This window comes from Pyrus communis, chromosome 11 (assembly GCF_041283825.1).
Source record: "Pyrus communis isolate YQ-2024b chromosome 11, ASM4128382v1, whole genome shotgun sequence".
In the NCBI taxonomy this organism is placed as follows: Eukaryota; Viridiplantae; Streptophyta; class Magnoliopsida; order Rosales; family Rosaceae; genus Pyrus; species Pyrus communis.
In genome coordinates this window covers 26727101-26799189 of record NC_142575.1, presented here as the reverse complement: position 1 = coordinate 26799189, position 72089 = coordinate 26727101, and the positions used below count along the sequence as shown (strand labels likewise).

The following is a 72089-nucleotide window of genomic DNA, read 5'->3' as shown; positions in this document are numbered from 1 at the left end:
TTCCCAAGAACCTGACCAATAAAGGAACATTAGCCTCATGCTATAGGAATATGTGTGTGTCAGCTATCAGAGAGAGAGAGCGAAAGAGAAAGAGAGAGTAACAAAGGCAATCAAAAGTAGCAAGTTATCACCTCTGCCTTGCTTTTCCCTGAGCCAAATGCTCCTGTATGATTCAAATAAATTCATATAAGCATTACGCATGATATATGCAAAAGAGTCACTGTCCATCTTCATGCAAAACGACTCCTCTCCCCCCATTTGTCTCCATATCCATGAAATAAAAGACATAAATGCTTACCTATGTAACCTAGGGTCAGTGGTAAAACGCTAAGAGTACAAGGAGAAAGGCTGGTCACAAGCCCAGCCCCAAAGATAACTGCCAAACTGCAAAGATGAACAAGCAATGACAAACAGTGCATATTCCAAGGCAGTAAATCATCAAAAATAGAATCGTAAATGAAGACGTGAAGGTGGGACGGAACCTAGAGAAACTGAGGGCTGATAGCTGGTCTTGAACAGCTTCATTAGCATCTTGTCCAGCAGAAAATAGGAAGCCTCCAAACCATTCTCCGGGGCCTCCATCAGCCAAGGTATATACTGAAACAGCTCCGTCCTGACTTGGAAAAGAATTCTAGTTCCTCAGATTATATATGAGAACTATAACTAGGATACAGACTTTAATAGTAGTTCTGGCCCAGGTACTGACACTCTAAACCATCATCATGAAACAACACAACTACAAAAACTATAAGGACTGTGCAGCAAAATGATACTGAAATTTTGAAAAGAAAAAAAAAATTACTGAAAAGGTATAATGGGATCAGCAATTAAGCAAATTCTCACCAACATTTTCTCCGTGCTAGCCTTTGCCAAGTCGGCAAAGACCAAATTCGCCGCTGAAAAATGAGAAACAAAAAACCAACTCAGTTACAAGAAAGTTTATAGAGTACATCCAATCGCTTTGAATCAACTGAGAATCACAGGTAACATGGAAGATTTCCTTCGTGCCATGGCTGTTAATTAATGTAATTATCTACATGTATATTATATAAATATGCAAGTGAATCAATAAAACGTAAATGTTAAAATGTATAGCCAAACCACAAATATAAACGGAAGATTTCCATAACTTATTCGAAACTAATACATTTTCAAATTTCAACAAAAAAAAACTTCCGAACCCCACAAAAAAAAAAACCATCAGGAAACGAGTGAGCTAAAACTACAGCTAATTTCTCACAGTTCGAAGAGTATAAATATTCACGAATTGTGAATGGTATTCAGAAGACAAAGGAAATCAAAAGGCTCCTGGCTAATTATACGTCTTTACGTTTGAAGTTAGACCTATTCTATTCATTAATCATATGAAAGTTCACTTCTTGGGGAGAAAATAAACAGAGGCAATAGAAACAGAAGTTAATCCGTGTTAAGCGAAGCTGCAAAAGACGAAGGCTTGTTACCTGCCATGGAATTTACAAAAGTCTTAATTGGGAAGCTGCTGGTGCTGCTGCTTCTATCAGTCTTTGCCAATGATGCAGAATCTTGGCAAGCATCCTGAGGTGTAGAAGTAGAAGCAGGTCCCTTCAGCATTCTGCTGGGCACTATATATTTTTTACCTTCAGCACACGAATTTGGGAAACAATAAAAATGCCACAACATGCAGTAATTAGTATTTAGTAGTAAAACGCACACGAAATCTATACAAATATATTCAAAAGATTCAGTGCTTGAACTTGATAATATATCCCCACAAGCAAAATTATAATCACAGTTTACTCACCGTGACTGATTTTCTGGCCACCCTTGCAGCTTGAAATTGTGAAAGGATTAATTCCATAACTGCCGCAATTGTTGATAGCCAAATTCATCTGCATACAGAAATCTCAAAACACAAAAATTGAACACTGGAAGAAATGATCGGGAACCCAGAAAATTGTTCGGCTAAATTTTCAATCATTGTTGGATTTGAGCAGAGAAAATCTCAAAGCTTTTTGCTTTTACCTCAAATTTTTCGGATTTGGTTCACACAGCAGCAGTGGAAGCAAGCAAGCAAGTAATCATTGGCAGAAATATCAACACAAACTTTGGAAGAAATAATATCACCATATATGGGCTTACTAGGCTAATGGGCATCTCAAGTAACACCCACATGCACATGGGTTTTAAACATAGAAGACACATTTGAGGCCCAATAGTTTGTTTTCAGACGTTTATGATTAGAGGCATGAGTTATAAACATAGAGTTAGACATTGGTTGTAATTACATTTTTAGAAATCACTTTTGCTTGTAAACGCTTACGTTAGAAAACGACTTCAGTATACACACGTGTGATGTTTTTATTAAAAACTCAAGTGTAAGTGTGTTTCCAAAAAGCGCTTTTATGAGCTAGTAGCACTTTTAGATTTTTCTGTTATAATTAATAGCGTTTTTTTGGTTGCCAAAAATTATTTTTAGCTATTCTAAAAGAAAATTCCAAATTGACTCACATTGTTAAACTTTGGTAGTCCTTTTTAGCATTAGTTAACTAAGACACTGATACTACCATTGAGACGCTTACCAAATGGTTAAGAACATTATCTTTATAGATGAGATTCTGAGAAATTGTCTTTAATTCCTCTGTTCTAATACCAATTGTATTAAAGAACTCACATTTATCCCCTGTGTTGGTTTCGTGTACAAGTACGCTTTTGTTGAAGATCGCTCAAACTTTTTCTAGAAGTATGGCATGCGTTTCTTTAGCGTCGTAGAACTTGATATTTAACATTAGCGATCCTAATGTCTTGTTGTCCGAATATTTCTTGCAAACTGGTGTTCAGTGACATTAAATGGAATTGCTTCCGAAAGGAAAGCTTCAAATTGGAACGATAAGGGCTGCTTCGTCTGATCCGCCTGCTCTAGGTTAAGGTAAGTGTACAACACAATGCTGGATTGTAGACGACGAACCTGCTTCGAAGTATTTATAGATGAAGATCTGGGATTAGCTCTGTAGCTCAAGAAGAATCAATTAGAACTAAGATGGTTTTCTGTTTGTTCTTTTACAAATTCATGCCAAATTCCTGCGAGGCAGAAGGGACCAGACACACGAGAGTCCGGCACGAGTCTTTCGCTTTCATGCTTGTACAAGTCAACTAGCAAAATTTCAACGTCAAGACCCGAAAACATCCATCTAATTACATCCATGGTCAAAATATCAATTGGGAAAGAAACTTAAAAGGAAACTGATACAGGGATCATAAAAAGTTGAATCTTAATACTATCAATATGGGTGACCAGAATCAGTCATACAGCAACTTTGCAGATTGAGTTCTCAAGGTTTTGCTTTCATGCTTCTTAACTTTCTCAACAGCCTTCTCTGTTTTAGATATAGCTCTCACTACGGCTTTTTTCTTTCGAGCATTTTTCGATCTCTTCATTTGTCTTCCCTTTATCTTTCTGTCACAGAAATTTTCACCATTAAAAAGGTGTACGAAACAGAAAACAGATTGCTTCGGGAAAAATGAAACCAGAAAAAGGCATATTACAAAAACATAAACGAGTAACTTGAACAGACAACTTAGACATCACAGAAAGAGTTCATAAGAAAGAACAAATAAAACATCAATCGAAGGGGAAAGAAACTACGAAGCCACCAAAATACTAAATACTTGACCCTATTTTCAAAGGACAAAACATAATCAAATCGCAATCACGTGACGCATCAATGAAACCTCCCTTCCTCAATCTCTTCCCATGATTTGAACCCTATATTCCTGCACCTGTGACATGAACAGTCACAGAGCAGCATCACCTAGCCACAAAAACAAGTCTCCTCATTACCAATTCTAGCATGCTCAATTTTCACAGCCCCAAAACAGGAAAATAAGTAATCGTGCTAACTTGTATGCAACAAATACTTCATAATGAGAGTAGCAGAGATACCCTCTGTTGAAGAACTTGGGACTAGAAAACCATCATAAGTTGACAGTAATGCCACTGATCACTTTCATACATACGACATTCAACCAAGACATGTTCTGATAGAATTCTGGAATTACTCGCAATATGCACATAATTGGGTAACATCTACCGTGTAAACCAAAACAATATACATTCCAAGCTTAATTCATTAAAATTTGAAATTCTGCACCATTTATAAAGTAAACACCGATATTCTCACACAAAAGAAGAAGACAGATAAACATGCATTGAATGCATACAGACATAAGTACGTACATACACACACATATCCTAGGGAGACTAAATTTTGTACACTAAATGACATGGAAGTTGACGATTGGATTATTACTTAACTATTGATTAACGTGCTTATTTTTATTGGTGACACATCATTTAGTTTGTAAATTTAGTCTCCATATATATATATATATATATATATATTCATTTTTTAAAATTAAAACCCATTAATCTCACACATAACCATACAATAATACCATCTCAATCCTGCACAGAATCTAGCACACTTTATCAGAATGTTAATCAATTCATTCATTCACATGGAATCATGCTTTGACTTGTGATTAAGGTTTAGGGTTTCAATTTGTGGTCTTGATTGGCAGTCTGAAATTCTTCAAAAAATTAAAAAAATTAAAATTGACTGCTTTTTTATACTTGATACTTACAAATTGGAAGCAGCAGCACTTGGGTTATGAGCTCCAGACTCTGACGTATCCATTGCTGCACAAAGATCAAAACGATCAGAAATCCAAATTTCAAAACCATGGAATTTGAAGGAATTATAAAAAAAAATGATTCCAAATTCTCGTGTGTCTTCTTCCAATTCGATACCTTGAGGCAGATCTGAGACGGGATCTTCGGGGATGTCCATTGAAGCGGCGCCGGTTTTCTTCTTCTTGTTCCTGTTCTTCGCCATGGCTAAAAATCTGAGAGAGGTTTTAGGGACTAATAAACCCTAGCTCGTTGCACGGAGAGAGAACCCGCGAAAAGGCGGGCTAATTGGACCTTTAACTACCTTATACCCTGTTGGGCCATTGGCCCATGAGGATTTTGGACATCTAGCCCATTATTTTTTTCTGGGACATCTTGCCCACTCTTACGTAAAAAAGTAAAAAAAACAATCTCTCTTTTCAAAGGTTTTTTTTTCTTTTTAAAAATTTGATTCAAGTAGCCCTTGTAGAAAACTACCTTTCAAAAAAGCCTTGTTCCAAAATGCTATTTTTTTCCCCTATTATCCTCCTACTCATCTTCACTATTAATGGGCAATTGATCACTAACACCCCGTTTGCCATAATCATACTTAGAGGTCAAACACTCTGTGAGATTTAAGGATTGTATCTTGGAGTTGTAGAGAGACGTTATACCGGCACGTAGGGAGGCGTCTACGGTGAACAACACAATTCTTGATATCACACGTCAGATCATTCCTTACCTTTTATTTTTACTGCTTTGTTTATTAATACTAGCATTTACATACACACTTTGTGTGTATGAACACATTTTTTTAGAAAATGAGAAGGAGAGAGGGAAAGAGAGAGAACGTGGGTTGAGTGGGAGGTTATTGCCCATCATTTTTTTTTTTTTTTTTTTGTGATAGAGACTAAGTAGTCTTTTCATCCTCTTTTGGTTGACAAAGAGAGTTTCATTAATTAATAGAGATATGTGTGTATAATGATTATAATCATTTATATTATCCTACAGAAATAGCCAGCCTTAATTTTCTTCAATTAATTTCTCTGTCTTTGGTGCTCATTGAAGACCTTTTGGTGTTCATGTTCGAGTTGCATGGTCTTGAATACGTCTCTTTGCAGTTTTCTTCTCCGTTGGCATCTGAGAAAGCGGATGCACTTTACAGGTTAGCGCAGCCTTCGTCTCCTACGGCGGCAACCTCTTTTCATGGTCAGCAACTCCTTTTCTTTCTCTGTCTCGCCATTGCTCGTGCCCGCTGCGATTTTCCCAGTGGCTTTGGCAACTTCTTTGATCGTTGATGTCGTCCTCCTTGGCAAACAAGTATGGACCTTTAAAGGAGCCTGCCCACTCATACATTTAGGAATGGATTTGGGCCTTTCTTTTGTTTTATTTTGGCCCTCTTTAAAGTTTGTCAGTTAAAATTTGTATACATAAATATTAAATACCCTCATTTTGGACCAAGTGACTTTGTACTTTTAGCCACGCGGGGCGGCTATCCACATGTGTCCCAAAGTGACATCCATCTTTTGGTAATGGGTATACACGAGAGAGAATTTTGGAATTCGACCTCTCCTTATACGCGGGTCATGAACTCATTTTTTGTTTAGGATAAAGTAATTTCAGTTTAATGAAAGAGAAAGTGGATCTACATTTGTAAGTGTTTTCCTAATGGTCCATTCTAGTGGGAAAACATCAATTGAAATTATTCATCAGGTGACTGATTTCTAACTGTAGATTCCTATGGGATTCATATTTGGGGAAGCTTCTGAATTTTTTTATTCTTTTTTTTTTTTAATAAACGATATTATCTACACTAAGGGTATAACCTCACAATGGGCTAGCAATAATATGATTCAAACTTGCATGTGGCAATAATCAAACTTAAGACCTTTTATGTACAAATGAAAATAAATATCACTGAATCGTAGTACTCAATGGCCGGTACAAGCAGGTCAAACTAGCATGTTATAATACATAGGAAGACACAAACTACATCAATGAAGCGAATGATGAGAACCGATGTTATATTGAGACATTATCAATAATTGGACTATGACATAGCAATGACTTATCAATTTGGATAATGGCAATGAGGAGAAATATAGATCCATTGGGTTTTGAGAGATGAGAGAAGGACGACGTTGCCAACGGCGACTTGGTGGATGAGAGACAAAAGTGAAACGAGTTTGCGTTTTCACGTTTATAAACATACTAGCCTTTCTGCACGCGCTTTTGTGCATGTGAAATGTATTTTCTTTATCACGACCCACTACACACGACTTAAATATATTTATTCATGTTAATTGTTTTGCTCTTGCATATGCAAAAGACCCCCCTAAAGATCGTATGTTTGGGCGAGAGGGACATCAAAGTTCCAAAAGAATTAAGGTCAAATTAGTAAGGAACGAACTACAAACTATTAAAGAAGAAAATAACTGCACTTTGTAGACATTATAAAGGTTTGTGAATGAAGGTATCAGTCATTCATAACTCCTATGCCTTTTGTAATAATTATGTAGGGCATTTATCTAACATTTCTAGTCCATTCAAGACTAACTTGACCTCAGTAATCCCTTGAAATAAGTTCATTACTCAATCATTAAAAGGGTGTCAAATACGAATACAAAAATGAACTCAAATTATTTTCAAAGTCACCATGTAGAAAGAGACTTAGTTCTCATGGAAGACAACAATAAAGTTGCAAATGATATCATATTACTTCGAAATCACCAACTAATTCAATTCATGTTCTTATAATACCTGGTTGAATCTGAAAGCAAATCCTTCTCCTATAATACATTGTTCCCATACTCTACAAATAGTGACGATTTCATGCATTTGCGCACTTTAATGACAATTTTAAGAATGAAGTGAAGTATTTAAGGCTTGCTCTTCACTCCACATCCCCCAATACTGCTGGCCTTGCATCCTTTGGTACAGGTAAACATTTGTTCTAGTGACATAATGTACTTGCAATGATTGATATTTTTATCTAACTTGAGCAATAATCTTGAGAGTACTCAAGCTTGGGCAAAAGGAAATCAGCTACTTGTTGAACCACCTACCAAAGTTAGTTACGAATATGTAATTAATTGGTCCAAGAATTGACCAAGGCATATAAATAGAGTAAAATCGTTGAATCTTATATTACCTGCAATGAACGGATAAACAATTTGGTATAAGAATCTAATAAGAATCTCATTCCACAAAACTTCAATTTGGGCCTAAACAAATGAAAGCAAAAAAATTCTCAAGATACATACTTTCATCCAAATCATCCACTGTCATTCACAAAACAACAACATATATCTTCCTTCAGCTAAGATAAAGCAAAAACTCAGATGCCCGAAATCAATTGGCCATTCAGTGTTGGCTGGACTATTTTTTTTAAAACCGTCAATTTTGAACATGCTGAAACCAAGTTTGGTACCAAAAGATTTCAAACTTGAATTGTTTGTAAATAGCAACTTTCATCCCCATGAACCTGGAACATTACAATAAAACACAACTTATTAACTATTTGACTTTGGCTTATAGAAAGTTAATTACTTTTTGCAACATTACAAAACCAAAAATTGTAGTACCTTTTCAGATATGGGAATCACGGATTTCTTCCCTCTTTCTTCTTCATATGCATCCAACACCATTGCAAACTCTGTAATTATTCTCTTATCCTTGCTTTCTACAACCTAACTCAAGTAAATCCCAGTGCTAAAAAAGCATGCCAAAATAACATAAAAAATAGTCAGTAAAAAAGCTTCCCCTGCAATGTATTGCCAATTAAATTTTACCAATTGGGTAGATATATATAGGGTTCTAAGTTCTAAGCTTCCACTACAATTGAGATCGTCTACCCCAAACAGTGGACAAAAAACTCAAACCTATCCACTCCAATCCTAGCCTAACCAGTCTGAAATACAAATTCCTATCAAGTTCGTTCCACCAAACATGCCCCTAAGTGGTTGGACCGTTATTAATCACCCATCACCATATATACTCCTTTATTTTAGCCACTTGGCACAATTGGTTACTAATCTTGTTAGCAAAAATCCAACCCTAATCTCAAGGCCTAGTCACGTCAAGTTTTCCAAAGTCTGGCTTTAGTTGCACCTTTGCTTAAAATGAGTCCCATCATTTTCATTTTGGTCCTCATAATCCAGATGATGATCCTTCGAAAATTTTCCATAGCTATATCTACACGTAGATTATGACCTAGGTGATACTCATAGTCGATTAACAGACAATTTCGAAATATTTAACAAAGAGCTAATTACTTATGCCCTGATACAAATAAATAAGTGAACAAATCAAGTTAAGTGGCTACTACTTTTTTTTTTTTGAATAAACGATATTATCTACATTGAAGATATGGTGGGCTTAGCCACACAATCACAATAGGCTAGCAATGATGTGGTTCAAATTCGCTTTTGATGAGAATTGAACCTAAGACCTCTCACTTATAAGTAAAGAGGAATATGACTAGACCGCATTACTAAGTGGCTAAGTGACTACTACCTAAAATAAAATAAAAATTTTCCTTTTGCACACTCTTGTACATTTTTTTTCTTCTGTCAGATCTTGTTTTGATTTGTACAATCGAAAGACAAAAAATAAACAGAGATGTGCTGAAAGATAAAATAAATGTACGAAAATCACACCGCCTTCAAATAATACTGTCTAACACAAGGGACATGATGCAACACACACATGTTATGATCTTCTGGTATGGGGAATTTTAACGAAAAACTTTCGGTACTGTTTACTTTAATGAAAAACCACATTTTTACACTAAAAAATCAATCCTAGTACTATTCACTTTACCTTTTATTTTGTCTTTATAGTTAAAATTCAAAGTTTTTAAATCATTTTTATTAGTTTTCCTCCTGTCATGTGCAGTACACAGCTAGACAGGTTTGGTTTTTTGTTTTTGGCAATTTATATTTTGTAATTTCAAATGAGCCAGGACTTGTTACACAATGATCAATTGGGTTCAAATTGTACCAAACAAGAAGCCCAGGAGGGCCGACAAGAACAGAACAATCAACCAACAAAACAGCAAGAGCAACAACTGGCCAGTTGTTGCCCGCTTTTATCAGACCACATAATAGTGTGAACCTAATTCACAATCATATCACTAGGCTTCCATGCCTTCCTTTTCTTTTCCCCTTAAATATTAGAGGTATTCATCAATTCCCCCCTTGAACTTGTGACCATTGGCCAATTTCCCCCTCAACTTTAATTCCCCCCTTGAACTTGTGACCATTGGCCAATTTCCTCCCTCAACTTTAATTTTGGCCAATTTCCCCCCTCAACTCTCATAATTAGTCAATTTCCCCCTTCAACTTTAATTTTGGCCAATTTCCCCCCTCAACTCTCAAAATTAGTCAATTTGCACCCTACTGTTAATTTTTTTTTTTTTTTTTAATTTTCCATCTATTCTTTTCTTAATTTTCAATCTTTCTAATAACTTCCAACAAAGTACTAAAATTAACATAAACTCACTTGCATAATATAGGGTAATATATACAAAAACATAATACAATTAGTATGTGATATGGGTTGATTATAAGAAAAAGTTATGAATCGGGTTTAAAGCATGTAGAAGAAGAAATAATAACAAAAAGAAATAATAATCCTAAACTTATGGATCAGACCTATTTCGATAAAATGAGTTTTTCTTAATAAGGAGTCAAAAATTATGAATAGACTAGCCATTTTTTTTCATTAAAGCTCGATTCTCTGCAATTTACTTGAACTTAGCTTTCACTTTTATAAAGAAAATTGTATTCACATACAAAAATTTACACATCAATCCTTTTCGTTATCAATTTTGTATAGTCAAAAATCAAATAAAATTACTCCATACTGATTTATTATGACTAATAATACTATCTATGATAAATTGTAAAATTCTAAATTTTAATCTATTTGTAATAGGATAAAGATATAGGAACATGATTAACATACATCTTATTTAGTTTCTTACACACACTTGTTTAATTATGATCAAATTAAAAAATTAACAGTAGGGTGCAAATTGACTAATTATAAGAGTTGAGGGGGGAAATTGGCTAAATTAAAGTTGATGGGGGAAATTGACTAATTATGAGAGTTGAGGGGGGAAATTGGCCAAAATTAAAGTTGAGAGGGGAAATTGGCTAATGGTCACAAGTTAAGGGGGGAATTTGATGAATACCTCTAAATATTATGGGAATTGTTTAACATAGAAAATGATTCAAAATATAAATTGATGAATTGATGTTTTTGACTTTTCAGGCTGTACAGGCTATGGATATAAAAGGAACGATAAGATTTATAAGATGCATTGGTTTGCAATGAACACGTTAAAAACTCGGTTGAATGTCTTGTCTAAATAATTAACATTAGGTTTTTAGAGATTTTAAGAAAGTTTGATTTTCTTGAAATTTTTTATATTTATTGTCCTTGAGTCAGGGTTGCTTTCTTGGTCAACAAGTAGTTATGAATATTCTGCAACCTCTATGGTATCCTATGAATTACGGTTTTTAAGTTTTTTTTATTTAATCCAACTTATTTAACAATAAAACTATAGAGTTTTCTCTATTGCTAATGCATTTAGGTTTATGCTTTTCCAACAGGATCCTATCCGGATTTTTATGGTGAGAATCTTAGGAATTCGTGAATCGTGTCCGTTCATCGTAAATCGTGCGGTTAATTTTTGTCAAGTATTGTTTATGTTTATTTTGAAATAAAAATATTTAAAATAATTTCTGGCCGCACGATGTACGATGAACGAACACAATTCATGAATCTCCAGAATCCTCACAAAGAGAATCCAACGAAGATCTGGACTCTATGCTTTTGTTTTCGAATTTTTATTGTAAATTGGGTTTAGGGCTTTCTAATTTACTAATGAATTCAATGTGATGAAACTGTTTGTACTGGCATTGTCCTTTACCTTAGAAACTACTCAAGCAAGCAAGATCACAGAGGGAACAAAAGCTGCTCAGAAGTACTTAAGTATGGAGAGTTGGCAACCATTTTTAAGGAATTGGATCCCAGATCCATTTTGTGGAGATCATAAGGATTTTCACATTTTAATTATTTATCGTGTATCATACGATAAAAAATTATTTAATTTTTTTATTATTTAAAATTAAACACAAATAAAATCTAATAAAAATTGACTATACAATATATGATAAAGAATTAGAATATAAAAATCCTTATAATTCTCACAAAATGAATTTGAAAAAGATCATTTTCTCATTTTTAAGACAAAATATTGATTGAACATTCCCTCCCACCAGATATCTCAGTTGTTGCCAGAACTTTACCTTTCACCAATAATGACTAAAGGGCTTTCTGTTGTCCTACATGACAACATGGAGAAGGTAGGGGCAGCCAATGACATTGACACATGCTCTCTCGTACAAAAGCAATCCATACTCCATTTTTCTGTCTTCTCTAATTTCAAGTCTTGTTTTAGGGTAGTGTTATTCGGGATACTATTCTTTATTTTTCATGCATTTTTATTAATTTTTATTTATTAATCTTCTTTAATTTATTTAATTCAACGATTGAAAATTAAAAAGAGTGTATAAAAGAGATAAAAATGGTTGTTTGGAATGTGGATAGCACTACCCCTTGTTATATTCAACCAAACTCTTTTTATTAAATTTTATTCACCAAATGATGTTTTAATACGTTATTTATTCATCTAAGGAGTATTAACTTTAGACTTCATTTGTTTTTATTGAATAAGACTCAGGATATACTGTTAGATGAGTTAATAAACTTGATGAAGAAGTTGGAGTCTCTCAAATTACGAGAACAAATTATATGGATTGAGTCTACTATCGTGATAGCATTTTGGTTGAATAACACAATTATATATTAAGACATTATGTTATTGGACCAAATTGTTAGGAAAATGCTAGGGAGATTAAATTTTTAGACTATTTTTTGACGACCACATGATGTGGCAATTGATGGTTGGACTCATTTTTTTAATGATTTGAAGAAAAAATTCAACCATCAACAATCATATTACGCTGTCTACAAAAAATAGTTTACAATTTGATCTCTTTATTCTCTAGCATCACCCGAATTGTTATTATGAAGGTATACCTTGTTCACTCAAATTCCTTGTCTAGAAACCTTAATTAAGCAAATGATGACCCTAAACTTTTTAAATTCCAGTAATTAGTTCAGGCTTTTAAAGGCTGAATTATTGCCAATACCAACTTTCAAGCCTTTTAAAGCTTTTAGGTGCAATTGACATGCATAAAAGGGCATTCGGTTATCATAAAAATCAAACTACGTGGACATGGTGCATGCCCTAATTATTGGTCTGCTGCTGAAGAGAAATATCGAACATGTAAAAATTGGGATTGAAGTATTATTTTTAAACTGTGTGTCAGTTTAGATCCGCATCGTTAGGTAAGTTAATTATCATATTCCCAGACAAACTTTTTGGTATATTGCCTTTGGGAAACACTATCATCGAAATTAAGCAAGTGGCACGTTCATAGGGTTTGGGATTTTGTTAATTAATTGAAAGCTTTTTAGCTAAGCTGTCAAAACTTTTCAATTTGATCATTGAGATTTAAAATCGATCGAAGTAGTCTTTTAGATTATCCACCATCAATCATTTTTTATGAATTTGTGAAAAATTTATGTCGAGTTAAAGAAATAACCAGTTCAAGAGAAGGGGTAGATTTAACAAAAATACTCTTAATTTAACGGAAATTACTTACAGAATGACCAAAATAATTGACAGATGACAATCTCAAGAAGTCTTATATCGATTTTAATCCTAGAGGTCAAAGTGAGGAGTTATCAAGAACCTTTTTGGATAAAAATCATTGATTGAATGAGTTTGTTGTTATTTCAGAGGCCAAACTTGTCACTTTACATATATCAAAGCTCCATCTCAATCCATATATCAGGTTAATGCTATGATAACCAATTAGGATTTCGAGATTTTGGAACTACCACTACCAGTTCATCGAATAAGCAAAACTTTTTTCTCTTTTCCTCTTTTTCTTCAGCTTTGCAGAGAAAAATTAAAGATGCCGTTTGCCACAGAAAGTAGACATATATGCATATGGTACAATGCCAAAATGTTTGTGACAAAAGAGTTTTTACTTTTATTTTGTGTACAAATGTATATTTTGTATTAAAAAGGTGGAGGAATTTGAGCGGTCACACAATAAAACCGTCATAATAATGTGGTATCAAACTCATTAATTATTTATGAGCCAAATTTAGATCTCGCACTTACAGTAGAAAATAAATACTATTAGATCCTAATATTAATGAAGACAATTTTTAAAGAATAATACTTGCATCCCCCATGTGGGGAATGCACATATTTCTCCATTTGCAAATAACATATCTTGACCGAATAAAATCAACAATCGGAATAGTCCAATTTATTAATTTTTATTTAAATAGATAGTTCATCATGAATATACTTGGTACCTAAACCATCAATCTTTTTTAGAAATTTGAATGACTAGGTTTCTCCGATTAAATGATTTTTTATATCGGTGATCTTCAAATTAAGAATAATAGATTGAACGTTTCAGATCGTTGATTTTATTCGGTCAAGATACGTTATTCACAAATGGGGGAATGACCTCATCCCTTCAAAGTGGAATGCAAGTATTATCCATTTTTAAATAAGGAATTCTTATTTGAGTTTTATTTTGATACAACGATATTATGAGAACGGAGTTGGACTAACCTTCACAATGTGACAGGAGTAATATTGAATCGAACTCGCCAATTGAACCTAATATCTTTTATTTACATGCAAAGATGAATTCTTATTTGAATGTTTAAAATCTATTATGCGTTCCTCTGTCATAAAAGCATAAGAAAAAGAAAAAGAAAAAAAAGAAGATTAAAACAGTGATATATCATGATAAGGTAGGATGCGTACAAAACCATCACAATTAAGTCTTATTTGAACACGTACGTGATATGATCTTGATTTATATGATACCAAATATATATATGATCCTACTGTTTCTTAAGAGGTCGACAAAAAAAAAAGAAACTGTTTGTTAAGAGAATATTATATATGTAATCAGGTACGGAGCTAGAAATTTCTTCTAGTAGGAGCAACCCGAAAATCAACTAAGAAAATCTTATTATATTATGATTTATACCTAATATGATAATAGGGATGATTTCAAATGATGATGCATCACAATTCTAATATTACAAAAATTTCAATGTAGTAGTGGAAAGTGGCAAAGTGAGAAGAAAAATATTAATACATAATTACGCGGGAGAGGTTTTTCGATTTAAATGACAGAACAAGAGCACTTTTGCTCATATAATATTTAATATGGAGTATATGCAGTATGAATGTATGTTGGATATTAGATACATATATTTTCTTCAAACATAACGCGTGTGTATTATATAATTGTAGTCTACAATTCAACAAACGAATCACTTGAATGGGGGCATATGCCCCTAGTGAGCCTTCATTGACTCCGTCCATATAGGTAATCCTCGAAAAGATAAAGTATATATTATGATTACTAAAAAAAGTTGTGTTGTGTTTGTGTCTAAAATAACAATGGAACGAACTTTCTTTTAATCGCATTACATTAATGGCTATATTTAATGACATGCAAAACCTTATTGATTAACGAACGCGCTGCTTGCATATATACATGCAAGCATGCGTGCATTCCAACAAAGATGATGGCTTGTCCTTTGCCTCACCTGAAGAGATTAATCAGTCTTGAGTCTTGCACATATAATCGATTGGCTTTTGCCAAAACCACTTCCTTATGATTGTGGTAAGCATGTACTAGTTCAAAAACAATAGTTTATGTTGTAACAGTTCTATCTCTTTTTTGTATTTTAAGCCAAATTATATCTAGCCATAGTAATAAGTAAATTTGTATCAAACTTGCCCGTCATAATATTTAAACTTAAGACATTTTACTTACAACTAAAAAGAAATATCACTAAATCGTAGTACTAAGTGAATGAAGGAGGAAACTAGTATAGAAGCTAACGTTACTATTGAATTAAGAAGAAAACTCCCACAAGACGAGTTTGAAGTTTCTTCCATATTTTTTGTTTTTCCATAACAAACATAGATTAAATGAAGAATCCTCTCGTCATTTGGTAAAGAATGCATATTCACTCACGGTTAAATTTGATTTGAATAGTTAAGATTAGAACAATTTTTATGGATAAGATTAAAGCATTATAACGCATCTATTTATTTCCATCTTTTATTGATTAAATGCTATAAGTTAAATTCAATATGTGACCATGAATTCCTGGTCACTAAAATAGGAGTCGTATGAGAATTTATATAAACTAAAAGAAAAATAATTACATTTCAAGGGACTATGTGCCAGTGTATGCAGGCATGAATCTCAATTCAACCTAATACCATGACTCTAGTTCAACCAAATGGGGTCACAAATTAGATTGATGTACGTAGCATCGCATTGAAAGGATTTGGCAATAAAAAAAGGGAAAGCAACTATAATATTAAGTTCTAAAATCCCCTGCCCCAGGAAGAGAAATAGGTATGGTGGTGTTTGCTAGGTCATGATATTATTTTTTTAGGTAATGCTAAAGAAATTAAAATTTTAAATTAAATTTTGTATATCAAAAAATGTAGTTATTGATGATTAATTATTATTTAAATATTTATTTACATACTTATTTTTTATTAATAAGATATTATTTTATTTGTAAATTTAATTTATTTAGTATTACCTTTATTTTTCAACTTGTTTTTGACTTTCATCAGTTTCCTTTCTGCCCTAATTAGCGCGAGCCACGCTACCGTTATGATTGAATAAATCCCCTCCATTTAAAATATGAATTGATTGATGTGTGGGACTTGGTAAGGTCAAATTACTCATGTACCCTTTATGTGGACAACATAACTCTTCAATGTCAAACTTTTACAAAATCTAGATTCTTCAATATATTAGCTATTTTGATTTTGAACGTTGTCATGTTTAATTTTTTATTTTTTTTCAAAATAAAAGATAATTTTATCGGTAGAGTAGGAATAGCAACGTTAACATCAATAGTCAGAACAAAATATATTAAATTATTTTTGAAAAAAAATAATAGGTGTGACTTTGATCTATGAATTATAAGATAAGAAGTTTTAGCAGTTGAATGTCCTGCATCGGCCAGAGAAAGAAAGAAAAAAGAGTTTAAATATCTTAATTTTACTTCAACTAATACTGAGGTGTTTTGTGACAAAAAAACCACATATGATGAACATTAATTTTTTTTTCCAAAATAAAAGATAATTTTATCGGTTGAGTAGGAATAGCAACATTAATATCAATAGTCAGAACAAAATAAATTAAATTATTCTTAAAAAAACAATTGGTATGACTCTGATCTATGAATTAAGATAAAAAGTTTCAGCTGTTGAATGTCCCACATCGGCCAGAGAAAGAAAGAAATAATAGTTTAAATATCCTAACTTCACTTCAACTAATACTGAGGTGTTTTGTGACAAAAATCCCACATACGACGAATTGTGCAGGTGGTAATTAACAAGTTGGAGACAGTATCGGTATTTTTGAAAGTGAGCCTTGATCCATCTCTTTGATAATTTGACATTTCACTTCAAAACAGAATTTCAGCTTGTCTTGGTATTACTTGAATTAAAAAAAAAAAGTATTCGATTACTGTAGAAATGATTTGCTAAGCATTCTTAACAAGAACTTACAAGAAAGAAATTAACCAACAAAATGAGTTTATATTTTTTGTCATATTGTTATTCTAAATTTCTTATGATATTTTGGACCACTGCTAAAATGAAGGGTTGTAGCCCAAAAATGTAAATCTCATTCACAAATAGAAGCACTTATATATAAAGGATATGTAAAGTAAAGCTTTGAGTCGCATCCAAATTTAATTCAATAGGTAGGGCTCCATCAATCTTAAATAAACGAAGATAGAAATATTTCCAAAGTTTTCGAGATGTGCCATTCTTTTCCATATATATGCTAAGAAAACATGCACGTAGTGCTCGTTTTAGCTTGATATATATTGTTGGGACCAGATTGATGAAGTTTGGTTCATCATTTGACAAGTATAATGTGAAGTGTGGTCCATACGAAAGAGAAAATTGAGAGTATACTTGTTTATTTCGAAAGCAAATGCCATTCTATGATACTTGGGTTTTAAGTCTTTCACCTAATTATATATTTGTACAAGCTTCTCATATTTGTTTGTTTCTTAACCTAAGTTTTACTTCATAACATATTTTAACGCACCTTCTAACCAAAGTTCATTTTCTTTAAAATTGATCAAACAATTGTCTCTTAGGACTAGAGTCTAAGAGTACTCTTCTCTATTTATAAGTAAAACTTTTGTAGATGTCAAATTCTGTACCAAATTTAAATAAATATATAAGAAATTTAACCAGGAGTCGAAATAGGTGCTTTTATATTTTTACTAACAAACAAATTGACACTTTTATTTTCTTTACACGAGCAATATTCTAAGAGTTTTTTTATGTAACATATTGAGAGTGGGGTTTGGGCTGGTGGGCTAGTAATAATTTTGTATCAAATCACTTAGAATGGTGAGGAGAAATATTAGCATCATGATTCTAGTGATTATGATATTCTACACGTTTTTTGCTACAATAACGATATTCTACACGTTAAATGCAAGTATTTAAGATTTGATAAATAAAGGAAGTACAAGTTTTTAAGAGATGCTAGATATCAAATTTCACCTAATTAATTTTTAAACATTGTCCCCTTGAACTTCAAACAAAAGAAAAAAAAAATAGAAAAATGGTCAACCACCTTTGTACAAATCATTATATTAGGGATTTGTGAAGAAAAAAAATATTAGAAAGGGTTGTGCTATCCACACACTTCTTTTTACTTCTCACACATTCATTGTTAATTTCTGTCATTTGATCTTTTTTAATTCATCCGATCCAACGATCGAAAATTAATAGAATGTGTGAGAAGTGAAAAAGGGTGTGATCCACACACGTCCCGGTTAGAAATTTAGTTTAATAATGGTAAAATTGACATTTTCAAGTTTGTTGGGTGTGATTATCAAATTGTACGTAAATAGAAAATAGAAATACACCAAACCCTATCCAACAAAATATAAAAAATCTTTTTCCTTGGTAACAAATAAAAATTGACCAAACCAAAAATAGTATGATTCTATTATTGTAATTTCCTCAAAATCTCCGTGCTAATCCAAAACCCCATTAACTAACAATTACCACTGTGGCTCAGTAGGTCCCATTTTATTCAAAATTTCATCTTTTAAATCCCTAAATTCTATCGGATTCAAACGGCTCTCTGAACTGGAAGAGGCAAAATTTTGGAACCAATCTGCAGAGAAATAAAAAATTAAATTTAAATTCAAACCAAAGAAAATAACAAACAAAACTATGCTTTGAAGCAAACCAACGTATATACTAATCTTCTTCGCACGCTCCATCTCAAGAGTTGGTTTCCAATTTATTTATTTTTTTCAAGTGGCTCTCTACCATTATAGTAGAGATGAATGCTATCTTTGGATCACGGAATGATTTCAAATTTCTTTAACTTTTAAATCTAAGATTTAAATTTCTAATATAATAAATTTATCGTGTAACAAAAAAAATTATTTATTTATTGTTTTTCAAAAAACAAAGAGAGGAGAAGAAAAACAAACAGAACAGAAACAGGGGCTCATCTATCTGTTTTCATACAACAAACTGATTGTCCATTTTCTTTCCTCCATTTTCCCAACTCTCTTCTTCTTCCTCCTTCCCCACCCCCCACCCCCCCCTCTCTCCCTCTCTCTCTCCCCCCCTCTTTCTCTCTCTAGAAAAAGAGGTTTGTCTCCTCAACAAACTCAACCTCCCCTTTCCTTCTAGTCCTCCTTCTCCACCTCCTCCCCCTCCCTTCTCTCCTCTCTCTTTCTCTCTCTAAACCTCGTAACTTAGGCTTTCAGTATCAAAATCCCCAAAACGTAAACCCCTCGATTAGCCCAGTTTCGGAGTTCGTCTCCCTCGGTTTTTCTTTCTCCCCTAACAAGAAAAAGATTGCGCATTTCCATTTCCACAGCTCGCCGTCCGTCCAATCCCCAATTGGGTTTTTCTGTTTCAGTCTGAAGAGAGAATTTGAAGAATTGGGTCGCTGTTTCTGGACACTTGGATCTTCGGATTTTGTGGGTTCTTGGTTTTCTTCGCAATGCGGGGTTTGAATTGGGTCGGGGTCCAAGTCCGAGGGATTTAATTGACGTTTCGAGGTGTGAATTTGGGGGTTCGGGAGGTGTGCATAGACTGAATTTGTAGCTTGTGATTGTGAAAATGATGGTTTCCGTGTCTCCGTCGATGATAGCGAGGAGCTCGTTGGAGGAAATGCTGGAGTCGCTTCAGCGAAGAGATATGGGGGAAAAGCCAAAGGAATTGCCGCCGGCATTACCAGCTCGGCCGCCTTCCAAGGCTCGGCTGCCGTCAGCCCGCCGCTCTATGCCCAACAACTTCAGGGTCGAAAACGCAGAGGGTTCTCTGGAGTGTTTACCTAGTTTGAATAAGAGAAAAGAGGGGGACTTGGGGTTCAAGGCAGGTCATTTTGGTGTGAAGAAGACGGAGAATGATCAAACTGTTGAGTCGCCCTACGGCGGGTCACTGGAGGACTGTCGAACGAGGCCGGAGAAGATTGCAAAATCGGATTGCGATGACAACATTGGTTATTTCATCAAGAAGGTAATTAGGAGGGTGACAGTTGGTTGGCTGATCTCCTTTTTATTTTTATTTTTTATGTTTCTTTACTCTTACGCATTGCTTTGTGTTACAGTGTTATTTGGAGTATGGTAATCCAAGAACTTTAGTCCATAAGATAAGTTTTGGGTAATGTGATAGAGCTTGGATTTATATGATTGCAATGATTCCGCAGAATTTGGATTTTGGTTATGATGAACACCTGTACTTTCAAATTAGAGGTCAAACCTTTTTGTTGAAATGTCATAGATCCGTAAGAAAAAAAAGATTTTTGTTCGATATCATTTTGTAAATATAGCATCTTTGTTCTTTGGGCATAGGAAATTTATTTGTAAAACATGAATTGATGTTGAAATATTTGGTTTCAGAGACTTTGTGTTTGGTGTCGGCTACCTAGTGGGCTGTGGGAGTTAGGAACGATACAGTCAACTTCAGGGGACGCCGCACTTGTTTCACTCTCTAGTGGAAATGTAAGTTCATCAGTTTTTGGCTTCACCCCAAATCCCATTTCAACTGCTGAAGGCACTTAGATTGATGGGCTGTTTATGCCCTTGTTCTGTTACTGTAGGTAATCAAAGTGCATAGAGTTGAGCTCTTACCTGCAAACCCAGATGTTCTCGAAGGTGTGGATGATCTTATACAGCTTAGTTATTTGAATGAGCCTGCTGTTCTTTACAATCTTCAGTGTAGATATTCCCAGGATATGATTTATGTAAGTATCACATTTTCCTGTTGCTGATGCATTCGTTTCAGATTCATGTCTTCTTCTCTTCTCCTTTTACATTCTCGTGCTTTTAATCTGTAGAGCAAAGCCGGGCCAGTTTTGATTGCAATCAATCCTTTCAAAGATGTTCAAATTTATGGAAAAGATTCTATTAGAGCTTATAGGCAGAAACTAACAGACAAACCTCATGTCTATGCTGTGGCAGACGCTGCTTATGACGAGATGATGACAGGTGCATGACACCTATTTTATTTATATATTTACTTTTGTGCCAAATATTTTCTTTTTATGGTGGCATTGTTTAACTTGTTCTGTAACTTGTTTTTGACCGTTTTCCTGGATGTAAATTTTATTTTGCAGATGATGTAAATCAGTCCATAATCATAAGGTTAGAACCTCTTCAAATTGGTTTCTGGTATATTAGAATCTTCTTTGTGAATCACGCTTAGTACTTGTGTACTGTGTTATCCTATACTAGATCATAAAGTTCATTGTTAAATCAGAATGTAGTTTGCAAATAAATAGTCAATAAATTTTCTTTTACAGTGGGGAAAGTGGAGCTGGGAAAACCGAGACAGCAAAAGTTGCAATGCAATACTTGGCTGCTCTTGGTAGTGGCAGTTGTGGCACAGAGCATGCAAATGCAATCCTTCAGACCAATTGTATACTAGAAGCGTTTGGAAATGCAAAAACATCCAGAAATCAAAATGCTAGCCGATTCGTAAGTTACTTTATTTCTTTCTTCTTTTTGAAGTTTTATTCAAAGTTATTGCCTGGAATTGGTTATTTATTTTGTCAATGATATCCATCCCTTGTTTTTCATTACTTAATTGAGGTCTAAAGGGTATGCACTTTAAACATGGTTTCTGCTTTGCTTCAGGGGAAATTGATTGAATTTCATTTTAGCACTGCGGGAAGAATATGTGGTGCTTTTATCCAAACATGTAAGCTGTTTAAATTGAATAAATTCCTTTTCTGGTATTCTATTACCTGACTTGCATTTCAATCAGAGTAACTGACTTGATTTTACTACCTCATTCACATGTCAACTCCAATGCGGCTATCATGATTGTGAACAGTTTTTTTGGACAAGGTAATTAGTTGCCCCTTTTGAGTTTAATCAGCTTAGTTTTAGCTGTCTAAATATGCCTTATCTGACACTATAACGTCTCATTTGAGCAGTCCAGAGTTGCTCAACTAGAAAATGGTGAGAGGTCGTATCATGTCTTTTATCAACTCTGTGCTGGCGCTCCATCAACGCTAAAAGGTAGGGAAGTTTTATTTTAATCATCAATTCTAGTTGCTTGTTTCACCATATATGGCAAAATGGCAAATTCATGCCCATTAATCTCTTTTCTAAATTTATGTCCTCTTTATGGGATGCCTAGATTTATAAATTATAGTGTCACATCATAAGTTCGGGTGTCTACTTTGTTGAAATCTTGCTGTATGACCCATGAGCTTTAACATAATTGGCATGGGTTGAGGTTACGTGAAAAGTAAATCTTAGGTTGAATTCCTCTTCTAAGCAAGAAAGGAAAACTATATAGTAGTTGGCAGGGAACCTAATGTTTGGAACCACTATATCACCACATAATGTTTGGAACCACTAACACCACATAAAAATATTGAGCTCCAGGCTAGTCTTCTTGATTCCTTTTTACAAAATTGGTTCGTATGGTGATTAGCAATGATCAGTTATCAGTAATGGCCCTTGCTTGTGTTTCAGAAGCTGGCAGGAAACGTATTAAATGGGTTCATTACAAGTTCTATGATAACCATTTGCCTTTTAATGTTTAGTTCTGTTATTAGACAAAATTAGAGCCTTCAACAGTTCTGCTGTACAAGTATTGGGGAATCATTGTTTGTTTTTGATTGCAGAGAGGCTAAACCTTAAAAGGGCTAGTGAGTACAAGTATCTTAATCAGAGTGATTGTTTGGAAATCGATGGTGTAGATGATGCGCGAAAGTTTCATATACTTGTGGTAAGTAAAGAGATAGTTGTTTATATCACCATTCATGCAATCAATATACTTTCTTTTCCAGTTTGTTCCTTCTATAACCAAAGTGTCACTTTCTCCCATGTTGTATTGTTTTTGCATCTCCTCAGGAAGCGCTAGATGTTGTTCATGTTTGTAAGGAAGATCAAGAACACATGTTTTCATTGCTGGCCGCAGTGTTATGGCTGGGAAACATATCATTTCGAGCGATTGACAATGAGAAGCATGTGGAAGTGTTAGCTGATGAAGGTAAGAAATAGGTCATTCACTTGGTGATCTTTCCATAGGATATTTTGTATAGAATGCTTGATTCTAAGCCAGTTGCATTCCTGGCTTGGATTTTTAATGATAGTTCTAACTACTAAGGTTTTCTATTTGGTCATTCACTGGATCACTGGAATGGCATTTTGGGGTCTGCTACTGCAGTCATATTATTGAGCAGTGTTAAGAGTGTTGTGCACATATATGTCCAAAAAGACCTTTAAAATTTTGTCTATCCAAATTTTTGTAAGAGGTTTCCCTCGGTGTCTGATTTCATTCCATGTCAACCATCTGCGGTCTCAGAATGTGTTTGTTCTATTAAGTCAAACATTACTTTTAGACTTACACTTGAGCACATGAACAGATGCCTACATATTAATAGGGCAAATGACAAGTCATCTACTGTAGTTACTGTTAAGTAGTATGATAAAGCTAAATGTAATCAGTTATGTTAGTTACTGTAATTAGTTAAGATAGTTGAGGGTATTCTTGTAATTAGACTAAGGCAGCTAAGGCTATATATATTCACATCTGTGTAACTGATTATTCCATTCAATACAATCAGAAAACTTACAGAGGAAGTTTTCTGTTTCTATATGGTATCACGCCATTCTGCTTCCCAGCACTGATCTTCTCTTCCGCTCGACAAATCGATCGTTTCTTGATCGTTTCTCTCTGATTCTTTGCTTTTTTGTCTTCGATCTCTCTTGAATCTTGATCTCTTCAAGATATGGCTGCTCAATTTGATTCACCACCCACTGGATTGTCTTCTCCGATCATCTCTCCTTCGATCCAAAACCCTAATTCTTCCTCTAATCCCAGTCCTTTGAACTCGTATACCTCTCTTACGATTCACAACATTGGCAGTATGGTGCCGATCAAGCTGAAACGATCTAACTATCTGCCATGGCGAGCACTGTTTGCTCCCATTTTCCGCCGCTACAAACTTCTTGGTATCATTGATGGCACTGAGATCTGTCCTTCGCCCTTCCTGCCAGATCGCTCGATGAACCCTGCCTTTGAGGATTGGTATGAAAAGGATCAAAATCTTTTGATTTGGCTTAATTCTACCCTCTCCGAAGAAATCATTCCGTTCACAGTTGGTGTTTCTTCTTCTCGCGAGCTCTGGGTAAAGCTTGAACAGCGCTTTGGTGGTGTTTCGGAGGCTCATATTCACCAATTGCGATCGCGGCTCCAGTCCATTCAGAAAGGCTCTCAATCCATCTCTGATTATCTGCAACAAATCAAGGAAATTGCTGATTCCTTGCAAGCTGCTGGTGCCTCAGTGTCCGATCGTGACCTAATTGCTGCTACACTTCATGGATTGCCTGATGATTTCGAATCCTTTATTGATTCCATTATGTTGCGGTTATCTTCTACCTCCCTTGATGAGCTCCATGGTCTTTTACTCACTAAAGAGTTATCTATGGCTCGTCGTCGGCCTATTATTCCTTCTTCTGCTACTGAGCCGTTTCAAGCTTTTTCTGTCCACTCTCAACCTCCCCTGCTTCCTACTCCATCTGCCTTTGCTGCTCAACATCAACCTCTTCACTCTGCTTCTAGGTTTAACTCCAACCGTGGTAAGCCATCTCGAGGTTCCTTCTCTTCTAATCGCAACAGTCGCAATTTTCACAATTCTCGTGGTACTTTTTCTCCAAATCGTGGCAATCGCAATTATCAAGGATCTCGCCACTTTCAAGGTTCTTCCACCTTCAAAGTTCCGTGTCAGATCTGTGGTTCTACAAGTCATGAGGCACTGGACTGTTTTGATCGTATGAATCCGGACATCTGTGGTCGAATCCCTCCAGCCAAACTTGCTGCTATGTGTGCGCACAATTCAGTCAAACCATCTCAGCCTTGGTTAATTGACTCTGGTGCCACTTCCCACATCACCAATGATGTAGCCAATATTTCTTCTCCTACTCCCTACACTGGAGAGGACAAAGTCTACATTGGCGATGGTAAAGGATTGTCTATTCATCACATTGGTTCCTCATCTCTGCACACTCCCCATAATTCCTTTAAACTGAGCAATGTTTTGCATGTTCCTTTTATGAAACACAATCTCCTATCTGCATATCAGTTTCTTAAGGATAATAACTGTTCATTGACTCTTGACCCTTATGGATCCACTGTCAAGGATCGCATTTCGGGGAAGATGCTTTTGCACGGCCCTGTTAGGGATGGTTTCTATCCTCTCCAAGGTTCCACCAGTCTTCATTCATCTCCCTCAGCTCTTCTCAGCATCAAAGCACCTGTCACACTATGGCACAAGCGCCTTGGCCATCCTTCCTCCTCCATTTTTCGAAGGGTTATATCTACTAATAATCTTGCCCTACAAGGCAAGAAGAGTGTTGATTTTTTCTGCTCAGACTGTGCACTTGCCAAGAACCACAAGCTTCCTTTTGGAGTGGCTTCTTCATCAACAACTCAAAGTCTCCAACTTCTGCATTGTGATCTATGGGGCCCTGCCTCTGTTACATCTAATAGTGGTTTCAAGTATTACCTACTTCTTGTTGATGACTTTAGCAAATATAGTTGGTTTTTTCCATTGAAGTCCAAATCTGATGTATTTTCTACATTTGTTACTTTCAAAAGCTATGTAGAAAATTTCAGTGGCAATAAAATCAAGATTCTGCGCTCAGATTCAGGGGGTGAATTCACCAGTCACTCCCTTGCTTCTTTTCTTCGAACACATGGCATCTTACATCAATTTAGTTGTCCACATACTCCTGAACAAAATGGTTGTGCAGAGAGGAAGCATCGCCATCTTGTTGAGACAGCTCGAACATTACTTGTTGCCTCTCATGTTCCTCAAGTGTTTTGGGTTGAAGCCTTCTCCACTGCCATCTATCTTATTAATAGGCTTCCTATTTCTGGTCTTACACAGTCTCCTTGGGAACTTCTCTTCAAGCAACATCCCGATTACTCTAAACTGAAAGTTTTTGGCTGTCAATGTTATCCTTGGCTTAAGCCTTACATTCCTAGCAAACTGGATGCTAAAAGCAAAAGTTGTGTGTTTTTGGGGTATAGTCTCCAACATAAAGGCTATAGGTGTCTTGATCCCGTGACCAACAGGATCTACATCTCTCGACATGTTGTGTTTGATGAACACTCTTATCCATTCAAGTCCCTGCTGAGTAACAGTTCAACTTCAGAGACTTCTTCTTCAGCCTATTCTCCATCCTTGGATCTTCACTTCCGCCACTATGTCTCAAGTTCTCCTACACCTAGTACCTCTTCAGACTCATCATGTCCTTCTGCCCCTCCACCTCCACCTCCCCCTGCAGTTCCTTCATGCACTCAGTCAGTGGATCCTTCTAGTTCATCCAGTTCTGTCTCTCTCAGTAATTCCTCTCTTGTACCTCTTCAGACAAGTCATCCACCACTTTCTGTGAATACACATCCTATGATTACAAGATCTAAGGCTGGAATAAACATGTCTCGGGCTTATTCAGCAACCAAACATCCACTCCCTGTTGATCTTGACCTTGTTCCTAGTACCTATCTGCAAGCATCAAAGCATGCTCACTGGAGAGCTGCCATGCAAGCTGAATATAATGCTTTAATCTCCACAGGAACATGGTCTCTTGTTCCTCCTCATCCTTCTCAAAATGTAGTTGGTTGTACATGGGTTTTCCGGGTTAAGAAAAATCCTGATGGCACTCTTGACAAACACAAAGCCCGCTTGGTGGCAAAAGGATTTCATCAGCAAGAAGGGGTTGATTTTCAAGAAACCTTCAGTCCTGTTGCAAAACCAGTTACCATTCGAATTCTTCTTGCACTTGCTGTCCAATTTAATTGGTTCTTGAATCAGTTAGACATTAGCAATGCCTTTCTTCATGGTGACTTAAAGGAGGATGTTTACATGCAACAGCCCCCAGGTTTTATTGATTCCAATTCATCCCATTTTGTTTGCAAGCTGAAGAAATCCTTATATGGTCTTAAACAAGCTCCTCGAGCTTGGTTTGATAAGTTGTTTCACGCCCTTCATACTCTTGGGTTTCACCAATCCCAATCTGATGCTTCCTTGTTTGTCCTTCCTGGTCCTCAACAAGTCATTGTTCTTGTTTATGTGGATGATATCCTAGTCACTGGCCCTGATTCTCAACTCTGTCAACATTTTATCCAGCAACTTAGTAATCTGTTTCCAGTGAAAGATCTTGGCCCTTTACACTATTTCTTGGGATTGGAAGTTAACAGGTCTTCCAATGGCCTCTTTCTTCATCAAACTAAGTACTTACTTGACCTCCTCAAGAAAACAAATATGGAAGGTGCCAAACCTTGTTGCACTCCTCTCGGGTCTCAAAAGCTGGACCACAGTGGGCCTCTCTTATCCAATCCCACTGAATATCGTTCCATAGTTGGTGGACTACAATATCTCACTTGGACTCGCCCGGATCTTGCATTTGCTGTTAATCAGATCTGTCAGTTTATGCATGCTCCACGAGAACAACACCTTCAAGCAGCAAAAAGGGTTCTCAGATTTCTTAAAGGTTCTCTGTCTCATGGGTTATGGTTTACTAAAGGTACCCTCGCCCTTTCAGCTTACTCTGATGCTGATTGGGCTGGCTGCACTTTTGACAGGCGGTCTACCAGTGGATATTGTGTTTTTCTTGGCCTTAATCTCATCAGCTGGAGTGCAAAGAAACAAAGCACTGTTGCTCGTTCCTCTACAGAAGCTGAATATCGTTCTTTAGCTCATACTGCAGCAGAACTCACTTGGGTTTGCAAAATTCTCAAGGATCTTCATTTCCCTCTTCCTACTCTACCTACCCTATGGTGTGATAATATTTCTGCAATCTCTTTAGCCTCTAATCCTATTTTTCATGCTCGAACCAAGCATGTTGAGATTGACTATCACTATATCCGAGAGTTGGTTCTTGCAAATCTCATCAAAGTTCAATATGTTTGTAGTGAAGACCAATTGGCTGATCTTCACACCAAATCTTTGTCCAAGAACAGGTTCTCTTTTCTCTGTTCCAAGCTTCCAATTGGAATCCTCACTGATTCCTCTTTTAGCTTGAGGGGGTGTAATAGGGCAAATGACAAGTCATCTACTGTAGTTACTGTTAAGTAGTATGATAAAGCTAAATGTAATCAGTTATGTTAGTTACTGTAATTAGTTAAGATAGTTGAGGGTATTCTTGTAATTAGACTAAGGCAACTAAGGCTATATATATTCACATCTGTGTAACTGATTATTCCATTCAATACAATCAGAAAACTTACAGAGGAAGTTTTCTGTTTCTATACATATGAGTAACTTCTCTTTGTTTTTCCATTGGGCAGCTGTAACCATTGCTTCCATGCTGATGGGTTGTAGTTCCCAGGAGCTAATTCTTTCTTTGTCCACCCCCGAAATCCATGGTGCCAAGGATAGTATTGACACAAGGCTAACACTGAGACAGGTTTGTTAATTTCTGTAACAATCTATGCTTGAGTCCTGACAGCCTTTAAATGCACTTTTTGATGAAAATAAGGCTTATTTTTTCTTTCGTTCTTTCGTATTCAGGCAATTGATGCAAGAGATGCCTTGGCAAAATTTATCTATGTTAGCTTGTTTGACTGGCTTGTAGAACAAATTAATAAGTCACTTGCAGTGGGAAAATGCCGTACTGGGAGATCCATCAGTATACTTGATATTTATGGGTTTGAGTCATTCCAGGTACTAATATATACTTCAATTTTGGTGATGTTTGCAATAAGATTTGTGTATTTAGTAATGATCTTAAGGGCTATTTTTCAGAAGAACAGCTTTGAACAAATGTGCATTAATTATGCAAATGAGAGGCTGCAACAACATTTCAACCGACATTTATTTAAGCTTGAGCAGGAGGTGAGCATCTCAAGTGCAATGTAGCATTAAGGTTGCTTAGTGTCAGACTACATGTTATGACTAAACGTGTGAATTGTGATTGCTTATTCCTTTTACTTCAGGAATGTGAATTGGATGGGGTTGATTGGACTAAAGTTGATTTTCAAGACAATCAAGAATGCTTGAATCTGTTTGAGAAGGTATTTCATTGAGCCTTCTATATCACTGACCTGCTAATTTTTCATCAGAATTTCATTAGATTCATCTTCACTGTATAGTATATGTGACATTCAAATCAACTTGTATAATTTGTGATAATTAGGGGTTGGGCCTTCACATTTTGTTTTACCTTGATTAATGCTTATGATATCTTAATAGAAATTCACATTGCATGATTGCTACAAAAGCAATGAATTACGTGGTATTAGTCTTCTGTTCTCTTTATATGTTTTAAAGAAAAACTTCATTAGCTCAGCTGGAGGAAAACCCCTCAACTATCCACTTGTATGTTCTAATTGATTCTTAATTGTAAATTCATTTGGTTCGTTTCTTCTCAAAAAAAAAAAAAATTGTAAATTCATTTGGCGCCCTTCTCCCATTGCAAAGTAAGAAGGGTGTATTTCTGATCATAGTATTTGCCTCTATCATTAAAGCCACTTTTTATTGTGTTGTGGGCAGAAACCTTTTGGGCTACTATCCATGTTGGATGAGGAATCGAACTTCCCTAAGGCAAATGATTTGACCCTTGCCAATAAATTTAAGCAACACTTGAATGCTAATTCTTGCTTTAAAGAAGAAAAAGGAAGCACTTTCAGTATTCGTCATCATGCTGGAGAGGTTAGTTTTTGTTTGAGCATGTTCCCAAGCTTTAGTTGTGTGCTGACTTCATTTGCACTATTGTATATGTACGCACCAACTTAAGAATTGTTTTGACTCTGCTTTTTATCATTCTTTCTGCATGCTCTGAAAGTAGTGCATAGAAAGTAGCTAAGTGAATCATGGAAAGGTAAAAATAACAGTGGTGACAAATTATGATTGTCACCGTTTCGGCCTTCTTATTGGAAGATTTCTGAAATAACTCTGGTCTTCGGATTCACATCGAAGGTGTCGGACATTAACATCACGCCAAGGTTTCTTGGACTCACTCCTAGAGAGATGCTAGAAAATTTCTGGCATCACTTCGGAGGTGCCTTCAACTCAACCCAGGCAACTCATCCTTTTCACAAACTTTACTTTGATTATTAACTGCTATCCTCATTGTCATCACCAATCTTCATCCTCTTCAAGGAACTATTGTTAATTGCAAGTTTGCAACCACTTGATTAACACACATGTTTCCTGTTGCCTCTGCTTTATTGATATCAAGGGTGTCTTCAATCCACCCCAGACAACTCATCCTTCCCAAAATTTTTACTTCTTTGATTCTTAACATTTATCCTCATTCTCATCATCAATCTTCATTGTTAATTTGAGTCTCCTCAAGCTACCATTGTTAATTGTGAGTTTGCAACCACTTGATTAACACATTTTTTTTTCCTTATGACTGGTTCCTTGGCTTTATTAAATAACTTAAGCCTTGACCATAGGGAAGGACTGGCTTACGAGACATTGCATTGGTTGCTCTTGATTCTCTTAAATGTAATTTGAGGATAGTCCAACTTATGTTTTCGTACTAGGCAATACATGATGTAATCCTGTACATATTGATGCAAGTTTGATGACCTTTATTTCTATAAAATTGCTATTGGTTTTCATAGTGTAATAGTTTTACTAACATTTGTATTTTTATTAGGTTCTATATGACACAAGTGGCTTCCTGAAAAAAAACAGAGATAGGTTGCCTTCTGTTTTCTTCCAACTCCTGTCATCGTGCAGATGCCGGCTTCTGCAGTTGTTTACCTCCAAAGAGCTTAAGCAGTTCCAGAAACCTGAAAATGATTCATACCAGATAGATGCATTGGACCCTTCAAAATCAAGCGCTGGTATTGACTTCAAGGTACATATGCTTGCACAAGTTTTAGCTGGATATAGGAGTAGCTTTTGTATGCTTAGATCAGATGCCAAAATTTTGAATGTCATCCGAGTAGGATGGGGCTTTGTTAGATGAGTTTGGATGATAGTTTTCTTTTGGTAACAGATGGGGGTCGATGATCTTATTTGTTCAGAAAGCTACATCTCATTCTAAATTATTGAACGGTGGCTGAGACATAGATGTACTGCATCGTTTAAAGTTTAATTGTACATCATTCATTCCTGTAGGGTCAATTGTTTAAACTACTGCACCAGTTGGAGAGCAGCACCCCTCACTTCATTAGCTGCATAAAGCCAAACAGTAAGCAGCTTCCCGGCATGTATGAAGTAAACCTTGTTTTACAACAGCTCAAGTGTTGTGGAGTTTTGGAGGTTGTTAGAATATCACGATCTGGATACCCTACTAGAATGGCACATCAAGAATTTGCAGGAAGGTTGGTATACATTGAACCAGAGTTACAGGTTTTTAGTTAGTACTGGCTTTCTCAACTATCTTTTCTCATGTGTCTTTTGGATTAGATATGGTTTTCTACTTTTGGAGGACGATTTACCTCGGGATCCATTAAGTCTATCCATTGCTGTTCTAAAAAGATTCAGTGTCCTCCCTGAGATGTACCAAATTGGCTATACGAAAGTGTTTCTTAGAACAGGGCAGGTGAGCTCCTTTAAGAGTTTTGAAAATTTTCTCTTCATTTCTTTCTGTTTTTTTTTTTTTAATTTTTTATTTAAAGCTTATTTCTCTGGTGGCTTTCCTAATGTTGCTGAGTCTGGTTGTTCATAGATTGCATCATTGGAGGATAAGAGAAAGAAAGTTCTGAGAGGAATAATTGGTGTCCAAAAATACTTCCGTGGTCACCGGGCTCGTTGCCACTTTGATCAACTTAAGGAGGGAGTCCCAAAGATACCATCAAGTAATGCCTACTAACTTTTATAGTTTCATTTGATCAAGACATTTAGCTGTTTTTATCATATATTACAGCATTGTTTGGTACAATTTGATACTTCTGAAAAACAAAATCCTGGTTCAATACAAATTTTGGACTCTCTTCAGGATGTTGTAGTTTGGCTGACCATACTGTTCTTTATGTTATGAAGTGAACATGCTTGATTTTGTGGTTCAAACTCCATTTGTTGCCCAATTCATGTATAATGAAAAATAATCTCTTTTGACTACCTTTTAGTATTAATGGAAATTACTTTTTAAGATGCAGACGGTCTTGGTGAAAATACTGGAAGGAAAGCAGGTTCTTGTGAAACTCTTGATGAGCGTCAAAATTTGAAGAAGTCACATCCTGAGAATGGGAAAGCTAAAAGGAAGGCTGGCAGGAAGATGTCAGAGGTGAAGGTACTTCCGATAAAGTAATTACTTGCTAAACCTGTTTCCTTTGCCTCATCTCCTTATGAAGATCTTAATGCTGAAAACACACTGAAATTTGACTAGTCATTACCCAATACTTGCTCTTTTTAGCTGATTTGTCAAAAAATTTGTTCAACAGTTATAGTTATAGTTTTACTTTTACCTAACCACATGAAACAATCTAACTTTATTTAATAGAACCAAAAACACGTCCGGTAGGTTGAAGGTTGAGTTTTCAAAAGCACTGCATTAGCTTTAATCTTGAGTTTCAGTTTTAAATAGAAGTCTTTTCCAGTGTGGTTAAAGAATTTTATCTTCCTTGGCTATCGAATTTAAGTCGCCCCACTGTATAGACAAAATTCTCCAAGGCTTGAAAATTTTAAATTGTGAAAATCTGCTCTTTGAAACAGTATGATTACACTTAAAGCTGAAAATTGCAAGAAATACTTGTGCATTTTGGTAAATTTTTCTTTTTGGAGGTTTTGTAAATGAAAGGTCGACTATTTTCCACTCTCTTATGTCTCTGAGGTTTGCGGATCTGAATAACTGAACGTGGAAATGTTTTCTGAACAGGATTTGCCATCAGATTTGGCAGAGCTTCAAAGGCGGGTGCTTCAGGCTGAGGCAACTCTGGTGCGGAAGGAGGAGGAAAATGCTGAATTACAGGAGCAACTGCAACAATTTGAAACAAGATGGTCAGAACATGAATCAAAGATGAAATCGATGCAGGACGTGTGGCAAAAGCAGATGGCGTCTTTACAGGTGAGTTTTCTTGTGTATGCTTGATCTTAGTTTTAAGAGATATGAGTAGAAGAATTGGGGAAAATGATGCAACTTGTATGGTTGTTCCAACTCACAGTCAATCTGAATATTCAGATCTGAAACAGTAATGGATGCTAAAATTATGCAATTTTAATTTATTCTGTAAAACTGCATTATAAAGCTGCACAAGAGATGGTTATCTTCATCCAATTAAAATCATATTCTTGCTGCATGCGATGAAAACCCAAATTGACCAGTGAGTTTGTTGTTCTGGTGACTTGGAGATGATTATCCAGTTTATGTCGACTTAGAAGAAGTCAACTGTTAACGTATGTTATTAAGTTGAACTCGACAGGGTGTTGTGTTTGTAGTTTGTACCCATGCGTCATGGGTTCGAAACCCCCCCCTCCTAATTTATTGTAATAGTATTGAACTCTCCCCCCCTCCCCCCTTGTAGTATTAAAAATTTTGAAAAAAAAAAAAATTGAACTCGATGAAGTTTTTTGAACCCCCACCTTTTTTCGATCAACATTGTTGAACCGCCACCTTAGTCGTAAGCTTTTGGGATCATAATTTACTTCACCACAACCAATGTGCATGCACATGCATCTTCACCTTATATTTACATTTTGTCTCCTTTGAAAGAAATGGATGGTTCCTTGTTGATGATTGACATCTTAGATTGAACTTTGCATCACCTTTAATACTCTCTATTATTATGCAGACGAGTCTTGCTGCAGCCAGAAATAGTCTTGCATCTGACAATACTGCTGGTCAACCTGGAAGACTAGGTTCTGTTTCATCACCCCGCTACGATTCTGAAGAAGCCACATCGATGGGATTCAATGGAGCAGGGCGTGAGGCTAATGGCAGTTCAAATGCAGTCAGCAGTCTGGTGAAGGAATTTGAGCAGCGGAGACACACATTCAATGATGATGCGAAAGCTCTAGTTGAGGTAAAACCTGGGCAGTCAGCTGCAAATATGAATCCTGAGGAAGATTTACGAAAACTTAAACACCGGTTTGAGTCCTGGAAGAAAGAGTACAAGGCAAGATTACGGGAAACAAAGACAAAGCTTCATAAAATTTGGCACTCAGAAGAGGAAAAACGACAGAGAAAATGGTGGGCAAAGATAGGCTCAAGAGCATTGTAGTATCTTGTTTTAGATGATCAATCACCATCTCATGGTGGACCAAGAAGGAGATACCTAAGAGGATGATTGAAGAAAGGAAGTAACTTTCTCAGTAAGCTACCTCCTTCTTCAGTAGCTATTTCTTTGTTGATTAGTTTACGTAGTTTGTGTATATTCTGTTGGCATTGATGTAATGTGCTACAGTGTAGATCTTGTTATTGAAGATGTGGGAAAATATGTTCATATTGTCTCTGTATGAAGTGATTAGTACCTGATTTTCCAATGTGTTTTTTATCTTTCTAAAAGCATATTACATATATAATTGTAGGGTTATGGTTATTCTATATTCAACTCCTGAGCAATGTGTTTGTGTGGGGGAGTTTGGTGCCTAGGATTGGATTGGATAATTTTATAAGTTTAAAGTATATATGTTGAGGATAGAGGTGAATAATTGTATATGTAGAAGTGATGACACCTGAAAGAAACTCATCCTTCTTATTGTATCACTTTGTATATTTGTGAGGTCTTAGGTCACTTAGTACTATGGTCTAGTGATATTTCTCTTTACTTGTAAGTGAGAGGTCTTAGGTTTAATTCTCGGCAAAGACGAATTTGAATGACATTATTGCTAGTCTATTGTGAGGCTTAGCTCATTCCCATATCCCTTAGTTTAGATAATATCCTTTGTTAAAAAAAAAAAAAAAAAAACAATCTGCTTGGATGAGTAATTTATATTTTGACTTGGGCCCAGCTAAGGGCTTGAGCAGTCTGCTCTCTCCATGCACTCAAGTTTGATACCTCCGTCTTGTTATTTAGATTAAATTAAAATATAGTTCGAACAAAAGAAATGATTCAAAGTAGATCTGAAATGATGGAACTAAGAAGATTGGATTACAGTTATAGAGTTGATACTGATAGTGAAATTTGAGAAATCTGATCAATTAAAACGGCAAGTATTAACATCTCCATAAAATTTTCCGTTCAATTACATTCTCCCAAACAAGATTAATAATTACTAACTAGAGGAACTGAAGATTAATTTATGATCCGGGCACAAACTTGGTGGCATAGACCCATGCATTGTTAGCTACAGGGTTGTCAAGGTGGTCCAAGAGGTTCTCTAGGGGACCCTTCCCAGTCACAATGGCTTGGACAAAGAACCCAAACATGGAGAACATGGCTAGCCTCCCATTCTTGATTTCCTTCACCTTGAGCTCGGCAAAGGTGACAGGGTCATCGGCAAGGCCGAGGGGGTCGAAGTATTGCCCTCCGGGGTAGAGGTTGTTGCCCTCTCCTACGCCATCAAGACCGTTGATACGGAATCCTTCAACGAGACCCATGAGGATGACTTGGAACCCAAGCACTGCTAGGATGCTCTGAGCGTGGACTAGGTTGGGGTTGCCCAAATAGTCGAGGCCGCCTTCTGAGAAGATTTGAGCTCCGGCTTTGAACCACACTGGCTCTTTGAAGTCCACTCTCACCCATTTCTCGAGAACTTCTGGGGTGATGCAGCCTAGTGCTCCAAGCATAGCCCACCGGCCATGGATCACCTAAAGTTGCACAACATTACTAAACCTCTACTTCCAAATCAATGCAAAGTAGTATAATCGTTATCAACAACAATCTCTCGTTAGATATAAAAAAAGTTATGTTGTCAGACTGTAAATTAAGACTGCATCATTAGTCTCCACTCATTTTGGTTTTGAATTGCGAATAGAAGGCAATAACATGCATGTATTTTTGAAAAATATGCTTAAAGTCTTGCTTCATTAATTCTTAATCTTAAGTAACTGTTTGGGTTATTTGGGGAGTGGAAATTAACACTAATGAGAACGAAAAATTAACAGTACTTGAAGTGTTGAAATACCTCAAGAGCCCGGTTCTTAGCAAAGGCCTCTGGGTCAGCTGACAACCCTGCAGTATCCCAGCCGTAATCACCGGGAAATTCTCCGTTCAGGTACGAAGGAGTCTGAGCAGAAAAGGGTCCCAAATACTTCACTCTGTCTGGTCCATACCACAAATCATTCCCCTATTCATGTCACAAACCCCGAATATTAGACATGCATTCTGTAGTTTAGACTAATTTAGTGTAGACCATCGCTTGAATAAAAAAAAAAAAATTACATAGATACGTACGCACCATGGTGTATTTGCCAGTTCCCACTGGGACAACATCTCTGAGAGTGTTAAAACTTGGCCCTCGGCTTTGGCCAAGAAATGGGGTTGTTTTTAGAAGAGTGCTTGAGCTAGCAGCTGCTGCCATGACTTTCCAAGCTTTCAGAACTTAATTCCGATGACTTGATTTGTGTTCTGATGAATTAATTGGTGGAATTGTGTTTGAAGCTTGGAAGTGTGTAGAAAGGAAAGCTGTGTGTGCAATATTATGCACAGATGGGTGGTTGAGAATGCAGGAGTGGGAAGTAATGGTGGGGATTCTGAGGGTTTGAATCAACCAATGAGAAGGTTTCAAAGGATTTTTAAGCATCTCCAACTCATATCTTTCTATCCACATTTTATCTAGCCAAAGGCACATCACAAACTCACAAGTCCTTAATATTAATTTGTTGGGAAAACTTGCACTGTGTGGCACAGATGGATTTAGTGTTTGTATGGGGCCCTACGGCAAATTCCTGATGGATAAATGAATGGTGGTTGTGGTTTAATGTCTCTAATTGCTCGGGAGTAACTTACACAAAACGGGCTTACTACTATACCGGATGTTGTGGTTAATAATATAATATCAATTAACAAAAACTTACACATGACATGTTAATTGTATAATGTATATTATATTATTGGCTTGGGATGCCATAGTAGCTATGTACCCATTCCATGTTAGTCATTCTCCAAACTGATAGGGACATGTTGCCCTTGCTTGGGGGAAGGGGCTTGAAACAACACATTTTATTATATAATGATAAATTTACACTAAGGAGTGACATAATTGGTTTCAAACTAGCCATCCACGATATTCGAACCCCTTACCTACAAGTAAACGGATAATGAGCCAACTAAAGGTCATGTTTTATATGCAGCTACACAAGTGCATAATGAGCCAACTAGTAAGTTCTTGTTATGAATTCTTTAATCTTTCTCGAGTAATTAAGGTTATATACGTACAAGCATGGTAATGGCTTTACTCGTGCTGGAGTTTTTCTTAGGTCCCTTGTCAATTAACTATTGGACTTGAGGAGACGCGATGAACGGCGACATTAAGAGCCTTTAGTCAGGGGACTCTTAGTATATATCCTCGATGATCATGGCCTATGAGGGGCCATGATTTGCAAGATGATTATCTCGTTAAAATGATCCCGAGATTATTTGACTAAATTAACAGGGCTTGATAATGGAGGTGGTAGTGCTAGTATGGGCGGTGACAATAGTTGGGAGGAGGGAGCAATGGTTGTGGGAGTCATGATGGCAAAGGTGGTGATGATAGCAGGCAGTGGCGGCGAAGGCAACTATATCGATGGTGGGATGTGTGGTGGTGGTGAGGGTGGTTGGGAGGTAGTGGAATTGATGGTGCTATAGATGGTGGTGTGGCAGAGATGGAGGTGTAAATGGTCCGAGGGGAGTGATGATGTGATTGTGGTGGTAATCGCAATGGTGGTTGAGGTGTCGGTTGTGATGATCATTATAAGGTGGTGGTGTTGTATGTTTGTACCATACTTCATTAATTTCAAAACTACTGAACACCAGTCAATTTCATACCTTTAGGAATTCACTAAAGGATTAGTGTGGAGGCACCCCTAACGATGCTCAAGAGTTTCTCGCTAACCAAGAAGCCAATCACAACGTGACACATTTTAACATCAAATTAAAGTTCCTAAAGTCTCACATTGAACGTGGACGAAAGCATGAGACTATCCTCAACTCTAAAAGAAGACTATTCTCCTACAACTAATCCCTAATTGTTGTAATTATGGATGCCCACTTGCTCCCATCTATTATTTGGTTTGAATGGATGACTCACACCTTTACAACATTGTCAAAGAGAGTGGCTTGGTAGGTTTGGCAAGTTTATCAGACATTTTGCCTGATTGAAGAATAAAGGAAAAAAGAGAGGTGAGAAACATACGGAGGAAAAGAAAGAAAAGAGGAAAGAAAGAAAGGAAATAAAGAAGAGAGATGCATAAGAAAATACCAGTGAGCCAGGTTAGAGAAAAAAAAGAGAAAATAGTGATAGTTATTTTGTACTCTTATTATTTTAGATAATAAAAGAAAGTACTACCGCTGCCCCAAGGACGTAGGCATTGCCGAATCACATAAATATTGTGTCTTATTTATTTTATTTCACTGCACACATATCATTAATTTCAAACACTAATGTCATTATTCTACTTAATTCATTATTAAAACTCACTAATAATGATTATGCATAAACCTTTGTATCATGTAAACTCTACATTATTAATGAGAACTCCTTGACTCTTGTGGACATAGCCTAACTTAGAGTCAACTACATATATCTAGTGTTTGCTTCCCTATCTGTATCTCTTTACATATTACCTACATTTGGTGATCGAAACAACCTTGTAAAGATCACACCTAGACATTTTACATTGTTCCAAAGTCAATCCGATTTTGTGCATCAACATCGTACATAATTTTTTTTTATTTCTTCTTAAAACACCAACTTTGTCTTACAACGTAAGTTAAATATTGCATGTTGTGGTATTTTTTGTTTTCTAACATATTATTTTAAAATAGTATACCAAACATACTTTTACACTCGTTTTTGTATGTCTAAAATGAAAAATCGATTTGTAAAACGTGACCAACCAGACACTTGATCATCCTCTAAAATACTATATAATCCATTATTTTGCATCTCACAAGGAATTATTTATCATGACCCGATTGGGAATAGACATTTTATTGATTTAAGAAAAAGAAGTACACATAGTCAGAAGAACTTAATCGATGGTAGATTCAAATTACTTAATCGAAATATGGTTTGGACGGCAGGTACTTTTCTATTTTTGGGCAACTATTTGAAGGCCATTATAGGACCACACTGTCCTTGAAACAGTTTTATAACGTGATACACACGGTGACACACTTCAGCAAGAATATGGAATAGCCACAACTTTAAGACGATACTTTCTACGTAGGGCTGCACCAATGTTTTCAGTCATGTCTAAGTTCTCCCTTCTTGTACTATCAGGCAGCTGTCCCTAGTCGAACTTGTGCACTAAATTTGCTAAAGCAATCTCGTTAATAGCCATGGCAAACCGAATCCCTGGGCAGCCTCGTCTTCCAGCGCCGAACGGAATGAATTGGAAGTCGTTCTCTTTATAATCTGTAGTACTATCCAAGAACCTTTCTGGCCTGTACTCCTCCGGTTTGCCATGCATTCACCAGAACTTGTGTGTTGCCTTTAATGTCGTAACCGTTTATTTTCACATTTTCAGAGGACGTCCTTGGCAATAGCAGTAATGGAGCTGGAGGATGTAAACGGAGACTCTCCTTGATCGCTGCCTTCAAGTGGTGCATTCCAACCAAATCATCCTCAGTTAAAATGTCTGTTCTCTTACCTCGCTCTGCAATTTTTTCAGGATTCTAGGATGCCTAAGAAGCTCAGACATCGTCCACTCTAGGGATGTCAATTGCCACATAAGGTGGTATGAAATCATGGTATATTTAATGGTAATAATAACATTACTCTTAGACTATGTATTATAAGTGAAATATTGTTTGTATTGTAAGCGACATTCTCTACTAATCTATATTGAGGGAGAGGGGAGAGGGTTTGAATCTGGGGATTGAAGAGAAAACCATAACCACTAGAGCAATCAGCAGCCATCTGCATGTGGAATTTTTTTTTCTTGTTTTTTGAGGATGGATTGATTTATTGGAATTTTAGGGTTAAGTAATACTAAATATACATGTTTGGCACACCATAATTGATTGAAAACCCAAAAATTGCAATTCAAAACGTTAATAAAACAATTAACATTACTTGCCTTGATTAATGAATCGCCTACGCTAGAAGGGTAAAATAGGTACAAAGAAATAGAAAATTGCAACCGAAATAGAGAGCTGCTAAACCCACCCCGTTGTCTTATTTCCCCACCCACGTTATATTTACACCCACTATAAAAAGTTAAAAAAATTAAAATGTTATTTCCCCACCCACTATTATTCCTAAAATAACCCTTTATATATATAATTTTTTTTTTCTTTTTTTTCAACTTAACTATCTATGCTCCACTTTCACCATATCTCAAGTCATGTTGTTTTATTTTTCTAATTTATTCACGTTTTCGTTGTTTTATCGAACTGAGTTTAGTCAAGTTAATTACAACACTGTGCTTCATGTTTCTAGTTCGATTGATCACGATACACAATCCATTATTGCCAAATTGTACGGCAACGTAATATGAAATCGTAGATACAACACATTCAAATAGGAATCAATTCGATGAATGATTCAAGTTCGAGTTGCCGTGCTGTTGAATTGTCTGATCGGATGGACATAAACGTTAATCAGAATTTTACCCTGTCAACAGGTTACCGTCATCAGGAAATACCACTGAACTTGAACAACTTCCAGTCTCCAGGGCATTGAACTATTTTAAAAGTAGGTAAAATCCTATTGTAAAAGTAGCTCTCCCATTCTCCCACCTGAGATTTCATCAAAAAGGGCATACCTTTGCATCAATTTATGAATAACAGTTCAGGCTTTAAAGACACTGCATACGCATACAAATAATCTCGTCTTAGACCCAACATTCGAGCACTTCTTTATTGTCCAAGTAAACCCAAAAATAAAAGCCATTCCATTCGATTTCTGAAATCGGGCTGTGTAACATGAGACACAAAAGTGATAGTTACAAGACCTAATACATTTGTATTTCTCCGAGAATTAAAACTTTCATCAATTGCATGTAAAATAAAAACCCAGAAAGGCAAATGTTTAAATCCTAACAAATTGCACACAAAAAATTATTCTTTTACCTCTTTGATGGAAACATAATCCTCTGCTTTTTCCATAAAAACGTCATCTTCTAAGTTCATTCTTTTTGCTTTCTATGAATGAAGAGAGATGAGAAGGATGAGAGATGGGAAAGATGAGTTAGGGTTTAAGGAAGACAAATAGTCTAAAGAGTTATCAAACTCAAACTTTTATTTTTTATTTTTTATTTTTTATAAAAAAAAATAATGCAAAAGAGGGTAACTAAGGTCCTTATTAGTCATTTTACAAATAGACAAATTTGTAATTAAAAAAGTCATTAAAAGGTGGGTGGGAAGATAAGACATTGGGGTGGGAATAACAGCTCTTCCGAAATATCATCTGACTCATCACCACTAATTTGAAAAAAAGTAATGCTAAGGAGACTAAATTTGTAAATCAAATTTTATAAATTAAATGACATAAAAGTTGATGATTGGATTATTACTTAAGTATTAACTAACATGCTTGTTTGATATTGATGACATATTATTTAGTTTGCAAATTTTGTCTACCTAACATTACCCTTTAAAAAATTAAAAAGTTTTAACATTTAGAGTTTTTCCTAAGACATGGCATTGTTTTTGAGTTTATATAAAATTTTCTATATCGATAACTATATCGTATACATTAACGACAATAGTTTGCATAATATCGACTGCATACAATGACATATCTGCAGTTAAAAACTGTAGTGAAACGCAACATAGAAAGCCTCATATGTATATGCACCCATATACAATATTTCTACAATAAGATGTCCATATTGTAAGAAAAATATTGACATCCCTGTATGGCTACTCCACTATGCATTCAATGATAAAAAATTGTATGTACTTTCGTGTTTATTTAAGTGTCATCCATGCAAATAATCATCCAAATTCATAAATGTTTACATCTTTACCGAATAATCATCCTAAATGTGCAAAGGAACATAATTTGTTAGTTTGAAATGTGATGTGCATAATCAGACGGCTAAACTGTGATGACCCTGCGTGAACTTCAAATTTCACATTGCTTGAGTGATGGAATGTGATGTGGTTTATATGTGCACATCTAATCATTTTATGATGGAGTCAAGCAAATGTTCATAAAGTAAAATTAGGTTGATGGGCTGGATTACATGACTTTTAAATGGAAATACATTGGAAATGTAAAGTAGTAAAAGCCCTTAGCAAGCTTCAGGACATGAAGGGAAAAATAATGCTAGAGGACCGAGATCACTGTCTTCGGACTGGACTTAGTACAAAACTTACTCCTTTGAGAGGGAATTGCACGTCAACCAAATCATACCATGGGGTGATAGAACTATAACAATTTAGATCTCAGGGGTCATAATCAGCGTTTGCTTCGAAGGAAGGCTTTGAGTTTGTAGCTAAAGAGCTGAGAATTGGTTTCTGCTGAAGAACAATAAGGTTTGTGCTAAAAATAGTTGGGTTGATTGAAGAATCACTCAAGGTTTTGTATAATCATAGAGATTAGATTTGACGAAGGTCGTCAGCTTGAAAATGCATTAATTACATTAATATTAAAAGTTAGGAACTTCGATAAAAACAAAAAACTAATAAGGTTTCAGTAAAAGAACATTAGTGGCTAAAGACCACATCCAAAGTCTCCTTGCTTTTTAATTATTCTATCAGTATATTGTTCGTTTGGGCCTTTACACTATACTAGAGTTGGGTCTTAAAAAAAAATATTGAGATTTAAAAACTTACTTTCGCATAACCTAATATTAAATATTGACGTTTTTATAGTATTTTTGTATATGTGTACTAATTAAAAAAAAAAGGGGGCTCTCTTTCATACGGGGCTCAAGTGGTCGATCTTCTCACTGTTGCTCAGAGCATCTTCATTGGAGTTCCTAAATAGGGACAACTAACATATAAAATGGGTATAAACAAAGGGAATTGTTATTAGCACTTCAAAAATTTCATTTTACACTCCTCACACTTGTATTTTTCTTTCTAATTATGGAAAGTTTGGAGTGCCAAATGAGATTTTTGGAGTGCTAATAACAATTCCCTCAACAAATATAGGGACAATGAATCTCCAATGGATCGTAAAGTGAGTCCCTAAAGTATAGGGACACTAGATACATAGTGTATGTACTTATTTATAGGGACAACAATGAGTAAAAAAATGTGGCCCACCACCTTGAATGCTGTTGTGCTGCTAGATGGCTACTTGCCTCACACGCGTGATTGCTGCTAGACTCGCCAAACAGCTGTTGACACAACTGTAGGCTTGGGTCCTAGCATAATGGCCTTTTCCTTTTTTTTTTTTTTTTGTTTTTTTTTGTTTTTGTGTGTGTGTGTGTGTGTGGTTAAATTAGAAACTTTCTTAATTAAAAAACTATTACATGAAATAGAAAGCCCAAAGGCAGTCTAAATACAAGTATAGTTCAAAAGGAAATACATCATAGATGCCCCAAAAGAGCAAGTCTACAACAACAAAAACCTTAGGTATGGAAGATTGCTGCCTCCACCACAATAGTCGCACCACCACCAAGATGAAGAACCCACGAACAAGTTGGATGAACGGAAAATGGGGGTGAGCGAGCCACTCGCGCAAAAGGTACTCCCATAATCGTTCCAATTAGTGCTAAAAGGACTTTAACAATCACACAACACCAAAGTGTGCCGCTGTTGAGAGACATGTGACGTGCCAAGTAGAAAAGGTCGGCGGTGGAAAACTGACAATGGGGATAAGCTACGGAGGAAGAAAGGGGCATATAAGCTCAAGAAAACTAGAAATTAAGAACGTTACTAGAAACAAGCAAGAGAATAAACCATGAAAATTGAGGAGAGGGACCAGGACCAGAAAATATGGGAGGGAAGAGAGAGGGCTTGTGAAGAAGTAAGTTAGAGGGGGACCAGATATGAGGGAAGAAAGTGTTGAAATATCTCACATTGACCGTATCTCAATGAAAAGAAGAGTTTAAATATCCCAACTCTTTTTCAACTAATACTGAGGTCTTTTGCGATAAAACCCCACACCTGATGGATTGTGCAGGTGATAGTTAACAAGTTAGGGATAATATCAGTGTTTTTGGAGGTGGGAATTTGGTTCGTCTCTTTAATAATTCAATATGCCATCAGAGCTAAGGAGCTGACCCGTACCATACTGCCACGTGATAAGTGGGTCCTCTTGGCCCCATGCGTTGATGGTGGGTACCTTGACCCCAGGTGTAGGGTGAGTCCCCTTGGCTCCACGTGGTTCTCAATGTGTGGATCTGCCACGTGTGACCCACCAATTGGTCCCATGTGATAAGTGTGTTGAAATATCCTACATCGACAATATCTCTGTGAAAAGAAGAGTTTAAATATCTCAACTCCATTCCAATGAATACTGAAACATTTTGTGATAAAACTCCACATCTAACGGAATGTGTAGGTGGTAATTATCAAGTTAGGGATAATATTGGTGTTGTTGGAAGAGAGCATTTGGCTCGTCTGTCTGATAATTTTATTGAAAAATGATTTGAGGGAGGGGTAGAAGGCTGTATAGGAGAAGGAAAAGGAGAAAGAGCAAGTTTGCGTACCGACCCCAACCAGAGAGGAAGGAGTCAGCGGTTATGTAGGGATTTTGTTTTGGGAGGGGGCGGCGGCTTCTGTGTTAAAGAAGAGGGGATAGCGGCTAGGCTTTGCTCGAAAAATTTTAAACGTGGAAAAAAAACAGAGCTCATCTTTTCTTTCTTTTACACCGATTATTAGGATGATGGGAGACCTTTTTTTTTGTTTTTTGTTTTTTTAGGGGTGATGGCATTTTATTATTAGGATGATAGGAGACTTTTTGTTTTAAATGTAGAAAAGTTTTATCGGGTGACGGCATTTTATTATTAGGATGGTGGGAGACTTTATGTTTTTTTTTTTCCCTTCTTTTCAACAGATTCTAGGAATGTGATGATTGTTATAAAATCGGTGATATGTGTGTTGTGGAATATAAAATAAATGAGACATAATATTTACGAGGTTCGGCAAGTGTGCTTACGTCGTTGGGGTGCAGTAACAATACTTTCTCTCTTTATGTGAAATAATAGAAGTACAGAGATAATTCTCACTATTTTCTCTTCTCTCTCTAGCCTAGCTCACTGGTAATTTATTCCGCATCTCTCTTATTTCCTCTTCTCGTATCTTTCTCTTTGATGTTGAATTGTGTGTTTACAATGAACGAATGAGCCTCATTTTATAGAGGTTTTCATCCGACAGAATAATGTAGCAACACTATTCACTTTACAAAATTTCTTCAAATGAATATTGCATAAATAGTAATCCATCTAATTTTTCTTCAGATTAATAGTAAAGAACTATTCATGTGGGCCATCCACCTATTACATTACAACACTACCCCTTGGATGACTATATGTTAAATTCGGTTGCCTCGTTAAAACCTTGTTCTGTTTTGGATGCTCCGCCTGATGGGTATCTCTCCCTGATTTCGAATTCTCCAATTTGACTAATTACTAAGTTGATGTAATCTGATATCATGCATGATAGTTGAAGTGTTTGCTTTTGAATGTGGATTACATGTGCTCCAAATTTTAATAGGTAACAAGTATCAGCCAAACACATTCATGACTAACTTCATGGAGATAAGTATTTCTGAGAAATATGAAGATGCAGCAAATGATCCTTGCTTCATCGATCATTGCATAATCAATATATTTCCATATGTAAATACAAATCCTTTCCAAGAGCATTTTGTATGCATGCTAGAAAGGTATTCTGATTTTGCTTGCCCAATAAGACCATGGTTATTAGTGACTTTATTCGAATAGAACAAGCACATGTCTATAATTTCTCGGAGATATCAATAGATAAACTTCATTTCATTCCAATACCTATATGTTGGTATTGTGCCTTAGAAGAAATGTTTCATTTGATTCAATGTGTTGGCTAAATACAATAAGGCACATACTTCACTAAGATGTGGTACTTCTGGACCAAATATCAATTCACACGAGGATGAATGATCTTCCTTAGTGTCTAAATATCAATTAATCAGTTGAGTGTTCAACTCATGACCTTTAATCCACATGGTTCTTTAACCATAAAACCCTTTTGGTGGATAAGAATCGTGTTGGCAAATTGTTTGATTTGCAGCTCGAAAAATATTCCTTTTAACACTTTATAATATTTCTAGACTCTTCACGAGTCCCAATTTAATATCATCAGCTCTTATAAGAGATTAGTATGTTGCAGTAATATTATAATGGTAGTACTCACTAAGGTAATTTATACCATCCATTGACATTGAGTACATAATTTGTGCTTGACCCTTTTAGGGCTTACTTCAAGCTATTTGAATCCTTCAGGGATTTTCTACACTTCATGACACATTCTCCTTTGGAATTTTATACAAAGCAATTTGCTTCTATGTATACTTGAGGGAATTACTTATGGAGATATGCTTCGGGCATATATATAATTCTCCATTAAAATGAATAGGTTTCACAATAAGAAACCATGTTTAAAGGAGTGTATTACAATTTCAGGTTTCGACTATGAACCTAGTGTCATATCATACTAGTGTGTTTCATTGTATCAAAAATGCCCATATGTAACCTTCTAGGTTCAATATTCTTTGGCTATTTGTACAATATATATGTCTATTTTTCTACGTTCTTATTAAACTGTAATGAAATTTCCTCTCCATTTTTACCAATAATTTTTCCTTTTTTTCGTCGATGAATAAAAGAACGTGTCTCAATATCAACACAGCTCATTGATGAATTTAGTTGCTACTGTAAAACCAAAATTGACATTGGTAATCATCAATTCGTGATCCTATAATTCTCACGTGATTTATGAACATTTCATTACTTTGGATATCCTTGCCTCTTCAGGGGCTTTACATTGTCTCTTCTAGGATAGTCATCGCTTATTACATGAATTGTTTGAGAATTTGGATCATAACCTCCTCTAGAGTGTTATAGAACTTGAATTTGTAATCTCCACTTATGGGGAGTTGGATCATTGGAACCTACACATCGATCATGCTCCATGCATAAGATATATTAAAATTACCGTGTTCATGGATTATCCTTTTAGAACTTGAATTCATGCAGCGACTATCATGCTTCAGGTATGCAACAGTTCAGTAGTGTCAAGTTTATAGATAGTCTGACTAAGACTTCAATCGGTGCGGCATTTTTGTAACTTGTAATCAATTAGTAATTTTCATTACCTTTTTGTGCATTATGTGAAGTATATAAACTGGTAGTGTTTGTTAGGGTTGTGAGTAGGATTCCCATCATTGAACTTTGGTCTTCCATTCATTCAGTTAGCCACCAATTTTCTCCCTTTAGACTTTATGGGTTCATCATTAATTTTTCTGCTTCAATCTCTTGCACAGTATAAGTGGTGCATAACCTTTGCCCTTAGATGGTCCATCACTACTTGGTGACTCATCCATGCTTGGCAACTTCAATGTAAAGAGCCAACAGTGTACCAATTATTGGTGACTTGAGACCCGGCTCCAACAACAGTTGAAGATCATTACTCGAGAGCAATGCAAGGTAAGCAATCAAGGAAAGGTTCCAGGCAGTCAGTTCTTGACTGGAAGTTTGATTTTAGGTTCTGATTGATTGCTCTTTTTCTCCTTATCTTGTAGGTAAGAGCAATGGCAAAGGAAAAGAGAGGGAAAAAGCATGATATGAGGTACTCTTGCTCTCGACCCTAATGATATGGGATACTTTTGCTCTTGAAGGAAAAAAATATAAGATTTTGATGCTGGTGTAAACGTTTTCGATCAAAATGGGTTTCTTGCTGAGGAAATGAGTTTGACATTTTTGAGGGACTTGGTTGAAGAGGTATTCTCTGAGAGGAGGAATACTCAGTATTTTGTGAGGCTTGGTTGAAGATGCATTCTCGGCAAGAAAGAATAGTTAGGCGTTTTGGAGGTGTGCATTGCCATAGAGGACAAAGATCGATATATATAGGGATTTCCCGATAGCTGGTAGTGGTGAGGTTGTGACCTTGTCACCTACGCTTGACGGCAATAGTGGTGTAGTTGGAATAGTGAACTTTATGCGTTTTAACTTTGCCAGAGACATTTTGACAAAGTTGTCCTTGATATCTAGAAAGCTGAGATTGCGTCTGAGAAATGTTGACAAACTTTATTCAGGAAAATTTGGCTTTTGAAATTCGGAGAGTGGTATCTCTTTGATTTTTGAACAAGTGGCTACGTTGCCTCTCCTTTTATAGAGATATTAATTGTATCCAAAACGTACGCTTTGAAAATTGCATGCCTATGAAAATTGTGGGTGCCTGGCAATATCTTACTTTCACAAGATGATGGAAAACCCTATCATAGCCCTGAACAATAGAGAAGCATTGTGGGTGCCTGACAATATCTTATTTTCACAAGACCTGACATAACGTTTTCTGTTAATCCAGCATGCCAATTCATGCACAACCCGATGGAATCCCATGTTGTCACTGTGAAAAGGATTATCAGGTATCTCAAAGGTACCTTAGATTATGGAATACACTTTAAACCAAGACCAATTCATCTTCAGGCATACAATGATGCTAATTGGGCAGGTGATCTCGATGACAGGCGATCTACTTCTAGTTTTGTTGTATTTATAGGTTCCAATCCCATATCTTGGGCTTCAAAGAAACAACATACAATGTCACGCTTATCCACTGAAACTGAATATATCGGGCATTGGCAATCACATTAGCTGAACTTGCCTAGATAAGATAGCTTTTCAGTGATGTACATCATATTCTTCTCATGTCTCCAATGTTTTATTGTGATAACATCTCAGCTATAGCACTATCCACAAATCCAAATTTTCATTCTAAGGCAAAACATATTGAAATTGATTACCATTTTGTCCTAGAAAGAGTAACAAGTGGTGACCTTGGTGTCCAACATGTGTCTTCTACTGAACAGTTTGCATACATTTTAACTAAAGGGTTGTCATCATCTTTGTTTCATCAACATTGGAGCAATCTCATGCTCAGTTTCATGAAGCATGAGCTTGAGGGGGATGTAAAAATATCAAAGCTAGTGATCTAAGTCAAGAGGAAACAATGGTTAAGATTGTGCCACATATCAATGGATAAGGAGGGTTGTTGTATAAAGGTTGTTAGGATTGTAGGTTGTTAGAATTGTAGTTTGTTGAAGTAAGAAGGTTACACATTGGGTTAGCTTAACTAGCAAGCTTTGTAATGGCTTAGTATATAAGCCCCTTGTAAAAAACAGCTACTTGGTAGTCAAGAAAGATCAGTTCACAAAGCTTTCGATCTCTCTCTCTCTAAACTTCTTATGCATTTCTATTTCTTCTGCATTTTTCTCAGTTCTTACAGATCATAACCGTTAAATTATAAGTCAAAAACAAAAAAACAAAAGTTCGAAATACGACAGTTTGGTGGGTCCAAAATAATTTAAGTCAAGCTTAAATCCTTAAATCCTACGGGGAATCTAGCCCCATATTGTGCGAGGGAAGCCATTGCATTCCCGTTTTCGTCTTCTGATGAACCAGTGCAGGTCGTTGCGTTCCCGTTTTCGTCTTCTGATGAGTCAGTGTAGGTCGTCATCATAGCGAAGATGGAGAGAAGTAATGGTGTGATGATGAGGAACGGGAGATGGGCTGCAATGATGGGATGGTGAGAGAAGAATAATATATTGTTATCTAAAAGGAAAACGCGTAGAAGCAGTACAAGAACACAATGAGAAGTAATGGAGGGTGATGAGAAATGGTGTGGGAAGATGGAAAGCTTCAAAGGATTGGATGGTTAGAATTAGGAGGGTGGTAGTGTTCTTATATAATGTTAGAGAAGAGAAGTTTGTAGGTTTTACTGATTTCGAGCATTCGATCCGATAGGTTTGTAGAAACGGACCTGAGGTCGCTCCCCTTTGTGTTTTGGAGTGGGATGTTTATCTCCCTGTTTGTAATTAATTAGGGCAGAAGAGTTTAGGTTGGTGGGTGAGTAATGTGGGGCGTCAATACTTCAGTGCAGTGCATTCTTGCACAATTGATCTTCCAACTACATACTCTCATATGGTAAATTTGGATAAATACATGCCTACTATCATTGAAGAATGACATATTTCACCTGTTGCGAATATTCATCGTATGAATTCAATTATTGGAAACATTCAATTTCTTAATTTAAAGATCATTCTTACAAAAAATTATTCAATTCAGAGATCGTCTATACATCCAAATGTATAGAACAAACTGACAGTTTAAGTACCAAGTAATATATTCACGTTGAACTGTCTATTAAACCAATGGTAGGAGCAAAATACCTAAAATTTAGTATCGTATTTTGAACTATTCATTTATACATATTTTCAACTATTTTGTTAGTTTCATTTATTTAATTTTATATTGAATATGAAGATAATATTTAAGGAGGGAAGTACCAACTACATATGTGAATGTCTTTTAAATTTATCACATAATGCCATGTAAGTAAGTTAAAACTCGTTACAACACAAAATAGGCTTGAAACACTTGATAACACATAATATTTTTTTTCCCTGCTTGTGATCGATGTTTATCCTAAATAAGTTTAGATGTTCTTCTAATGCATATGCATGCTAATTATTAAGAGACTGAACAAATCAGTCAAGCTCAAGGCACAAGAAAGGTGGTGGACTGATGAGAGATGACATAAGGTTTTAGTCAAGAACATTAGTGGCTAAAGACCACATCCAAAGTCTTCTTGTTTTTTAATTATTCTATCAATTTATTGTTCTTTTGGGCCTTTACAGTTGAGTCTTTAAAAAAAATATTGAGATTTAAAAACTTACTTTTGCATAACCTAATATTTAATATTCACGTTTTTTATTTTTTTGTGTATATGTGTACTAATAAAAAAAAAATTGGGGGCCCTCTTTGATACGGGGCACATGCAGTTGATCTTTTCACCGTTGGTCAGAACATCTTCAGTGAAGTCCCTAACCAACGTTTAAAATGGGTATAAAAAAATATAGGGACAAAATGAATCTCCAATGGATCGTAAAGTGCATCCCTAAAGTATAGGGACTTACTGGATACGTAGTGTATGTACTCATATCTAAGGACATCAATGAGTAAAAAACGTGGCCCATCACCTTGAATGCTACTAAAAGGCTACTTGCCTAACACTCGCGATTGTTGCTAGACTCGCTAGACAACTGCTGACCCAGCTATAGGCGTGGGTCCCAGCTGAATGGCCTTTTCCTATTTTCTTTTTTGGTCAAACTAGAAACTTTCTTAATTAAAAAACTATTACATGAAATAGAAAGCCCAAAGGTAGTCCAAATACAAGCATAGTTCAAAAGGAAATACATCATAGATGCCCAACCATAGCAAGTCCACAACAAACAAAAACCGTAGTTCTAGAAGAATGTTGCCTCCAGCATAGCAGCCACACCACCATCGCAGATCCACCACCGCCACTAAGAGGAAGAACCCACGAACAAGTTGGATGAACGGAAAGTTTCTAGTTTGACAACCACACGACACCAAAGTGCGCCGCCGTTGAGAGACACGCAATAGGTCGAGTAGCAAAGGTCGGTGGTGGAAGACTGATGACAGAGATAAGCTACGAAGGAAGAAAAGGGCATAAAAGCCTAGATATGAGAAAAGCTCAAGAAAACTAGAAATTAAGAATGTTAACAAGGAAGAGAAATAAACCATGAAACTGAGGAGAGGGGACCGGAACCAGAAAATATGGGAGGGAAAAGAGAGCGGTTAGGAAGAAGTAAGTATTTTTTGAGGGGGGGTGGGCAATTTCAGGGACCAAAATGATGTATTATGCAAATCTCATAAACCATTTTGGCTAAAAAACCTTCAAAGAAAGATGGGTGGGTTTTTGTTTTTTAAGTGATGCCTTTTTAGTCCTGACTCATAATCCAATCATGGAGCCCAATAATGGAGCCATGATGTTCAACAATGTAGTCATTCTAGTTATGTTTTTTTTTTTTTTTTTTTTTTTTTCAAGAAAAAAATTGATATCAAATTTGAATTTTTTTTTTGTCTAAATATTCACAATTTTTTTACGACAATGTTATAGGAAATTAATTCAAAAGAAGTTAACACAAACAAAAAAATTTCACCTAATCAAATAATTACTTAAAATTGTAAAAACCTCAAATTTAGGGATTCTACTATAAGAACTCTTCTATTGGAGGCAATATTCTTTTAGAGACAGAAATATTTCCTTAAAATCCCTAAATGAGTCCTTAAAAATGGTGGTAGAAGTCCATAAATAGAGATTCCCATTAGATGCTCTTAGGAATGACCCTGCTTATTTTTTGAGAGTTGGTAGAGTACAAAATTTTAAAATGAGGACTGTTGCCAAAAAATCTGTGTGCATCTTTTTCATATAAAGTTATACTATACTCTCCAACTTGTCCTACTTTTGTTAGGTTAGAGTTAATTAACCCAAATGCATCTACGTGATTCTCGCATGTATTATGACAATGTTTTTATGACAATGTTTTATTATGATTAGTGTATACATCATACCTAAATAGAAATTGTTATAGTCTTATACATATTTTAATATTTATCATGTACTAATACAAAGAGTCATATTTCTACACGGTATCACCATCGTCAACCTAGCCTACCACAGACCTTCCCCTTGCTTCCCTCTGTTTCGTCTAGGCTCGCCGCACCAGTCTCCTGCAGCCCCACTGTCAGCTTGTGAGCGTGCCGACATCTTATCCCAGCCCCAGGCCATGCGTTCATCTGTTGTGCCTTTGCGCCCTGCCACACCTGATCCTGCCGACCCCACTTTGACACCCGTGCTGCCCCAGCCACACCAGTCCCATGCATTCCCCTTCTTTCTATGATATAAAATTCATATATACTTTGTACGTGTCATCATAAAGACTTATGATCGATACTTTATCTGTTACTATTAGTTTTAAATTGATATAGGGATTTTAATTTAGTAAAACATTTGAAGCTAGTTTTCATTAAAAACGTTTTCAGCAATGTTTTGTAGAGCACATGTAACATGCGTTGAAATGCTGTCCCTTTCAACTATAGCATAGATCACATAGAGAGAGAGGGAGATATATATATATATATATATATATATATATATATATAGATGTTAATTTAGTAGCACTTTTGAAGCTAGTTTTTCATTAAAAACAATTTTAGCTATGTTTTGTGGAGCAAATGTAACATGCATTGAGATGTTGTCTTTTCCAGTATAGCATGGATCACACAGGGAGGGAGAGGGGAGAGTTAGAGAGATATAGAGATTAATTCAATAAAACGTTTGAAGTTAGATTTTCATTAAAAACCTTTTCAGCTATGTTTTGGTGGAGTAGATGTAACACGCATTGAGATGCTGTCTCTTTCAACTATAGCATGGATCACACAAAGAGAATGGGAAAGGGACATAGAAATTTTAATTCTGTAACATGTTTGAAGCTAGTTTTTCATTAAAAATGTATTTAGCTATGTTTTGTGGAGCAAATGTAACACGCTTTGAGATGCTGTCCCTATAAACTATAACATGGATCACACAGGGTGGGAGAAAGGGGGGGGGGGAGAGAGAGAGAGATAGAGAGATTTTAATTCAGTAAAACGTTTGAAGCTAGTTTTTCATTAAAAAACTTTTCAGCTGTGTTTTGTGGAGCCGATATAACACGCATTGAGATGCTATCTCTTTCAACTATAGCATGGATCATCCTAAACCTTGTTTGTCGATCCCGTGCCCATATAATTAAGCCTACTAAAAATTATGGTCTTTGCTATAAGCCGATAAATAATGTCGTCTCTGAAGGCCCTGTAGTGAAACAAGGACCAGCAAGTCCTCTGAAGTTAGTTTCGAAAGACGGTGTTTCTTCTTGTTGAAATTATATATATATATATATATATATATATATGTGTGTGTGTGTGTGTGTGTGTGTGTGTGTGTGTGTGTGTGTGTGTGTGTGTGTGTGTGTGTGTCTGTATATGTATATAAATGCTTGAATAAAGTGATTTGGGTTGTCAGTTTGTTCTCTACATATACTATCTATAAAAAGGGAAGATGTTTAATAGTCTGAGTTTTTCTTCTAGCGCATTTGATGAGCAGAATATCCCATTGCATTGAGAAAATGACCGGATGCCAAGGGCACTCTTGGTTGAATAGAATAGGGTTTCAGTCATCGTTAGTAACATTTCCATTAACCCTCTTATTGCAGAGAAAAATCAAATCTCTAGATTTGATAAGCTAATTTGGCACACAATAATTTTCAATCAAATTATACGACATCAAAGGAGTTTTGTTGCTGGACGTTCGTACTCTACAACCATGTGTTTAGATTTTATAACAAAGTGACAAATTAAAAGAAATCACGGGCAATCAAGCAAAGACGCTACGCGAGGAATGAGAAGCATGGGCAGCCTGGCGGCATTTGCAGCCCTATCGTAATACATAAAATCCAAACTACTTTATTTTGTTCATTTGTTGACAGTACGAATGGAATGCATACAATCCAAATTACTTTATTGAAGCAGGCACTGGCTTGGAAACAATTTCAAAGGACTAGCTTCTTATTTTACTACATTTCTTGGGATGGGTATTCATGTTTTAACTAACAGAAAGGGAGAAATCCAAAGTTACAGGCTCATATATGCATCAATAAGGATATGGAATAGCAACAGCTTTAAGAGGCTATTTTATATGTACGACTGCACCAGTGCATTCAATCATGTCTAAATCTTCTCTTCTTGCACCATTAGCGAGTTCCCAATCGAACTTGTACAAAACTATGAACAAGTAGATGCCAATACATTTGCACCTATTAATTAAAAGTAGGGGTAAAAGTTGAGGATTTCCGCACCTAATAGTTAGGAGTGACGGATATTGAAATTGCACCTAAAAAGAGCGTTTCTATTAATAAATAGGGGCAAATAAGCACTTATTTCCGCCCCTAATAGTTTTGTTGCCACGTAGACCAATCTGATGTGCAAACAATATTAGGTACGAATGTTTGAAGTATTAGGGGTGATTATTAAGGCCCCTACTTTATTATATATTTAATGCATTTATATTTATTATTATTGCATTTTGGGAATTATATTAATTAAAAAAGTTTTTTAGGGTCAAATATGTTTACGATTGTTTTTATTTTCCCCCACCACCCTAGAAGAAAAAAAAAAAAAAACTATCAATAAAAAAATTAATATTAGAATGATTCATACTTCATTGATTATATAGAAATGGTACAAGTATCATGAAGAAGTTTATGCCTATTAGATACAAATGGTAGTCTAAACAAAATTTATATGTCTAATCAATCTTCTGCATCTCAAACACCGAAATGATGAAAAGTTAAAAGCATGTGTCTTCCATGATCCATCCTGTAGATACACCACAGAAGGTATAGCAAGTTAGAGTAAAACTATTTTTAGAAAAAATAAGAACCAAAACAATCAAATTATGTAGAACTCACAACCATGAAAAGAATCTGAAAGAGAAAGTGAAGAGGATGGTAATGGCTCGATCAACGCCTTCCGAAAAATTGAACTTAATCAACAACGTTCAGCAATTAGGTGTCTCCCGCCATTTCGAAAATGAGATTGAGGAAGTTTTGCTGCAAATTCACAAGAGCTATTATGAAGGTGATGTTATATTAGAGTATGAGTGTGATTCATACGGTTTGGTAATAATCTTTGTCTCAGATTGCTATAAAGAAGTCTTAATATGAGAGTTAATTCAACTTTAGTTTGGATTGAAACTCTGTGTTGATAAGCTTAAGAATAGAACTCATACTTGTATAAGGAACGCAGTCTAATATTCCTTGTAGGATTGTTATAGGGCAATTCAGGTCTTGTAGTATAAAGCCATAAGCCCTTGTTCTCACAAAGCACGCTCTTATTATTCCAATTACCTATAACTTGGAGAGCATTGAGTTTTGCAGAGAGGAAGGTTGTGTGCAGGTTTTCATGGTTTCTTCATCCATGCACATGTCTGCAGGTATGTATTGGTATAATTGCTGCAGTTCTTACACTTATATTACATACATAATTTAAGGATTGTGATTTAGTTGATTAATCTTTGTGTTCTTGGCTAGTGTATTAATATTTAAGTCTAGTTTACTCTTACATGTGGTATCAGAGCCAAATGGATTTTTCAATTAAATTCAATCACTGGTCCTTCAATCTGCAAAACTAATTGCGAATTAAGTTAAAGAACAAGCGTGTTTATTGGTTTTATAGAACAATGATAATACAACGTCGTTTTATGAATACCCTTTCGTTTTTTTATTTCTGACCCTGGCAACATGAAAGGGAAAACTAGGGATTTATTCTACTTTAATTTTCTTTGACCATTATTGATCCAAAAGGGGAGAAACTCGTGTTCTTCAATCTGGGAAAGGGTGAACTTATTCTTGCTTGCTTTTCTGGAGATCAATAAAGTCATTTAGCAAAACACATTTATCTTAAACATCATAGTTCTAATTTTGAGAATTATTGCTTCCGCTGTTTTTATTATGATGTCTGCAGATTGAGGTAATTGTGGTTTCTTAATCCTTTATATGAATAAAGATGTATTCTGATCAACTAATTATGTTGTTAAAAACCATTGAATAAAGATCGTGTTATCCTTATGATTCTTCATATTGATGTTGACTCATTCCTTGTTCTATTGTTTTCTCTTGTCTTATTGAAATCTGAATGAGAATTGTCTTTTTCTGAGAATTGGTGCCGACGGGATTCTGGCCGATAACTTTGGCGATGATTTTGGTTCGGCGCATTTGTAACAATGGCGATTTACTTCGAAAATCTGCAATGAGTCGAGGAATCTCAGTCGGGTTGACGATATGGGTCCAGTGATGCATTCGAGTAACTCAGTTCACTATTTCATGCATGATTAATTGTTTTCCTACATGCATGATTATAGTGCGATGAGTTGGAGCATAATGAATTAAGGCTTTTGCTATTTCAAGTATGCTTGTTTTTATATATATATATATATATATATATTGTGAAGTCATGATTATACTCGAAATCCCTATAGATGCCAACTTGTGATTTACGTGAGATGTCGGGAATCACGATGTATTTAATTGCGGGGAGCAGCACTTGCACATCGTATTGTCAATTCCTGATTTTCAATTGGTTTGATTTATATCAAGTTTGGGTTGGAATGGATTTGACTGCATATCATATGCAAGTCGGCATGTATTATATAGAAACAAATACAAATGCATATATAAAATGGATGCCAATTGCTTTGTGATTTATATATAATAGCATATATGAATGAAATCTATATGCATATGGAGATAGCATTCGTGCATAGATGTTGTAATTATGGGCATGCGGTTTTATCTATATCAAATAGAACTTGCATAAGTTTCTTTGCGTATTGATGCATGCATACAAGAAAATATATGAACAGATGAATGAACATATATATGTGAAATATGTTTTGGGTAGAATTGTTATTGTGCATATATGACGGATCTATATACAGTGGTGTAATTTGGGTTTTATTTATGTAATGATCTTATTTTCATTAGTTGACCCAAATTAGATTTTGTGGCGATATATATTGATCTTAGCCTTAAAAATTTACTTGTATGATTATATAGGTCAAGCTATAAATTTTTGAGAATTAGCTTGTATCATCCATTATATAGAGATGATAAACAAATTAGCTTCTGTGAGCTGTTGTCTATATTTTTGTACAACACAAATTGACATTTCTGAATGCATATTGATTTAATTTATGAATTCATAAGAAAGCCTATGCTTATTGTATTATGAAAATCATGGAGTTTAAAATGCATGCTTATTGTATATGTATATTTGTGATTTCATGATGCATGCTTCCGCTATTATATTTTGGTTGAAATCACAAATAGGGAGGAAGATGAACTTTGTGTTCTCTAGAAGAAATAATGGTCTTGATTATCTCGTTTTAATCAGAAGAAATAGTGGTCTTGATTATCTCGTTTTAATCAAGACATATTGTTGTGACATATATCCGGACATTATCAAGATTTGGTTGATCTTGCTGAATGGATATTGAACTAGTTAGGATCAAATTGAATGCAAAAATATTGTGCTTGCTATTCTAATTTCGATCGTTGTTGAAACTGGTGATTTTGGGTTTATGTGAGATAATTTTTTTCCAAATGGATTGTGACTATCTTTTGATACATAGACTATTTGCATAATGGTTTAGGTGTATATGACTAAACTAAGATTATGCAATTGGTGAGGAATTGGGAACCAATCGGTTCCCGATTGGTTCATATCTCCGGTTTCTTTATTTGTTGTGCATTACATTCTGCTTATACTTAAGTGGGAGAATCATATGTTCGAATGTAAGCATAAGGCTAAAAGTATTTAGGCCGGCCATTATAATTCATATTGATGCTTAAAAACCAGTTTATGGTTTTATTGAAGCAATTGGTTGAATTATTTCTGTTACTTAATTTGTTTAAGTAATGAGAAGGATCCTATTATGTTAGCATTCAAAAGGAAACGAATTTGGTTTCCATATAGATTCTGATTAGTCATTCATTGTATTGGAATGATTTTTCGTTAATATAGTTGCTATTAACTTGTACTTAACTTGGTTGTGTTAAGTATGGCCTCGTTAAGTGGGAGCAAATTGGTTTGGTTTTGCTACATTGGTTCACTTAGTTACAAAGTGCAAATTAAGTATGTTGTGACTTTTGAGTTAATTCTGCGATGTAACAGAAAAGATTCTTAAGTTTAATACTATAAAATGCATTGCTAAGTTGTATGTGAGGTTAAGTTTTTGTCATCCAAAAGATTTGGTGATCACTTATAGAGCTTGTATGGTTGCTCTTAAGGTGAGGGAAAAAGTGAAAGAAGGTGCCATCATTGTGGAACATTTGGCCGCTGATTTCATGATTGCTGATCCTTTAACCAAAGCGTTGCCAAATGGAGTTTTCAAAGCTCATATTGCTCAAATGGGAATGGTGGATGCTCTTGATAAGTGGGAGTAATTATATCTGTTATCAAGAGCTTATGGAAGCCTGTTGTTGAGTGCTTTACAAGTGGAAGTATGCTGCACAAGGTTTTCTAGAAGCTAAGTTTTCTAGTTTAGAACTTCATGCTTTATAGTTAGCTTTATGCTTTGTAGCTAGCTTTTGTATATGTTATCTAGTTAGTTGATGTTTTCATATAGTTCAACACTTCCGGATAAATCTGTGATCAGTTGTTCAATGAAAACAGTTTGATAATTCAATAAAGGCTCTTGAGTCAATATTTTCGAATTTTGATAAAGCTGTTGGTTAATTATAATATTTAGGGCTTTATGAGTGGGAGTAAACTTTTGGTTTGCTCGTGAGCTGTGAAATGTTACTGCAACCATGAATTGGACTTTGTGATTTATAAGATGAATCTGTACATTGTATTGCAGAGGAGATTATGAATTCATTGTCTGATATGTGTGAGTAGTATCATTTTAATATTGGAGACATATGTGTTAAGGCTTGTGTGATCACCTTTATATTGAATTTGAGATGATTATTTACTGTTGTGAATCATGCTCAAGTGAGAGAATATTAGAGTATGAGTGTGATTCATACGGTCTGGTAATAATCCTTGTCTCAGATTGCTATAAATAAGTCTTAATATGTTTATGAGAGTTAATTCGACTTTGGTTTGGATTGAAACTCTGTGTTGATAAGCTTAAGAACAGAACTCAAACTTGTATAAGGAATGCAGTCTTATATTCCTTGTATGATTGTTATAGGGCAATCCAGGTCTTGTAGTATAAAGCCACAAGCCCCTGCTCTCACAAAGCATGCTCTTATTGTTCCAATTACCTATAACTTGGAGAGCATTGAGTTTTGCAGAGAGGAGAAGGTTGTGTGCAGGTTTTTATGGTTTCTTCATCCATGAACATGTCTGCAGGTATGTATTTTTATAATTGCTGCAGTTCTTACACTTATATTACATACATAATTTAAGGATTGTGATTTAGTTGATTAATCCTTGTGTTCTTGGCTAGTGTATTAATCTTTTAAGTCTAGTTTACTCTTACAGGTGATGGCCGAGAAAATGATGGTGACCTTTACACCACCGCTCTCCGTTTTCTGTTGCTTAGACAACAAGGTTTTAAGGTTTCATGTGGTCAGTTTTCTCTCTGAGGTCATGGTTTGTTAATTAATAATGTTTATAACTTTGGATTTTCCCTAATTTTGTTTACGTTAACAAGTGTATTTGGTGGAGCTAGCAGACATGTTCGATAAGTTCAAGGAAGTCGATGGAAAATTCAAGGAATCACTTGCAACTGATGCAGTAGGGCTATTAACCTTGTTCGAAACCACACATGTTAGAGTTCACGGAGAGGATTTGCTAGATGAAGCACTGACTTTCACCACCACTCATCTTGAATCATCGATTGAAGCGCACCGTTTAAGCCCGTTACTTTCGAAACAAGTAACTCATGCCTTGTATCAACCATTCTGGAAGGGCTTCCCTAGGCTAGAAGCAAGGAGTTACTTGTCTATTTATGAAGAACGTGGTCATTCAGTAAATCAAACTCTCCTAACTTTTGCAAAGTTGGACTTCAATCTGTTGCAGCAAGTCCATTAGAAAGAATTAAGTGAAATTACAAGGTTAACTCTGACAAGGTTAACTCTGATCGCGTCAGTTCTTACAAGGTTAACTCTGATCGCGTCAGTTCTTACATTAGAAAGAATTAAGTGAAATTACAAAGTACAAAAATCACACTTTGTTTTGTGGCTGTTTTCTTGTAGTGACATGTCAGTTCTTACAATAGTGAATGTAAATATGTGTGAATAATGTTATTTAGACACATAAAACTATATACATTTGTTGACACTAATCGAACTATGCCCTATTATTCTCTATGGCTACATATATTAGTAAGTGTGTTCATGTGTCTAAGTATAACATCACTCTTTATGCATGTGCATACTCAAAAGTTACAATAAATAGTAATTGGATTGACTAATTGTATTAATTGGCAGGTGGTGGAAGGATTTGGACTTTGTAAACAAACTACCTTTTATAAGAGATAGAGTGGTTGAATGCTACTTTTGGGCATTGGGAGTCTTCTTCGAGCCCGAGCATTACTTTGCTAGGAGAATATTATGCAAAGCTATTGCTATGAATGCCGCTGTTGATGACATTTATATATGATGCGTATGGAACATATGCAGAACTAGAGCTGTTTACTAAAGTTGTTGAAAGGTTCATAGATTATATATTAATACAGTCAATTATCCCTTTAATTTCATACCTTATACTACAAGTTTAGTTAACCACTGATTAAATATATAATCATCACTCAAGAAGGTCTTACTAATTTTTTTTAATCACCTGCAAATGGGATATCTCAGTCATGAACCAACTGCCAAAGTATTTGAAGGTCTGTTATCAAGCTATGTTGGATGAATACGTTGAAATCGAAGAAAAGCTTACAAAAGAGGGGAAGTTATATGGCATTCATCATGCGAGAGAAGCATTAAGACTTTTTAATATTTTCAACTGAGCACATTCACTTCATATTATATCAATGTTAAAATAAGGGGTTAAAAGTGAATTTATGCGTATATGATATAGTAGTAAGAACATATCAAAGTATTATCATGATACCACGTTTTAGTGCCTTATAATAATTGCTCAAAAGGTCTATTGTGGTTTTTTTACTTTTTATGTTCAAATCTCATATTGCTTTTGGAAATCTCAATGACTCACCACACTTCATTGATTTTTAGTGTCACACTTGCACCACTACCATGAAAAGTACCAAAAATCATGATATAGAGTTAGGGGTGTGAGATTTGAGCTTAAACCACATAATAAGTTAATTATATGAATACCACTACACCCTTAAATTAATCTTGTTTATTAACAAATTTAAATGATCATGAAAAATAATGTTGTAATTGTATTATCATCAGATTACCTATGGAAAGTAATTAACTAGAGACTGCGTGTTGATTTCACGGATGGAAGTTCTAGTTCGAGCTTACTTCGAGGAAGCCAAATGGTTGCACCAAAATTACACACCAAAAATGGATGAATATATGTCAGTAGCACTTACCACGTCCTACTTTCTGCTATCAGTCGTGTCATTTGTTGGAATGGCAGATTTTGTGACAAAAGACTCCTTGGACTGGATTTTCAATGACTCTAAGAGTTTTCACGCTTTATTACTACTTGGCAGACTCATGGATGACATGAAATCCCACAAGGTTCGTACCTATACTAATATCTATAAAGGTATATATACTAGTAATATATGAGTAATATACTTAAGAGTAATGCTAGATATTTGTAGAATATTTACTGAATACATTACTCAATAATAGAGAAGCGACTCACCCATGTATGTGATATCCATCTTTAATTGAGATGTTCATCAGTAAATATAGTACGAATAACATCACTCGTAGACTAAAATATTTTTATTCTCAACTTTTTCTTTTTTCTTTTCGTAAAACAATATTTTGTACTTAGACAAACAATCACATGGGATTTTCTATAGCATCCGGAGCATTGGATACTCTGGGGAATTTAAGTTTTAAACTTTAGATCCTTGATATAAAAAACACACGCACAGACACACAAATCAAGATCTAACAGTTCAAAAGCTCTTTTAACCTTAAAATTCATGCATGCATGTATGTATATGTAGTTTGAGCAAAAGAGAGGACATATTGCATCGGCTGTGGAATGCTACATGACGGAACAGGTGCCACAGAAGAAGAAACAACAATCGAATTCACCAAACAAGTGAATGATGCATGGAAGGACACAAACGAAGAATGGCTGATTCCCACCATTCCTAGGCCCCTTCTGTTGCGAATTCTCAATCTTGCACGTACAAATGAAGTTATATACAAGTATGAAGATGGCTTTACTCATGCCGAACTAGTGCTTAAGGATTCCATTGTTTCTTTGTTTATCGATCCCGTGCCCATATAATTAAGCCTACTAAAAAATATGGTCTCCGAAGGCCCTGTAGTGAAACAAGGAGCAACAAGTCCTCTGAAGTTAGTTTCGAAAGACAGTGTTTCTTCTTGTTGAAATTCTATATATATATATATATATATATATATATATATATATCTGTGTGTGTGTGTGTATAAATGCTTGAATAAAATGATTTGGATTGTCAGTTTGTTCTCTACATATACTATCTATAAAAAGGGAAGATGTTTAATAGTCTGAGTTTTTCTTCTAGAGTGATTTGAAGTAGTGCATTTAGGGGTGGGCACGGTGCGGTTCCATCCTTAAATCGGAACCAGAACCGGAAAATATCAACGGTTCGGTTTGGTGCGGTTTTGCTTAAATTTATTACTAGAACCTTACGGTTCGGTCTACATCGGTTCCGATTCGGTTCTTGCCAATTTATGGTTCCAAATACTAAATTCTTTGAACACCAAATCATCATTCATTCAAATATATCTTCTCAAACTCTTCAACAAAAAAAAAAAAAAAAAAAAACTTCTAAAACTGATTATATAAAGTTGCATACAACACAACAGCAGCAAGCAAAAAAGAAATATTCAAAGTGAGGACTGGCAACATTACATTATGTGATCTTTAATGTATCCTGAAAATAAATTAAACGTGATTTCTTTCCCACCAGCCTCCTCAGGTGGGAAAGGAGGAAGTTTTGCATTAAGATCTGAGCATAAAAGCGCATGATGAGTATGGCCACATGGCAATATTACATATAGTTGCCATGTCAGCAAATCAGTTGGAATTGGTTCTGACAGTTGGATATAGTTGTAAGATTTGGTTAAATGGATGAGATTTAGTGAGATATGTTGAGGGGTAGCTTAGTCATTAAGAGAATAGTGATATTCCTTTATATTTGGTTCTCTTGTAATAACGCAGTAATGATTTTTAACAATACAAGAATAGTGAAGTCTTTTCCTCTTCTGAGTTCTGAGCTTTTCTTTGATTCTTCGACTCTCTTTCATTCTCTAAAGATCTTGATCAATGTCAAATTCTGTTTTCTAGTTAATATGGTATCCAGAGCCTTCGTTCCTCCTGTGGTTCGTAGTTTCTTGGGGCGGTTTTTCTGAAAGTTTGATCGGTTCTTGGTGGTTCTTGGTGTTATGTGCATTTCTGGAGTTTTGTTCATGGAGCTTTGATTCTGTGTTTGTGGTTTATGACATCAGTTGAGGCACGAAGCCATTTCAAGATTTTGTAGCAGGCACGAAGCCATCTGGGTAATTTTCTGGATTGTGAACTGGGCATGAAGCCAATTCAAGATTTTGTAGCAGGCACGAAGCCATCTGGGTAATTTTCTTGCAAGAATTGTTGTTTAGTAGGCAATTTCGTTGATAATTGTTGAATTGGTATTTTGTTTTCCTGATTGGTAATCATTATGGCATCTTCTGGAGTTAAAATTGAGGGTTTGCTTGGAATGTTGACGATCAAGTTAATTGATAAAAATTTCTCAAAATGGGTTTTTCAGTTTAAGTCGGTGTTGAAAGGTTATAAGTTCTTTGGTCATTTTGATGGAACTGCTATATGTCCTCCTAAATTTGTGATTGATCCGACCTCTGGGATTACTAATGTTCTTACAGAAGCTTTTCTTGAATGGGAATCTATTGATTTAGCTCTGTTGAGTCTATTGATTGCTACTTTATCTGATGAGTCTATTGAACATGTGTTGGGGTGTAAGACTACACATGAGGCATGGTCTAATCTTCAAGATAGATATGCATCAATCTCAAAGGCTAGGGTGAATACGTTAAAGACAGAGTTTCAAACAATTCAGAAGGGTGGTGATTCAGTTGATCAATATCTGTCCAAAATGAGACATATTAAAGAACAATTGGTTGCAGCTGGTGAATTTGTTTCAGACAATGATTTTGTGGTGGCTGCTTTATCTGGTTTACCGAGAGAGTATTCTACTATACGAACTGTAATTCTTACTCGAGATACTTCTATTTCTCTAAGAGAATTCAGAGAGCAATTACTGTGTGCAGAGAGAGAGGCTGATTCTATGGTTAACACTTTGGCTCATAATTTTTCTGGGTTGTATATGCAAGGATCTTCTTCTTAGTCAGGTGATTCTCAAGGTTCCTCTAGTAACTCTGATAATGTTCCTTTCTCCACTGGTGGTACTATTACTCGAGTACCTACAATGCTCCACCTGTGAGTACGCCATTTATATCTCAGGGTTTTAATACAATGCATGCTCTGCCACCAGGTCCTATGTTTCCACATATTCCTTATTCTATGGATGGTTCTATGTTTCCTCAAGTTCCATATTCTCCTAATTCATACATGCTGCCTCCATCTTTGCCTCCTATATATCCTGATTTTACAAATGTCTATGGTTTTATGGGCAATGGTAATTCTCCTAGGCCATTTCCTAATTCCAATAATGGTTTGCGGCCTTTCTCTGGGTCTAAGCCTAATGAGGGCTATAGAGTTTCCAATTTCGGCAGTGGACGGGGACAGTTTTCTGGTCCTAAACAAAGTGGAGGTACTTGGCAGTCTTGGTCAGGGAATACTGAAATCAGATCTCATATTGTCCCAGAGTGTCAAATCTGTTCTAAACGTGGTCACACAGCCCCTAATTGTTGGAAGCGATCTACTAGTCCTAGTTCTATGGGACAAGTTGTGGAATGTCAAATATGTGGCAAGCGTGGTCATAGTGCTTTGGATTGTCATCATCGTAATAACTTTGCCTATCAGGGCACATATCCTGCTCCTTCCTTGACTACTATGCAAGCTCATGCTCCTCCTAATCTTCTACCTCAAGATTCTTGGATAGTAGACACTGGTGCTTCGCACCATATGACTGCTGATTTGAACTCCCTGCAGCAAGTCACATCTTATGATGGTACTGATAAGATTACTATTGGAAATGGTGAAGGTTTGCAAACTGCATGTTTACATACTTTACCTCAGTCTTTACTTCTCAGAACAGTTTTACATGTTCCTACTATTGCAGTTAGTCTACTGTCAGTTAAACAATTATGCAAGGATAATTTTTGTTGGTTTATATGTGATGATAACGAGTTCTTTGTGCAGGACAAGGTAACCAAGGTTGTTCTGTATCACGGAAGGACAAATGAGGGTGAGTTGTTTCGGATTCCAGTGAAGTTGTTATCAGAGTCTTCATCTCGGAAGTTAGTGGCTCTTCTTGGACAGAAAATAAAGTCTGAAGTATGGCATCAACGGTGTGGTCATCCTAGCAATGAAGTGTTATCTGTAATGTTGAAACAGTCTAATATAGTTAGTTCTCCTGATACTCATCAACATGTGTGTTCCTGTTGTATTTCTGGCAAGATGTCTAGGTTGCCATTTCATGATAGAAACGAGTCTTGTAACTTTCCATTTCAAAAGGTGCATACTGATCTGTGGGGTCCATCACCTACTATGTTTATAGCAGGTTACAAATACTATGTTAGTTTTATTGATGAGTTTACCAGATTTGTATGGATATTTCCTTTAATCAATAAATCAGAAGTGTTTGATGTCTTTCAGAAATTCTACAATTTTGTCTTCACTCAGTTTAATATTGGAATTAAGTGTTTGCAATCTGATGGTGGTGGGGAGTATATAAGTAGAAGATTTGATGATTTTCTGAACCATAAAGGCATTGTACATATGATTTCGTGTCCATACACCCCTCAACAAAATGGACTTGCTGAGAGGAAACATAGACGCATTGTGGAAACTGCTATTACCCTGATGACTACTGCTCAGTTACCTCAGGATCTTTGGTATCATGCCTGTGCACATTCTGTGTTTCTGATTAATAGAATGCCTTGCAAGGTTTTAGGCATGCAATCTCCATATCAAAGCCTATATGGTGTTTCTCATTCATTACAAGGTCTTAAAGTATTTGGTTCTGCAGTTTATCCATACATTAGACCTTACAATGTCAATAAATTGCAACCAAGGGCTTCGTTATGTGTTTTTATGGGATATGCCTTAGGTTATAAAGGAGTAATCTGTTTCCATCTAAAGTCTAGGAAATTTATCATTTCTCGGCATGTGATTCATGATGAAGATTTGTTTCCATATAAGTCTCTGCTTTCCTTACAGAATACATCTCAGGGGATTAGTTTTTCAGATTCCACACATGTATCTTCTCCAATACATTCTGCTATCTTTCTGCCACAGTCAGTTTCAGTGCCCAATGATGGTTCATCTCTGGATTGTGTTGTGGGTCGAGATGGTATCGATTTGTCTGATTCTACTACTATGCATCCTCCACAGCAATCTTCTGGCACACTGAGTCATTCTTCGACTGTCCCTGAATCTGAAACAACTCCCTCATCTTCCTCAACAGCTTTGGTGTTACCTGTCCTTGATCCTGCACAACTGGAGGTAATTCTTCCTATTCCTTCATCTTCTACTGGGGGTACTACACATCCTATTGTTTCTTCTCCTCCAAGAATGCAAACAAGGTTACAAACTGGTGCCATTTCAAGGAAGACCTATGCTAATTACATAGCATCATTCCCAGAATTACACTCATTGCAGCTTGATTTCCAGGATTCTTGTTCTGGTGGTTTTTCATTTGAACCTAGTATGAATGATCTCTCTGAGCCTAAATCTTTTAAGAGTGCTGCAACTAATGTTAATTGGCAAAATGCCATGCAAGAAGAATTCGATGCTTTAAACAGTCAAGGGACTTGGGTTTTGGTTCCTCCACCAACACATAGATCAATCATTGGTAGTAAGTGGGTTTATAAGTTGAAGAAGAATCCTGATGGTACAATATCCAGATATAAGGCACGGTTAGTGGCTCAAGGTTATACTCAAGAGTTTGGTTTGGATTATTTTGAAACCTTTAGTCCTGTTGTTAGGCATACTACAGTTCGATTGATAATTTCCATTGCTGCTCAAAACAAATGGGAATTAAGGCAACTTGACATTAAAAATGCATTTTCACATGGAGATTTAGAAGAAGAGGTTTACATGAAGCAACCTCAAGGTTTTGTGGATTCTACACATCCTGATTTTGTGTGCAAATTGGTTAAGTCTCTGTATGGTTTGAAACAGGCACCTCGGACCTGGAATGCTAAGTTTACAGGCTATCTTCCAGCTATGGGATTTACAGTGTCTCAATCCGATAACAGTCTGTTTATCAAACATGATGGCACTGATGTTATTGCCTTATTATTATATGTTGATGACATTATCTTGACAGGATTTAATGCCACCAAAGTTCAGGCTATTATTCACGAATTGGGAGATGTTTTTGATCTCAAAGACATGGGCAAATTGTCTTATTTTCTCAGGTTGCAGATTAAGTACAATGATAATGGTGATATTTTCTTGAATCAATCTAAGTATGCCAAAGATTTGATCCATAAAGCTGGTATGGACAGTTGCAAGCCTGCATCCGCACCATGTAAGCCTCACATTCAGCTCTTAGCATCTGATGGCACTCCTTTAAGTGATCCCACTATGTATCGCAGTCTTGTTGGTGCTTTACAGTACCTTACCTTTACTCGACCAGATATTTCTTATGCTGTAAACATTGCTTGTCAGTATATGAATAAACCTACTGATGTTCATTATGGTCTTGTGAAAAGGATTCTTCGCTATGTTCAAGGTACTGCCATGTGTGGTATTACTTATTCTGCATCTCCGGACAACTCTATTACAGCATTCTCTGATTCGGATTGGGCAGCTGATCCTAATACTAGAAGATCTATTACTGGTTTTGTGGTGTATATGGGACATAATCCAATCTCGTGGCAATCAAAGAAACAGTCCTCAGTTTCTAGGAGCTCCACAAAGGCAGAATATAAGGCCTTATCTCATTGTGCATCTGATGTAATATGGATCAGGTTGCTGCTCAAAGATCTTCATCAGTTCCTGTCAATGCCACCATTGTTACATTGTGATAACCTCTCTGCGTTATCCTTATGTTCTAATCCTGTGTTTCATACACGGATTAAACATTTGGATACCGATTTTCACTTTGTAAGAGAAAAGGTTCAGAAGAAGGACTTGCAAGTTCAATATGTTCCCACTGCAGAACAAACAGCTGATGTTCTTACCAAAGGTCTCCATGGGCCTGCCTTCTTCAAGCATTGCTGCAATCTTAGGATTGGTCACCCTACCTGAGATTGAGGGGGGATGATGAGTATGGTCACATGGCAATATTACATATAGTTGCCATGTCAGCAAATCAGTTGGAATTGGTTCTGACAGTTGGATATGTTGTAAGATTTGGTTAAATGGATGAGATTTAGTGAGATATGTTGAGGGGTAGCTTAGTCATTAAGAGAATAGTGATATTCCTTTATATTTGGTTCTCTTGTAATAACGCAGTAATGATTTTTAACAATACAAGAATAATGAAGTCTTTTCCTCTTCTGAGTTCTGAGCTTTTCTTTGATTCTTCGACTCTCTTTCATTCTCTAAAGATCTTGATCAATGTCAAATTCTGTTTTCTAGTTAATAGCGCATACATATGACAAAAGGTTGGCTCCAGCACAGCCTTATCAAATATCAGAAAGATAACATCCTGCAATTCAAATTGAACCCTCAAGCTCATCATCAGGAAATTAATAGCTCAGTATGAAGTAAGAAGTTTTCAAAGACATTTAGTTAATACAAACCCTTAAAATATCTGGAGTGGTAATTCCTTAATCAATCTGTTGGCCCTTGAGAATGTCAAACTTCTCTGAGGGTCAATTTGTTCAGTATACTGCACAAAAATTAGAACACTTTCATAAGATAATCAGATACGACAAGCAGTTGCACAAAAAAAAAATATTCTAGCTTCTATTAAATTGCAACCTTTTGCAACTTGGTAAAACTAATTTTTCAACCTATTATACCATGCCATGTGTGTATATATAATTTATTTATTTATTATTAATAAAACGGTTCGGTTCGGTTCGGTTCCGGCTAGTTCTTGATCATTCGAAATCGGAACTAGAACTAGTTTAAATGGTTCGTTTTGGTTTTTTACTCAAAGTTGACTTTTCCGGTCAACACGGTTCTTTTTTATTCTTTGTCATACACTTCGATATGGTTTTGCGATTTGGCGGTTTTTATGCCTACCCTAAGTGCATTCCAACATCTTCTGTTATGTTTGTTTTGTAGTCAGCGCAGTTGCCCTTACTTCACATTGAAATTTCTTCATAGCCCTTGGATGTCGTAAAAGCTAAGACTTTCTCCACTCAAGTGCTGTAAGGGTAGATTTGTTGGGAATCTCGCTCCACCGTTGAAGAAGCGGGGATAGATAGTGCCATAATAATTGATTATGTTTTTGGAGTTATATCTAATTATCTCTCAATATAAAGAGTTAGAATTGGGGGGACACCATTTTAGACACATTTTGAGACACATTTTCATGACCAGCATATTTACTCTCCGTGGACAATGAGAATGGGAGATCCGGTAAGCGTTCCTTTTTTTTTTTTTTTTTTTTTTTTGTTTTTTTCCATAAATGAGATTTTCTAATTTTTAACATTTTAAGGTTTTTTTTTTTATCCACGTGGCACAAATATGTGGGGTCCACGACTTCCAAATAGGCAAATAATGGAGGAAATAACAGAAATTGGGATGGATGTATGAAATTGCAATGAAATAGTAAGTTTGTGTATGACATTGCAATGTTTTAAAGGTGACATATGAGTTTGCAGTTGTACCCAAACTTGAGGTTGTAGAACGCAATTACCCCATAAATTATTACAAATAGTTCGAGTCTTGAAGACTCCGATCAAATCATCAAATAAATGAGTTGCAATCCATTCAGGTGGATTCTCAAAATAATGATACCCAAGATTCATGTTATAACTTCAATTGGCAAGGTCGTCCGTCACAACGTTCTTTTCCCAGTAGACATGAATGAACTTGCAACAGGTATGGGTACCACAAAATATCAAGGTTGTTCAATGATGTTGGCAAGATAAACGAGAAATATTTTTGTGTACCTCCAAAGTATCATAATATAAATGATTGGATTTTTTTTTTTCTTCAGGTATCCAACCACTTGTATTATGACAATTGATGTATTCAACTATGTTCTCTGTACACTGAAAAACCTCTTCAAGCAAACAGGTCTATATTTTTAGTCTTATCCTGTCTCTTACACAAGCTGTCAAATATTGATATAATTTTGAAACCTCTAAAAATACAATGTGCCAAAATTAAACCCAACAACCCATTTTGAAACGAACTTCAAATTGAACCCGGCCCATTACCAATGCGAGAAACTTTTGTTTTCCTGGAAATTTGAATTCCACTAACAACGGTCAAATAGTTGAAGCTCGCTCTCTCCATTCACAATCACGGTCTTGAGCCGTCCGTTTACGTCGGGGGAGGTCTCTCAGCTTTGAAAGCTGAAATGGCATACATACTGTGCCTTCCAAAATAGCTTAGTGGTGGAGTATCTGGGAACCTAGTTGTAGTGGCGGGTTGGACATTGAGTGGGGCTAGACTGTGGTTAGTTGGTGTACCAGGGAGAGGATCTGAAAAATGAAAAAGAAGCTCAGAGGGTGGAGAGATACCTTTTGTGCAGACGTTTTCCTTGAGAGATGTAAGTTCCTGGAAGGGAAAGGAATCCTCATCGAATAACACATGGCGAGACAAATACACTCGTCTCGTGGATAAATCCAAACACTTGTATCCTTGGTGATTCAACGAATATCCTAAGAAAACACAAGACTTAGACTTGGGTTGAAGTTTGTGTTTGACATAGGGTGTCAACCAAGGAAAACATTTACACCCAAAGACTTTAAAGGATACA

At 35.9% G+C, this 72089-nt stretch overlaps 4 protein-coding genes and 1 pseudogene across 9 annotated transcripts in view; 2 read left to right on the top strand and 3 right to left on the bottom strand.

The window, feature by feature from the left end:
• Positions 1–2134, bottom strand: part of CCDA (cytochrome c biogenesis protein family) — a 4533-nt gene extending 2399 nt beyond the window's left edge. The window contains exons 1-8 of the mRNA XM_068481718.2: positions 2002–2134; positions 1781–1868; positions 1461–1616; positions 844–896; positions 483–613; positions 299–384; positions 132–163; positions 1–11 (exon numbers count right to left, since the gene is read on the bottom strand). The exon at positions 1–11 is cut by the window's left edge and continues 151 nt beyond it. Of these exons, the coding sequence (XP_068337819.2) occupies positions 1–11; positions 132–163; positions 299–384; positions 483–613; positions 844–896; positions 1461–1616; positions 1781–1868 (557 nt within the window). The 5' untranslated portion in view covers positions 2002–2134. The remainder of the gene's footprint in view (positions 12–131; positions 164–298; positions 385–482; positions 614–843; positions 897–1460; positions 1617–1780; positions 1869–2001) is intronic.
• An 844-nt stretch (positions 2135–2978) lies between these two features.
• On the bottom strand, positions 2979–4947 carry LOC137741994 (uncharacterized). Its single transcript, XM_068481719.2, has 3 exons — positions 4787–4947; positions 4621–4675; positions 2979–3433 (listed from the first exon to the last, which is right to left on the bottom strand). The coding sequence occupies exons 1-3, from the start codon at positions 4869–4871 to the stop codon at positions 3277–3279; spliced, it is 297 nt and encodes a 98-aa protein (XP_068337820.2). The 5' UTR covers positions 4872–4947; the 3' UTR covers positions 2979–3276.
• A 14879-nt stretch (positions 4948–19826) lies between these two features.
• Positions 19827–34725, top strand: LOC137742660 (myosin-2). Of its 6 annotated transcripts, none has more exons than XM_088680005.1 (23): positions 19827–20369; positions 20753–20854; positions 20953–21096; positions 21190–21340; positions 21469–21496; positions 21655–21829; positions 21989–22052; positions 22188–22201; positions 22291–22375; positions 22990–23093; positions 23219–23357; positions 28662–28780; positions 28885–29037; positions 29119–29208; positions 29310–29387; positions 29866–30024; positions 30980–31183; positions 31447–31652; positions 31738–31873; positions 32000–32129; positions 32430–32557; positions 33149–33337; positions 34062–34725. In XM_088680005.1, exons 1-23 carry the CDS (start codon positions 19971–19973, stop codon positions 34488–34490), a joined length of 3426 nt encoding a protein of 1141 aa, XP_088536131.1. In that variant the 5' UTR covers positions 19827–19970; the 3' UTR covers positions 34491–34725. The 6 variants fall into 6 exon arrangements, with proteins under 6 accessions (XP_088536131.1, XP_088536129.1, XP_088536133.1 ...); XM_088680003.1 differs by having other exon boundaries at positions 32430–32563; XM_088680007.1 differs by having other exon boundaries at positions 32430–32577.
• A 667-nt stretch (positions 34726–35392) lies between these two features.
• On the bottom strand, positions 35393–37003 carry LOC137742395 (chlorophyll a-b binding protein 13, chloroplastic). The gene is made up of 3 exons (XM_068482255.2): positions 36610–37003; positions 36337–36498; positions 35393–36019 (listed from the first exon to the last, which is right to left on the bottom strand). Exons 1-3 carry the CDS (start codon positions 36730–36732, stop codon positions 35510–35512), a joined length of 795 nt encoding a protein of 264 aa, XP_068338356.1. The 5' UTR covers positions 36733–37003; the 3' UTR covers positions 35393–35509.
• An 832-nt stretch (positions 37004–37835) lies between these two features.
• Positions 37836–63322, top strand: LOC137742847 ((-)-germacrene D synthase-like; annotated as a pseudogene).
• The last annotated feature ends 8767 nt before the right edge of the window (positions 63323–72089 follow it).

What these genes read in the sequence shown, in the direction of transcription:
- LOC137741994 (XM_068481719.2), bottom strand. Translation starts at nt 4,871, where the DNA reads ATGGCGAAGAACAGGAACAAGAAGAAGAAAACCGGCGCCGCTTCAATG. An exon ending in CGTCTCAGATCTGCCTCAAG is followed by an intron (nt 4,676 to 4,786) that starts GTATCGAATTGG and finishes ATCTTTGTGCAG; the next exon opens with CAATGGATACGTCAGAGTCT. An exon ending in AGTGCTGCTGCTTCCAATTT is followed by an intron (nt 3,434 to 4,620) that starts GTAAGTATCAAG and finishes TTTCTGTGACAG; the next exon opens with AAAGATAAAGGGAAGACAAA.
- LOC137742660 (XM_068482583.2), top strand. Translation starts at nt 19,971, where the DNA reads ATGATGGTTTCCGTGTCTCCGTCGATGATAGCGAGGAGCTCGTTGGAG. An exon ending in ATTCCCAGGATATGATTTAT is followed by an intron (nt 21,097 to 21,189) that starts GTAAGTATCACA and finishes TTTAATCTGTAG; the next exon opens with AGCAAAGCCGGGCCAGTTTT. An exon ending in GGAAGATGTCAGAGGTGAAG is followed by an intron (nt 32,564 to 33,148) that starts GTACTTCCGATA and finishes TTTTCTGAACAG; the next exon opens with GATTTGCCATCAGATTTGGC.
- LOC137742395 (XM_068482255.2), bottom strand. Translation starts at nt 36,732, where the DNA reads ATGGCAGCAGCTGCTAGCTCAAGCACTCTTCTAAAAACAACCCCATTT. An exon ending in GAACTGGCAAATACACCATG is followed by an intron (nt 36,499 to 36,609) that starts GTGCGTACGTAT and finishes TGACATGAATAG; the next exon opens with GGGAATGATTTGTGGTATGG. An exon ending in CTAAGAACCGGGCTCTTGAG is followed by an intron (nt 36,020 to 36,336) that starts GTATTTCAACAC and finishes GTGCAACTTTAG; the next exon opens with GTGATCCATGGCCGGTGGGC.